The 72,089-nt window shown below is 39.0% G+C and overlaps 1 long non-coding RNA gene and 1 other non-coding gene across 2 annotated transcripts; both read left to right on the forward strand.

Moving 5' to 3' along the window:
• Positions 1-16,081: 16,081 nt before the first annotated feature.
• LOC148776287 (uncharacterized) lies at positions 16,082-48,308 on the forward strand. The gene is made up of 3 exons (XR_016038486.1): positions 16,082-16,200; positions 29,837-29,922; positions 48,018-48,308. It is a non-coding gene; the product is annotated as an uncharacterized LOC148776287 (long non-coding RNA).
• Positions 48,296-48,368, forward strand: TRNAG-CCC (transfer RNA glycine (anticodon CCC)). The gene has a single exon. It is a non-coding gene; the product is annotated as a tRNA-Gly (tRNA).
• The last annotated feature ends 23,721 nt before the right edge of the window (positions 48,369-72,089 follow it).

Genomic DNA, 72,089 nt, shown 5'->3' on the forward strand with positions numbered 1-72,089 from the left:
ACTGCAGATGCTGATTGCAGCCATGAAATTAAAAGATGCTTGCTCCTTGGAAGGAAAGTTATAACCAACCTAGATAGCATATTAAAAAGCAGAGACATTACTTTGCCAACAAAGGTACATCTAGTCAAGGCTATGTTTTTCCCGTGGTCATGTATGGATGTGAGAGTTGGACTGTGAAGAAAGCTGAGCGCCGAAGAACTGATGCTTTTGAACTGTGGTGTTGGAGAAGACTCTTGAGAGTCCCTTGGACTGCAAGGAGATCCAACCAGTTCATCCTAAAGGAGATCAATCTTGGGTGTTCATTGGAAGGACTGATGCTAAAGCTGAAACTGCAATACTTTGGCCACCTCATGAGACAAGTTGTCTCACTGGAAAAGACTCTGATGATGGGAAGGATTGGGGGCTGGAGGAGACGGGGACGACAGAGAATGCAATGGCTGGATGGCATCACCGACTCAATGGACATGAGTTTGAGTGAACTGCGGGAGTTGGTGATGGACATGGAAGCCTGGCGTGCTGTGATTCATGAGTTCGAAAAGTGTCGGTTACAAACGACTGAGCGACTGAACTGAACTAAACTGAACTGAATAGTAGTAATAATAGTTGGGGCTTTCCTGATGGCTCAGAAGATAAAGAATCTGCCTGTAATGTGGTAGGCCTTGCCTTCATCTCTGGGTTGGGATGATCCCCTGGAGAAGGGAATGGCTACCCACTCCAGTATTCTTGCCTGGAGAATTGATGGACAGAGCCTGGTGGACTACAGTCTATGGGGTCACAAAGAGTCCATTAGCTCTCATTGGCTTCCCAGGTGGCACAGTGGTAAAGAATCTATGTGCCAATGCAGGAGATGCAGGAGACATGGGTTCAATTTTAAGTAGAGAAAATCCCCTGGAGTAGGGAATAGCAACCCATTCCAATTTTCTTGCTTGTAAATTTCCATGAGGTCAGAAAGAGTTGGACACACTGAACAGGCACACTCTTTGTATCTCAGCACATTTCAGAATGTGGTTTCTTTCAGCCTAAATCTCAGAAAGAAGTTGATATATTGAGCAGAATTCCATCGAGATCCAAGCTGTATGTACCGTTAGCAAGAAATAAACTTTTGCTACTCTAACCCTCTGAGACTAGTACAGCAGCCTTACCTGGCAAGAGCTCATATATGGCAAATGTTGCTAATTATTCCTGATCCTCTTGCCTGCTGAGTTCAAGGACACAGACCTTTTGCAGTCTTTTTCACCATAGTATTCAGGTTTCCAACACCATTACATCACAGAGGGCCCAAAACTTGAAACTTCTTGGTGATGCTTGTATTTTTACCTCATATCATGTCAGACAGGATGTAAAATATTTAAAAGTTGACAGACAATGCTTTTGTTCTCTAAGGCTTATGATCTTTACAGAAATATATATAGAAAAATTGAAAAATAATGAAACGTATGATTTAATTTTGATGTTCTTTACAATTTTCTCCTCAAAGGTTAATATAAAATAATGTTCAAATTAATGACCCTGACATACTGAGTATAATTTGACTTAGAATAGTGCCCTGGAATATGGTGGATGACTAATAAATATATTTTGGAAATATAATCAATAATTATTACATTAGTAAAATACAAATATATCCAAAATACTAAGATAACTTGAGCATCATATGGAAATATGGATTATAAAATATTAAAAACTGAAAAGTGAAAACGTTTGCATAGATCTATCTTTAGAAATGATATCCCAAATGAAAACTATCGAATATCAAAACTGTTTCAATCAAAGCTATTGAAAAAAAAAATCATAACTATTGAAATCAGTTTCCAATTGGTGATTGATAATATTATGAGTGGCATTCATGAAACATAATATACTATTTAATATCTATTTGCCACTAATAATCCACAAAATAGATATTTCATTGATTACTAAGCAATTATCCACCAATCACATGTTTTCTATGACATTTTATACATAACACATATATAAACTGTACTTAAAATGTAGTGGCATGTTCCTACATGTTATTTTAAATGCTAAAAATTTTTACCAGAAAGAAAATAAAAGTTTTGAAATCAACAGAGAAATGGAAGATGGAAAGACATTAAAAAAGAAAAGAAAATTACTTTTATCACAGAAATATTTTGGAAGAAATGCTGGGCTGGAAGAAGCACAGGCTGGAATCAAGATTGCTGGGAGAAATATCAATAAACTCAGATATGCAGATGACACTACCCTTATGGCAGAAAGGGAAGAGGAACTAAAAAGCCTCTTGAGGAAAGTGAAAGAGGAGAGTGAAAAGGTTGGCTTGAAGGTCAACATTCAGAAAACAAAGATCATGGCATCTGGTCCCAACAGTTCATGTGAAATAGATGGGGAAACAGTGGAAACAGTGTCAGACTTTATTTTTTTGGGCTCTAAAATCACTGTAGATGCTGATTGCAGCCATGAAATTAAAAGACACTTACTCCTTGGAAGGAAAATTATGACCAACCTAGATAGCATATTAAAAAGCAGAGACATTACTTTGCCAACCAAGGTCCGTCTAGTCAAGGCTATGGTTTTTCCAGTGGTCATGTATGGATGTGAGAGTTGGACTGTGAAGAAAGCTGAGTGCTGAAGAATTGATGCTTTTGAACTGTGATGCTGGAGAAGACTCTTGAGAGTCCCTTGGACTGCAAGGAGATCTAACCAGTCCATTCTAAAGGAGATCAGTCCTGGGTATTCATTGGAAGGACTGATGCTAAAGCTGAAACTGCAATACTTTGGCCACCTCATGCGAAGAATTGTCTCACTGGAAAAGACTCTGATGCTGGGAGGGATTGGGGGCAGGAGGAGAAGGGGACGACAGAGGATGAGATGGCTGGATGGCATCACCGACTCGATAGACATGAGTTTGAGTGAACTCCGGGAGTTGGTGATGGACAGGGAGGCCTGGCATGCTGTGATTCATGGGGTCACAAAGAGTCAGACACGACTGAGCGACTGAACTGAACTGAACTGATGGAATGCCAGGGGAAAAAAAAGAAAATTGCTTTTTTTTCAGCAAAACATACTAATAAATATCAAGCATAATTGATACATTTTACCAAAAAGTAAAAGACCAAAAAAAAAAAAAAAAACCTCAGAGAATCCATTAAACTAAACATAGCTTTTGCAACTCTAAGTATATGACTCTGTCAATTGACTCTTAAATTACTCTTTTTTTTTTGAAAGTTATGAATCTCAAGTAAGAAATTCTAACTTTCCAAAAGGTAGGAAGTTTTGGAAATGAATATTATGTGAATATTTCAAATGGAAAAAATGACTAGAATTTGGTTACTTCATTCAATTTCAAAGGATTCTGTATATTGTGTATATCTCAAACTCTTGGGATATAAAACAATGTATCTAACAGTGGCAGGTTTTTCATGTAGTACAGGTAAACATGAAGGAATAGAAATGTATATTAAGCTGCTGCTGCTGCTAACTCACTTCAGTCGTGTCCGACTCTGTGTGACCCCACAGATGGCAGCCCACGAGGCTCCACCATCCCTGGGATTCTCCAGGCAAGAACACTGGAGTGGGTTGCCATTTCCTTCTCTAATGTGTGAAAGTGAAAAGTGAAAGTGAAGTCCCTCAGTCTTGTCCGACTAGTAGCGACCCCATGGACTGTAGCCCACCAGGCTCCTCTGTCCATGGGATTTTCCAGGCAAGAGTACGGGAGTGGCTTGCCATTGCCTTCTCCGGTATATTAAGCAGTAATATTAAATATTCAGAACTATAATCTGATTTTAAAATTAGTGTGTTGAATATAAGCAATATGTAAATGAGAAAAAATAATGTCATATGATAGTTGAAAGCATGATTCAATTTTTAGAGATGCAATGTCTAACACCAATGGATTAGCCAAAGAACATAATATGCATGATTATGGAACTTTTTCCTGGTGGCTCAGTGGTAAAGAATCCACCTGTGATGTAAGGGATGCGAGTTTGATCCCTGGGTCAGGAAAACCCCCTAGAGGAAGGAATGGCAATCCAATCCCATATTCTTGCCTGGAAAATTTCATGGACAGAGTAGCCTGGAGGGATATTGTCCATGGGGTTGCAAAAATGTTGGACACAATTTAGCAACTAAACAATAACAACAACAAATGAAGCTTTTCCATTTGGCAGGAATTATAGCAAAATGTGCATATTATGGAAAGCATATGCAGAATACTAATATTTCCACCAAAAACTACTACATGTTATTTTGAGTATGAAAAACAACTGAATATTAAGACAATAATACATGTGTTTAAGAAAGTAATTTTGAATAGATTAATTTATATTACATAATTTCTCTCTCTATATATATATAATCACATAAATTATATTGAATTGTGACAAATTAATATTTGATTTGTAAATTTCTAAAATGCATATTTTTTCAGATTAAAATTTTCTTGAGGGTTTGCCCAGTAGATGACAAACTTGAATAAAGAATACAGACATTTTTAGTGGACTACTTGCAAAATTTGAATCTTGCCAAAAATAATCTAAGAAGCATGGGTAAAACATTGTGCAGAAAAAGTAACATATTGCAATAGAAGATCTTAAAAAAGGGTATTTTATGTTGCTTAGTCTGTGAATGTTTATACATCTTAGTAAAGAATATAACTAAAATCTCTGTTGACACCATTGATTTTGTTGTTATTGTTGTTCAAGAGCTACACAACTACTTTGTATCTTCAGATAAATCACTGTAGTATATTGAAAGCACATTTACCAGACTTTTATTTTAAACTGATAATAAATAAATGTATTTCTTTACCTAAGTGATATTGTTTCTTAAAAGTACTAAGGTCAATAAAATATTTTTAAACATAGAATTTGACTCATTATTATATATTAGCTGAACATTAACATTCTGCTACCTCTTACTAACATCTCATAATTCATTGCTATTTATTGCGATAGTTATTTAATCTTTATTAAGTTTTGTAACATTTACAGAAGGCTGTGTCACCATACAGTTGATTAGTTTTAACTTTGTAATTAAATTGCCTAGTGAATTAATTTCTGTTCATCTCTTTAAAATTTCTTCAAAACCTGGGGGGATATTACTTTGATTAATCTTTTAATTCACTTGATTTTAATTCTTATGTGTTGAGAATATCTATGATAGGTTGAATATTGGCCCTCTTATGATATATCTCGGAGAAGGCAATGGCAAGCCACTCCAGTACTCTTGCCTAGAAAATCCCATGGACAGAGGAGCCTGGTGGGCTACAGTCCATGGGGTCGCTACTAGTCAGACAAGACTGAGCAACTTCACTCTCACTTTTCACTTTCACACGTTGGAGAAGGAAATGGCAACCCACTCCAGTGTTCTTGCCTGGAGAATCCCAGGGATGGCGGAGCCTAGTGGGCTGCCGTTCATGGGGTCGCACAGAGTCGGACACGACTGAAGTGACTTAGCAGCAGTAGCAGCATGATATATCTACATTTTAATTCCTAGAACCCTATGAATATGTATCTTAGTATTTTAGGGCTCTTATTAACAAAATACCATAGACTGGGTGGCTTAAAAGAAAAAAGTAATTTTTTTCTTCACATTTCTAGAGGTTAGAAAGTCCAAGGTGGAGGTATTGGCAGATTCGGTGTGTGTAACCATCTTTTGGCTATAACTTCCCATGGTGGAAAGGGAGAGGCAGCTCTCTGAGACCACTTTTTAAAAGACACTTATCCCATTCATGACAACTGTCCCTTATGACCTAATCACTTCCCAAAGGCCCTACCTACACATTTTATCCCATTAGGGATTAAGTTTCAATCTGTGAATTTACGGGGACACACATATTCAGTCTATAGCAATATATTACCTAACATGGCAAAAGAGATTTTAGAAATGTGATTAAATCAAAGATATTGAGATTTTGTGAGGGACTGAACAATGACAAATTGAGACTTAGTTATCTGGATTATCTAGATGGGTCCAATGTAATCATTAGTGTCCTCATAAGAGGGAGGCAGTCAAAGTACAGTGAAAGAGAAGACAATGTGCAGAAAGAAGAGATTGGAGACATATTGTCACCATCCCCAAAAAGCCAGAAGCCTCTAGAAGCTGAAGGAAGCAAGAACTCAGTTCTTCTTTGGAATCTCCAAAAGGAGCATCTTGTGTTTTTTTTTGGGGGGGTGGGGACAAATTATGCTCAGAGACTGCGATTATCTTTGCTAATGTTTTACTTAACACAAGTTCACTGCAGAACTTCTGTAATAATTTCATAAGCCAATAACATGCAAGATAATGTCTCATAATAAGCCAGCAGAGAAATACCATATTCCAAACCAATGATAGATTAATAGCTATTTTTCCAAGTAAGGGATGATGAAAGGAATAAAGTCCAAATTTAGTTCAAGGTGAACCCTTCTACCAGTTGGTTCTTCGGAGAGTCAGTTTATCTAACAACATGTTGATGTCCAGCTGCTGGCATAAGAATAAATGTTCCTTATTGCTAGAGGAATAATTTCCTTATTGCTTATTCCCTCCTTATGTGACAGAATGAAGATGTAGGTGTTGACAGGCAAGACAAAACTTCTGAGGCCACTACATGGTTTTCACTGTGGCCAAACATTCATTTTCCAGGCATGAGCTGGTGCCCCAAAATCTTCAAAGAGCTATTTAGATCAGCAAGAGTCACCTTTCCCAGACCAAACACTCTTGAATACTCTTCACGAGCTCCTGGTATTCATACTCTAAATGTCCCTTGCCATGGTTGTTTCTTCTTATGTTCTTACTGGTAAGTAACCACTGGTGCCTCTCAGCAGCTTACTCAATGCTTGTCAGCAATCATGGATGACACAACAATTTCCCTTTTGTATCAAAACAACATTACTAATAAAAACAACTTCATTCTTAGATCAAAACAGATTCGCTCTTAGAAACAACTTCATTTCTCCCATAGACAAGTAGATTTGAAATCACATTGCACTATGTAACTCTTTGATTTTAGACCCATGAGACTAACTTTGGGCTTCTGTCCCCCTGGAAAGTAAATTTGTATTGTTTAAAGCCACTGATTTTGTGATAATTTGTTACAGAAGCGATAAGGATCTAATACAATATACCATGGTATAAGTGAAGAACCTTTGGTGTTTCTGATTGCTTATAATATTATTGGATCATAATTTTAAATCCTGAAAACTTTGGAGATGTAAAAAAAATTTCTCTTGCAAAGAGATATTAATTTAGAAAAGCCTCAAGCCAGCTTTATTTATTCTTCCCTTTTTTTTTCCAGTTTGAGTGCTTAACATAATTTTTCTTTACTTTTGAAATTTAACAGCTTATCCAGAATATTTCTAATTTAAATTACTTTTCTTAGTGTTTCCTGAAAATCATATATTTTAATAAACAGATTTGTTTATTCCCACGTATCTGCAAGGAATTTTTTAATGTTGAAGTAGAATTAATTGTTTGTTGGACTTTCTATTTAAGGAGAAGTTATCTTTAAGTCACATTATCTTTGTTTTCCTCACTGTTTTCTTTCATTGCTTTACTTTTATGGTTTTGTCTTAATTTATTCTGGTTGTCAGAGGAATTCTCAATCTCTCATTTGCTTTTGGATCTTACTTTGCTAAATCTATCTTAGTTTGATAATGATATCTTTCTGGTATTTTACCTGTGTTCTTATTTTTTGCAATTATTTTTTTGTTTCATTTCCTGTTTTTGTTGGTTTCTGGTCTGAGTTCTTTGTTTTTGGCATGGAATTATTATTATTATTTACCTGCAGTTTTATTACATAGGTGTCCTGGCATTTGTCTCATCATGTACTTAAATCAACAGGACCATCTTTGTCCAAACACCAATATTTTTTTATTGGTTTCAACTGCATTCTATCTGATGAAGACTAAGGGGAAGGGAGAGAACTCAGTGGAAACTCTGTGCAATCCATTGAAAACCACTGGCTCTCATGTGAAGTTTGGTAAATTTACTGCCATAGGATTTATTCCACATTGCCAGAGCTGGTTCCTATGGTGTGATAGCTGAGAATTTAAACACCTGACTCCAGCTGTTCACTTTCCCCATTATACTTTGTCTTTCCCAGTAACAATGGCTCTTTCCCCCAGTTTCTCTTCAAATTTTCAAATACTAGTGAGAATTCTTACAAATGTTTGCCTCATTCACTGACGCATGCGTATGGAATCTATAAAGATGGTGCCAATGAACCTGTTTGCAGGGCAGCAGTGGAGACACAGACATAGAGAACAGACTTATGGACACCATGGGGGAAGGAGAGGGTGGGATGAATTGAGACAGTAGCATGGAAACCTAAACACTTTCATATGTAAAATAGATGGACTTCTCCGGTGGCTCAGATGGTAAAGAATCTTCCTGCAATGAGGGAGACCTGGGTTGAATCCCTGGGTTGCGAAGATCCCCTGGATGAGGGCATGGCAACCCACTCTAGTATTCTTGCCTGGAGAATCCCCATGGACAAAGGATCCTGATGGGCTACAGTCCATGGAGTTGCAGAGTCAGACATGACTGAGGGATTAAGCACAGCACACAGAACATGTACAATGGATAACAACTGAGAATTTTCTGTGTGACACAGGGAGCACAACCCAGGGCTCTGACAACGTTGAGGGGTGGGATGGGGTGGGAGATGGGAAGGGGGTTCAAGAGGGAGGGGACATATGTATACCTGTGACTGATTCAAGTTGATGTATGGCAGAAACCAGCATAATATCGTAGAGTGATTATCCTCCAATTAAAAAAAACAATTGCATGGTTTACTCTTTCTATGGGTGGGGGCATATTAATGAGAATGAAGAGTTTGCTTTTCCACAGATTTTTGAATTCAATGAAAATTCTTAGAGTTGGCTGACCCTCTTCTCAGCAATAGGATTGGGTTAAGAGTTTTATAGCAATTTTTATCTCTATCTTTTGAGTAGATTTATTCAAAATTATATCATAGCTCTTCATATGGTTGCTGTTGATGGTGTTAAAAAGACAAAGTTCACCAAAGTAAATCTTAAAAATCTAATAAGCTTTACTGAATGGTTCATGGACCTGGCAACCTCCCATCTAGTAAGTAGAGGGGAACTGCAATGGTCCACAGAAAGGGAAAGGTTTTCAGAGGCAGGACAAAGAATTAATAAACAAAAAACACAATTTCACATTAGGTCATCTCTGTGTGGGGACAGAGTGGTCTTCTTAGGTGGATTACTTCATCTTCATTCAGTGGAGACAGAGAGGGACACATGACACATCGCCTCATTGGTGCTGACCAGAACATTTCACACTGACTGCTTAGGGTTTTATTCCCGAGGAAAGGTGAAGTTGCAGCTAGGTTATATATGTATTAAGTATTGATTTTAGCATTAGTTACCTGTATGCAGGTCAGGAAGCAACAGTTAGAACTGGACATGGAACAACGGACTGGTTCCAAATAGGAAAAGGAGTGCGTCAAGGTTGTATATTGTCACCCTGCTTATTTAACTTATATGCAGAGTATATCATGAGGAACGCTGGGCTGGAAGAAGCACAGGCTGGAATCAAGATTGCCGGGAGAAATATCAATAACCTTAGATACGCAGAGGACATCACCCTTATGGCAGAAAGTGAAGAGGAACTAAAGAGCCTCTTGACGAAAGGGAAAGAGGAGAGTGAAAAAGTTGGCTTAAAGCTCAACATTCAGAAAACTAAGATCATGGCATCTGGTCCCATCACTTCATGGGAAATAGATGGGGAAACAGTGTCAGACTTTATTTTTGGGGGCTCCAAAATCACTGCAGATGCTGATTGCAGCCATGAAATTAAAAGACGCTTACTCTTTGGAAGGAACGTTATGACCAACTCAGACAGCATATTAAAAAGCAGAGATATTACCTTACCAACCAAGGTCTGTCTAGTCAAGGCTATGGTTTTTCCCGTGGTCATGTATGGATGTGAGAGTTGGACTGTGAAGAAAGCTGATCGACAAAGAATTGATGCTTTTGAACTGTGGTGTTGGAGAAGACTCTTGAGAGTCCCTTGGACTGCAGGGAGATCCAACCAGTCCATTCTAAAGGAGATCAGTCCTGGGTGTTCATTGGAAGGACTGATGCTAAAGCTGAAACTCCAATACTTTGGCCACCTCATGCAACGAGTTGACTCACTGGAAAAGAGTCTGATGCTGGGAGGGATTGGGGGCAGGAGGAGAAGGGGACGACAGAGAATGTGATGGCTGGATGGCATCACCAACTCGATGAAGGTGAGTTCGAGTGAACTCCGGGAGTTGGTGATGGACAGGGAGACCTGGCGTGCTGTGATTCATGGGGTCACAAAGAGTCAAACACGACTGAGTGACTGAACTAAACTCACCTGAACTCTATTAGGGGCCTGACATTTCTTTTTTAACATATAGTAAATATTTTTCTTGCTTTAAAAAAAATAGCTGCCCAAGAAAGATTCTATAGTATAGCTCTTCCCCCATCATTATCCAGAAGCTTTTCATTAATTCACCTCTATTTTCTAATCAGACATAATCCCTTGGGTATCATATAAACCTCTCTTCTTTGTATTTTGCTCTTTATAAAGTTAAAACTCTCAAATATATACTCTGAAATACCCTAAAATATATACCTGTATGAAGTTGCAGAACTTTCAATAAATATACCATTAAGTATTATACAAATAGTACAGTATTTGGTCTAAATATTAGATTTTTTAAAAATATTATGGCCCAAGGAGCTAGGAATCAATAAATCCTTCCATATAGCACATTTATCCACCCAAATATGATTATTGAGGAAGCTGAACTTACAGGGAATAATGGCTTAGGAGTATACGGTAAGACTTATTGGTAATTGTCTTCGGTCCTGAACTCCAATAACAAGAACTCTTTTCAATTGACCTGGTGGGTATGTAACTAGCTACTGGTCCAGATATTTTTCTCCTGTTAATACAATTAGCAATAACACAGCAACATGACTCTCCAAATGGATAATCCATCCTTCTGCTCACTCCAAGAGTTATAAGCTGAGGTTGGAATTTTACTTTACAACCAGCTTCGTGAAACCCAGGGCTTCCCTTGTGGCTCAGTGTCTGCAATGTAGGAGACCTGGTTTCGATCCCTGGGTTGGGAAGATCCCCTGGAGAAGGGAAAGGCTACCCACTCTAGTATTCTGGCCTGGAGAATTCCATGGACTGTATAGTCCATGGGGTCACAAAGAGTCTGACACGACTGAGTGACTTTCACTTTTCATGAAACACAAGGTGCTATGATCTGCAAAACCTGCCACAACTATTTCAGAATGAAAAATCGGGGTAGTTTATAACATCTGCTTCATGGAGAGACGTGGAGGAGCACGCAGGCTCTGTTACCACACTTCACTCCTTCTTTTGGCTCCAGTCAAATAGAAGTACTATTCAGAAACCGTGCTCATGATTTTCGACTGCTCTTCCCTATGACTTGACCATTAGTTTAAGTTCTGGAATCCAACCAAGCAAATGTTGCATAACTCCAGCACTGTTAGGTGGGATTTTAGGTAGGGATGAGTGGCAATTATATTTTCTAAACTACAAATCAGAATATATTACAAAAAATTTGTGTTTTTTTATTTTTATTTTTTTGTAAGCTGTTATAAATAGCAACCCATCCCAGTAATCTTGCCTGGGAAATCCCATGGACAGAGGAGTCCAGTGGGCTACGGACCATGGGGTCTGTAGAATTGGACATGACTGAGTGACTAAACAACAATAACACAACAATTAGGCAATTTAGGAGATTGGGTGATAAGTTGCTTCATCATATCCGACTCTTTGTGACCCTTTGGACTTTAGCCCACCAGGCTCCTCTGTCCATGGGGATTCTCCAGGCAAGAATACTGGAGTTGGTAGCCATTCACTTCTTCAAGGTATTTTCCCAACCCAGGGTTTGAACCCAAGTCGACTGCATTGCAGGCAGATTCTTTACCAGCTGAGTCACCAGGGAAGCCCAAGAATACTGGAGTGAGTTACCATACCCTCCTCCAGGGTATCTTCCTGACCCAAGGATTGAACTTGTGTCTCTTAAGTCTCCTGCATCGGAAGATACTTTGCTTACCACTAGTGCTATCTGGGAAACCCATTTAGGAGATAAGAGACTAAATGTTTGTAATAATTGAATCATTTTGATGGTTTATGGGGTATGAAGAAAGGAAATATGTAATTCTTTTAGAATACTCTAAGAATCAGAGTAACTACAGGTGACTATTGTTAAAGAGAAAAACCACAGGCCCATAATGGTGTCACTTCTACACATAATGCCAGATCTAGATTTTATACCTAACCTCATAGTACTCTGGACCTTCATCAGAAATGTAATCAATGAGTCCATCAGACAGAAGAAGGAGAGGCAGTTTGCATGATAAAACCCTTTGCCTACCCTCCAAGCCCCCCCCACCCAAAGATGTCCTGGCCTAAGAACAATCCTTTCTTTTCTTTTTCTTCCTTTCCCTTGCCTCACTAGTCTTCCTATAAATTCTTCCATTTTATGCAGCTGCTCAGAGAGCCCTTCTAACTGCCAGATAGGATGCTGCTGGATTCATAAACTGCCTGATCTTCTCGACCCAGGAATTAAAACCAGGTCTCCTGCATTGCAGGCAGCTGCTTTACCAACTGAGCTACAAGGGAATTCCAATAAAATCAATTAGATATCCTAATTTCTAGGTTGAACTTTCAGTTTTTAACACTATAAAGACATAGAAGACATACAGCTCTTGATCTCATGGAACCTAAAATCTAGTTCAGAATGTATAACAAATACTGAAAATATCTGGGGAAAATGTTTCAGAATAAAATACACAAAATGTTTAGTAATTTAAAATCCTAAAATAAAACTAAGAAGTGATTACCCTGAAGATAACATTATATAGGGACAACACTGTAGGGAAAAAATCAAGTTGTGCTCAAAATAAACGAATATGAATTTGTCAAGTGGAGAATAAATTCATTTTAGGCTGAATGAAGATATTGGATATGAGGATGAAAAGAGTACATGAAGGAGATGAAGACAAACTGGCTTATTTTGAGTACCAAATCCTTGAGCTTTACAGGAGAGCATATTTTGCCACCCTGAAAGATGTTTATTGGCATGAGGATTATTTTAGGCTGATTATTTTTAAGAAACTGCAGACATAAGAGTTTTGGAAACTGAGAAGTTATCCTTTTGTAAGGGATACTTACATGTATAAAAAATTTTGTATATATATATATAAGGGCCTATCCCTCACTGTACCAGGAAGAGGGAGATGAACTTATCTCTAAAAACTCCTATTGTACGAAGGCTATTTCTATTACCCAGAAACATACCCCTGCCCCTCTCTCAAACAGAAGCTAATTACGCTTATCTAAGTTTCAGGAGGAAGCTGCAAAGAGAATAAAACAATAACCAGTTAGAGACAACTAGACCCAAGATGGCAGAAGATTTGAGTTCCAGTAGACCATGAGCCTCATTATACACTCATTATAAATCATCAGCTAAATGGCACACCTGTCAGCACCATGAGAGCTGACAATTGCCATGACAACAACCAGAAAGGTCCAAAAAAGGACTGAAAAGGAGAGTTGTATTAGTTTTGGATCCAAGTCACATCCTTGTTCTTGGTTGACTCATGATATTTATTCCTCCCACTCTTTCCCAATCCCTCCCTTTTACCTTGACCCTCCTATATATTTGGCATCTCCATCCAAATTGGTGTCTCCATCCAAATTTGTCTCACTCAAATTGGGTTGAGTTGATTTATGAACTAAAGTCCCATTTTTTGACCATTTAATAAAGCTTGAGTTGTTCTAGTCTCAGAATAGATTTTGTTATTTGCTGTGCAAATCTGATCAGAAAAAGAACCTCTCTGGCTGAGATAAGAAGGAGGTCTCTGCCTAGGTTGGGACCCCAGCATATGTCTGGTTGACCAGTTCCGTAACACTGTCTATGCAGAAGGCAATAGACTTAAATATGCTTAACAATCTTAACCTCTTTTGCTGTGCTTTTCCTGGTAACCTCCCACACCTGACTCCCCACTTCTAATATCTGCTATCTAGCTGAAGATGGTATTAGTTGAATGCTCTGCCACTTAGGGGACTTACTCAGTTTTACTGGATCACTCCCGCATATGTAAGGGATATACATGTTATTATACTTCAGTTTTTCTCCAGTTAATCTGTCTTATATCACTTTACTTATTGGACCAGCCACGGTAGCTATAAGAAAAAGTGAACACTCTCCCTACAGTGTTCAGGGATAAAATGACATAGGTAAGTCAGGCGAATGGATGAAAGAATCTAAAAGTTCACTCATTGTGCTCAGTTCCATATGAGAATACATCTATCAGTTCCATGTGTTGATTGCTAAAATATGCCACAGGGTAGACATGATTATGCACATTGAACCATTAATTGAGTAATAGGTCAAAGGAAAGTATCAATTGTGCATATGGTTCTTAAATATGTCAGTCTCAAATAAAATCATTAATAATTATCCATTATTTGAAGGACAGAGAAAAAGTGATATTTGGCCACCTTTCTGTGTAGACAACAAGAGAAGTTAAATTATAATGAAACAATTAGAAATATGTCATTAGCTCCTTGTTCCTCTGGTAAACTGAGATGAAGTATATGGAACATGGAAAGCTGAAAAGTTCTGTCTGTACAAGTGAACTGATGTTGAATAGATAGAAACATATAATGGTTTCAAATTTCCTCTCTTGGCACATGCAGATCAACATGGATTGAAAGACTGTGAGGGTTCTATCTGAAATATCTGTAGCAGCCAGACAGATAAACTAGTGTGCAGGTCAGGTCGAGTACAAAATAATAGGGAAGAATGGGGGCTGGAGAGGGCATAATTGTGTGCACTGTCTGAAAGGATTTCAACTCAATTTTTATAAAAACGCAGGGTCTGCCAGAAAAAGCTTGTGCGACAGCCATAGCAACCCATGGGCCACAAGCCATCTTTGTCTTAATTTGAAACCTGACCTTTAAAGATAATACAGATACACCTGCAGTCTAATAAAAATCTTGAAAACAAAAGCAACACTAGCTAATTAAAGTCCATGATCTATTGTAATCTTTTCTGTAAACAAGATGGGCTATCAGAGGTGCGTGAAGTAAACATGAAACCAAATGAGCCCATTCTGTTAGACTAAGTGTCCAGAGTCTGAGACACTTAGTTATGAGAGTTCTGGTCCTGTTTCCGATGAGCAAAAGGATCTCAGTCCTTGTATTCTTTGAATAAAACATTTGACAAAGAGATCAAGATTGCAAAGCAGGCACAGAGCTTATCAGAAGCACAGTATGTGTGGAAGAGCACACAGGCATTCCTGTAGAGTGAGTTACACGTTGCAGGGATAGCTTAGATTTTTAATATGGGGTTAGTTTTCTGGGGTTTAGATGAGGGTAATTGCGTTTCACCTTTCCTAGAAGCATGTCATCTGCGATTCTTGGGTTACCACCAGCTGCCATTTTGAATCTTTCCCATGAGCACTGAAGTGAAACCCACGTGGGGCGGGGGTGGATCAAAGCCACAATGCTAATAATATTATCATAATATTACGATGTGGCCAAGATTACTAGAGGATGACTTGAGATCCCTTCTGCACAGGTGTTGGGCTGGGAAATCCTCTCTACCACAAAAGGGAGGAGGCTGTGGTGGGTTGCTTTGCTTTCATCCAGTCAGGGCACACTGTTCCTGTTGGCGGTTTATCTCAAGGGGTCAGCATGAAACTTGGTGCTGCAAGGTAACTGGAAACCTAGCTATCTGCTTCTTCAGTCCTACCCTGAGCCTGGTGGAATGGCGGCTCTTCCACTCTCTGTTGCACTGCCGCACCCGCTCTCTCCTGGTTCACTCTCTGTCCTGGCTCCTGAGAACTGATGATAGAGGCTAATCTACTTGGAAGGGCAGCAGAGGGTAAGTGAGGACATTGAAATGATTAAATCCACAGAGAAAAGCTGAACCAAAGTATTACATTTCCACACAGCTCCTCCTCACTGCTTTTGACTGCTTTCATATACCATTGAGTCTTTTTTTTTTTTTTAGGCTGATAGCTTCTTATCACTTGCTAACTGGCTGTGCCTGCCTAGTGGGTTGAGTTTCTGTTCAAATTGAGCCTGCAGAGAGAAAACAATGAAAGAGGAGACAGAAAACTAAAGGAGACGCTGGAGGCAGAGAGGCTCAGGCCTTCATCAGCCCTATGATGACCTTGAGAGAACAGAGGCAGATGCAAGGTCTGATACTCATAATTATGATGTAAGAAATGGGGATCAGAAAAATGGGAACGTGGGTAAGAATTTTTCCTGTCACTGATTGCATTCTGCTTCAACTAGACATAATGGCACGAAAGTTTCAACTGACATTTATTAGTACAGCTGCTCACCAAATTATGATCATGGCTTAATTTTTCCCCTTCATTTGCTGCATCCTCCTTTTCTCCTCTTCCCCTTTACCCTTCCTCCTCTTTCTGCTTCTAAACAAAGTGCTCAAGTCCAAAAGAGAAAAGCAACAGTGCTTTGGCAAAGTATTTGGTTTTAAATGTCCATTTTAAAGAATTAAGGAAGATGATCTAAAAAGTGAGGTAAGTTTCTGAACTGGACTAAATTTCACAGAAGAGGAAAGACAGAAAAGACATACATTTATAAAATTTAAATAAAGGCTTTTGTTTTTCAATTATTAAAGGGAAAGCTTTGAGCTTGTAATGGAAAAACTGATAATTAAGATAAATGAGCTCTTCAGTGAGGGAGAATATCGCAGTTTGACATTCAATCGAATCCCTGTTTCTAAAGTATTTTCTACTTTATCTAGTTTGTGCCTGTTTTTCCAGGTACTAACAATTTTATGCCTCTGCCTAGAATGTTTTCAGTCCTTGTAAGTGAAGTGAAAGTTGCTCAGTCATGTCCAGCTTTGGTACCGCATAGACTATACAGTCCATGGAATTCTCCAGGCCTGAATCCTGGAGTGGGTAGCCTTTCCCTTCTCCAGGGGATCTTCCCAAGCCAGGGATTGAACCCAGGTCTCCCTCATTGCAGGCGGATTTTAAGCCACCAGGGAAGTCCAAGAATACTAGAGTGGGTAGCCTATCCCTTCTCCAGGGGTTCTTCCCAAGCCAGCAATTGAACCGGGGTCTCCTGCATTGCAGGAAGATTCTTTACCAACTGAGCTACCAGGGAAGCCCTAAGTCCTTGTAAGGACAAATACAAATTAAAAATAAAGTACTTCAAGAAAATAGTACCCTAAACTTCAAATTTCAGTGGGAGAGTGAGTACCTAATTATTTATAAAATATATTATTATATTTATTTTGTTATTATACTTACTACTGCTGCTGCTAAGTCACTTCCGTCGTGTCCGACTCTGTGTGACCCCATAGACGGAAGCCCACCAGGCTCCCCCGTCCCTGGGATTCTCCAGGCAAGAACACTGGAGTGGGTTGCCATTTCCTTCTCCAATGTGTGAAAGTGAAAAGTGAAAGTGAAGTCGCTCAGTCATGTCTCACCGTTAGCGACCCCACGGACTGCAGCCTACCAGGCTCCTCCATCCATGGGATTTTCTAGGCAAGAGTACTGGAGTGGCTTGCCATTGCCTTCTCAGATAACAATACTACTCAGTCATAAAAATGAATAAAATTTTGCCATTTGCAGCAACATGGAAAGAAAGACAAATATTTTATTATATCCTATATATGTGGCATCTAACAAAATACAATGAACTAGTGAACATAACAAAAAAACAGACTCACAGAATAAACCAGTGGTTACCAGAGGGGAGGGGGGAGGGGAAATATCCGGGTAGGGAATTAAGAAGCACAAACTATTAGGCATAAAATAAACTATAAGAAAATATTATACAACACGGGGAATATAACCAATATCTTATAGCAATTATAAATAGAGTGTAACCTTTAAAAATTGTGAATCCCTAAATTGTACACTCTTACCTTATATAATATCGAACTGCAACTATGCTTCAGTAAAAAAAAAAAAATTTGCTGATAAAAAAGGGAGTCAGATAAATTTTCTCCTTCACTCACACTCTCCATTGCTGCCCTATCCCATGGGCATAAAACCCGGTGCTCTTCCCAACGACTTCCTGTGTCCTGCCTCCTGTCCAGTCCCTGTCTGACCTCATCTCCTGCCTTCCTCCCTTTCACTCACCCCTCTGCAGCCAGGCTGTCCTCCTGTTGTCTTCTCTGTCAGGATATTCTTTGCACTTGGTCTCTCTGCATCATTCTGAGCCACCTGGATGACTCACTCCACCTAATTCATGTCTTCACTTAAGTGGCATCTTTAATGGACACTTTAGTTAAAAAGTATAATACTCCCCCCCATCAATTCTGGACCCCTATGCTTCTTTGCTATTTTTATTTTTATGCTTAACATTTACCACTATCTACATGTTATATATGCTGCTTATTTTTCTTGATTGTGGTTCATACCCTCCTGATAGAATATAAATCTCTGAAGGCAGGAATTTTTGCATATAGTGTTTACTGCTGCATTCTGGGTGCCCAGTCTAGTATCTGGCACACAGTGGAGATGTAGACGTTATTTAATGTATCAAATGAACAAATATAAATCTATATCTTATATTTAAAGAAATACATACAGAGAACATAAGCATTTATCCAAAACCCCACCTACAGGCACTCAGTGATGGATGGGGACAAGACTGAAACCAGTCAAGGTAAATGAACAAAGTCAAAGGTCATCTTTCATATTAAAAAAAAAAAAAATTCCAAAGGTGACCATACTTATCCTCAGTTGGAGCTTTCTTGGAGGTACCCCTAACATTCTAACATGCATATTTATTCAACAACATTTATTGAGCATATATTATGTTCCAAGCCCTGTTCTAGATGCTGGGACTTAGCAACAAACACAACAGGAAAGGAACATGTTTAAAATGTCTTCTAGTAGAATACAAAATATAAATCACTGGTGACAAATGCTGTAAAACATGGTGGGATCTTATTGAGTGTTTGGTGTGGAGTGGGAGAGGGAATCTATTTAAAATTTGGTGTCCAGGGTAGCATTATTTTAGGAAGGAAAATTTAATCCAAAGTCTATATTAGAAGAATAAGATTGCACTGATCTGGGCAAAGACCTTTCCAGACCAAGAGAATAGCTAGTGTAAAGGTGTGTACTTGGAAAGAGCATGACATGTTGGAGTAATAGAAGATGGCCAGGGTGGCCAGCACATTGTAAAAATGGATATCATTGCATGAGATGAATCTAGAGAGGCAAGCTAGTTCATATATTGCCTCATAAGCCAAAGGAACAAAACATTGTTTTTTTTTTTTTTTTAAAGGAAAGAGAATACTCTGGTCTGATTTACTCAACATAGATCACCCTAGTTGGTGCCTGGCATGGAGTATAAAGGACAGGAGAAAAAGAAGATTAATGTAGTGACCCAATACAACAGTGATGGGGTTCTGAAGAAGGTTTGTGACAGTGAAAATGGAGAGAAGAGGAAAGATTTGGGAGATGATTTGGAGTTGGAGTCAAGAGAAACTTTTGCTGGATTGAGGGAGTAAGGACAAGGAAAAATGCAATCAGATCTTTGGATTTTGTCTGTAGGTATTCATGGACAGTGTTGCTAAGAGGGAGTAAGGTAGAGAAGAGTTTTAGAGGGAGAGTTTGTTTTGGATATGTCAATTGTGAGGTGTAGATCATGTGGACAGTTATGTGGAGATGTCAAATTGGCAGGTGAATACATGAACTTAAAGTTGATACAAACTGGAGAGTAAGTATCAGATGAATAGGACTTAAACTTTTGGGAAGAAGTCTTTTAGAAAGAAGACATGGTTAACAGATTGAGCCAGTATTTGGTGATTGAGTAGTAGAGAAGTCACTTAAGTCTCCTGGGAAGGAGGAAAACCTGCAAGTGTGATGCTAGAGAAAACGGGACTGGTGGGGGTTTGGCTAACCTTGCTGGATATTTTGTGCTCTGAGATGAAGACAGAATATTCATCACTAAGTTTGGCCACCTGGAGGTAATGGGTGAAATTGACAAAAGCAGAGGTGCTGAAATGGTAGAGCCAGACATCCTGTGGTTAGAGATTCTGACTTGGTGATATTACTAGAACAAAGCAATTATTGAAATTGTCATCAATTGGTGAATTTTCCAAGACTTCAAATCTTGTTTATGGACACTGGTCTTTTTTTTTTCATGATGTTAATCAATATCTGTTCTCACAATGATCCTGAATACTCCAGTTGCAATGACAGAAACTGGCTTTAAAAAATGAAAAAAAAAAAAAAACAAAACTCATATGTATGTTTACTTATGAAATTAAACATTTAACTGGCTAGTTGAAAAGTTCAGAGTTATGAAGTCAACTGTGCTTGAAAACTAATTAATTAATTAACAAAATGAAGAGGAGCTTCTCCTTGTGGTTTCAACAGTGTATATATTTGTAGGTATAAGGAAATATCATTTTCAAGTATGCTTGCAATTTATAATATCTGGGGAAAATATTTATATTTTACTCTCTCAATACTTGGCAAGTGGAACGCCTCTGTAAATAATTTTTCTTTTATGAGCATAATATTTTTTTCATCAATACAGTAGTTTAAACCTCCCACTTGCTGTGATTGGTTTTGGGTTCCTCTGCACCCCACTGGCAGAAACCATGGCAGGGTGTCCACAAAATGCACAGACATTCTCTGTAAAGCAGGGGAGAAGCCAATATTTACTGTTTAAGCTTACCATGTTCTAACACTAAGAGCTAGAAAGGCTAAGAATTCAAACTCATCACAGCAGGTGTTACATAAGGAGGGGGAAGAGAAAACCATCATATATTAATTTAGCTGTTGAACTCCCCCTGACACACACAATATGGTGTGCTGTTTCAAATATATGTTATTTTCCTGCCTGTAGCAGTCCATCTGCTAAGGAAGGGTTCTTTAAATACTTTAGCTGAAAAGAAATAAACTTCAACAATACATTTTCTAAAAGCTTTTTTTGGTTCTTGTTGATTTTATGGTGGCATTCAAAATAATACATCAGAAATACTTTGCAAGCAAAACTCATTTTCTGCTTTTGTCCTTTAAAGAGCTCAGCTTCTTGGCACACAGTACAGTGTAGCAAAATGTTTTACAGGAAATAAGTTGTGTAGGTGCAAAATATCCCTGCATCAGGGGGTTGATGACTGCTGTCTATCTGCCAGGTAAAATTCATATCCCTATTATGAATGTGAATCTTTTTCTCAAAATAGGTATGTTTGCAAGGTGTTTTTATTAGCTTATGAACAAATACACGTTTTCAGTACTGAAAAATATTGCTTTAGTTAAGTGTGAAATTACATTATTGAACATATAATGAAGATTAAAGTGAAGGGATGTGGCCCAGTGTGTCTCCCAGTACAGACAGCATATGTAGGGATTTCTCCTTAGGGACATGCGAAAAGGACTTCAACTCTATAATTCTCTTCTTTCACCTTTTTATTTCTATAAATACATTTCAGGAGATTTATTTTATAGAGACCTACACTGTCTGTAGGTTTGGTTCTATTTATTAAATTCAACCATTCTAGGAGGGCAGTGTCTTCAGAAGAGCTATCAGTGTTTTCCTAGGAGGATCCATTTTGCTTAACAAATACCCACATATCATGTAAAACACTATCGCAAAAAGATAGAAATACAAACTACTCCAAAGTCATTTCCAACAAAGGCTTCTCCTTACTCTTAATTCCTCCTCATGTTTCTCTCTAAACCTCTGACTGTGTGCCTGTCTGTATTTTCTTCCGCTGATCATTTTCAGCTGAAGTAGAACAGGCAGTAAAATCATAAATTCTGTTTGTTTCCTGCTTGTAGCCGCTCATGCAGTTACACAGCAGGCTCCTTTTGAGGTGCGCCAGTAGAAAATTTGAAAACTTCAATGATTAGTTTGTAAACAAATTGCAAGTCATTTGTGGATTTGGTCACTCAGGAACTGTATTAAAATAATGATTTATATCAGCTGTGATAAGGGCATTGATGCTAAGCAGAGTAAACATCTTATCATTTCTTAATGGAAAACCTGAAGCAATTTTCTCATAATTTGAGTGCTTAAGTGTTGAATACATTAGCTTAATCCTTACTCCATTTCTTTTAAATTGAATAGTACATTTTTTCTTGTTGAAGTGCATTTGTTAATATATTTGCCATTGAAAGACTTAATCAATGATTTATGAGTATGTGGCACCCAATATCTGGAATCTTTTAAATTAATTCAATAAGACTATTACGTATAGTTTCTTAGTTTTTATAGCTTTCTTTTTCCCTTAGATTAAATTGCATGTGTGTGTGCATGTTAAATTGCTTCGATAGTGTCCAACTCTTTGTGACACTATGGACTGTATCCCAACAGACTCCTCTGTCCATGGGATTCTCCAGGCAAGAATACCTGAGTGGGTTGCCTTGCCCTTGTCCAGGGGATCTTCCCAACCCAGAGATCAAACACACATCTCTTGAGTCTTCTGCATTGGCAGGCGGGTTCTTTACCACTAGCACCACCTGGGAAGTCCCAGGAGGTTAAGATAAGCCAACTTAAATTCTAATGTCATCTGAAGGCTCCTATTCACCACATGGAGATAATTAAAAATGGTAGCTTAACTTCTCCATTCTTCAAATCATCTAATGGTATATTTTGTATATGGTGGTTCTGGTTACACCCTCTTGCAAAATCTTGTCCAGATTACCTTCATGTGGAACTTCTTGCAGTGAATGACACTTAGTACAATGAAGTTTAACAGATTGAAAGAGTCTTCTGAGTTTATGTGACCTCAGTTTAGCTAAAGATTAAAAGGAACGAAAAGTAGCTGTTCATTTTGTGAAAAATAATGGGATTCTCCCACTTTCAAATGAGTGTCTAATTTTGATAGAAGGAGATACACTCAATGAAATCTGAGAACTCTCAAACAAGTTTCATAGAGTAATTCCTGTGAGATCTGGTCACAGAGACCTGGAAGTACTTGACCTTTCAGCACCATTCTTTATGCAAGGAAAAATACGTCACTGTGGATGTAAACAGTGTTCTAGTTCGAGACCAGTACAAAATCTAAATTCCCTAGTTGATAAAACTTTGTGGATTCCTTCTTCTATAGCAGAAGTGCTGGCTATTGTACCCCTCCAACATGTGCTTATGATGACATTCAGTCTTGACAATGGAATGGGAGAATTCGAAACTTACCTCACAAATTCGGAAAATTCTTCCAGATTCCAGCATCAGAAGTCTTAATCAATGATGACCTTCAGCAAGGCATGGATATAATCATGGATATATTTTGTCCTCCAGGAGCAAAAATTGATGCATATCTGTGGTGTAAGGTTGAAGGCAAAATGGAGCAGAAAATTTGCTATAAGATTTTTAACACCACAGTTGCAGCTGATGTTATCCAATTTTGACATTCAATTTAATATATGCAAAATATTGTAATTTTAGAAAACATTACCCTTTTCTATGAGATTGCTATAAAATACATTAAAGAGCTAGCTCTGTAGTTTATTTTCGTTTTTAATCAGTATTATTATTATTTTTTAAATAGACATTGCGATATCTTAAAGCCCTGTTGTAACTTAAAAATGTGGCTGTTGCTCAAAATCTCCAGTATGATGGTTATGAAGTATATAAAAATGAGATACTGAATAAATAGGACTGTGTTTTCACTTCATCTTTACTCTTCTCCTTTTTGAGAAGCTATTTGGTTATGAAACCCTAACAATTGGAGTAGAAAATGGCAACCCATGCCAGTATTCTTGCCTGGAAAGTTCCATGGATAAAGGAGCCTAGTGGGCTGCAACCCATGGAGCCACAAAGAGTTGGACATGACACAGCTACTGAGCACAAGCACGAGCAACTTATCCATAAAAATGGGTGTTCCAAAGCATAATTTTTGTTCTCTTTTAGGATGAGTTCGTTCGTTCGTTCTTTCTGTCGCTCAGTCGTGTCCGACTCTTTGCGACCCCGTGGACTAGAGCCTACCAGGCTTCTCCATCCATGGGATTCTCCAGGCAAGAATACCAGAGTGGGTTACCCTTTCCTTCTCCAGGGGATCTTCCCGATCCAGGGATCGAACCCGGGTCTCCCGCATCGGAGGCAGACGCTTTAACCTCTGAGCCACCAGGGAAGCCCTAGGATGAGTTAATACAGTTATATTATTTTTGTGTTGTCCCCAATCAACTTTTTAGGACAACAGGTAACTTGGAATTCATGGACACTTTCTCTTTTTTATTAAGACTAATTCATCTCAGTCATTTAAGGAGCTCCCAGCTCCTTCTCTTTCTCTAAGAATGTATCCAAGGAAGTCTTGATGAAAAGGGCAGGCCTCATGCATAAAGGGACAAAATAATTAAAGAACAAAAACAGACATGTCTCCATTGTAATTTCTGCTTTGCTTTTGGTTTTCCCAAATTGACCATTTTGGAGAAACAGTAATAATGACAACAATAAGAACAATGTGTATACATACTGTCAACTACAGATTGGCACTTGTCCTCTACCTGTACAAGGATTAAATCATGTGCTGCTGTGGCTGCTGGTTTTCAGCACTCCCTGTAAGGAGTTTATTTTGGGGGGCTCCAAAATCACTGCAGATGGTGACTGCAGGCATGAAATCAAAAGACGCTTGCTCCTTAGAAGAAAAACTATGACCAACCTAGAAAGCATATAAAGCAGAGACATTAAAATGCTGACAAAGGTCCATATAGTCAAAGCTATGGTTTTTCTACTACTGTGGGCAGGAATCCCTTAGAAGAAAGGGAGTAGCCATCATGGTCAACAAAAGAGTCCGAAATGCAGTACTTCGATGCAGTCTTAAAAATGACAGAATGATTTCTGTTCATTTCCAAGGCAAACCATTCAATATTACACTAATCCAAGTCTATGCCCCAACCAGTAATGCCGAAGAAGCTGAAGTTGAATGGTTCTATGAAGACCTACAAGACCTTTTAGAACTAACACCAAAAAAGATGTCCTTTTCATTATAGGGGACTGGAATGCAAAAGTAGGATGTCAAGAAACACCTGGAGTAACAGACAAATTTGGCCTTGGAGCACAAAATGAAGCAGGGCAAAGGCTAATAGAGTTTTGCCAAGAGAACACACTGGTCATAGCAAACACCCTCTTCCAACAACACAAGAGAAGACTCTACACTTGGACATCACCAGATGGTCAACACCGAAATCAGATTGATTATATTCTTTGCAGCCAAAGATGGAGAAGCTCTATACGGTTAGCAAAAACAAGACCAGGAGCTGACTGTGGCTCAGATCATGAACTCTTTATTGCCAAATTCAGACTGAAATTGAAGAAAGTGGGGAAAACCACTAGACCATTCAAATATGACCTAAATCAGATCCCTTATGATTATACAGTGGAAGTGAGAAATAGATTTAAGGGACTAGATTTGATAGATAGAGTGCCTGATGAACTCTGGACAGAAGTTCGTGACATTGTACAGGACACAGGGACCAAGATCATCCCCATGGAAAAGAAATGCAAAAAAGCAAAAGGGCTGTCTGAGGAGGCCTTAAAAATAGCTGTGAAAACAAGAGAAGCGAAAAGCAAAGGAGAAAAGGAAAGATATAAGCATCTGAATGCAGAGTTCCAAAGAATAGCAAGGAGAGATAAGAAAGCCTTACTCAGCGATCAGTGCAAAGAAATAGAGGAAAACAACAGAATAGGAAAAACAGAGATCTTTTCAAGAAAATTAGAGATATCAAGGGAACATTTCATGCAAAGATGGGCTCGATAAAGGACAGAAATGGTATGGACCTAACAGAAGCAGAAGATATTAACAAGAGGTGGCAAGAATACACAGAAGTACTGTACAAAAAAGATCTTCACGACGAAGATAATCACGATGGCATGATCACTCACCTGGAACCAGACGTCTTGGAATGTGAAGTCAAGTGGGCCTTAAAGAGCATCACTACGAACAAAGCTAGTGGAGGTGATGGAATTCCAAATGAGCTATTTCAAATCCTAAAAGATGATGCTGTGAAAGTGTTGCACTCAATATGCCAGCAAATTTGGAAAACTCAGCAATGGCCACAGGACTGGAAAAGGTCAGTCTTCATTCCAATCCCAAAGAAAGGCAATGTCAAAAAATGCTCAAACTACCGCACAATTGCACTCATCTCACACGCTAGTAAAGTCATGCTCAAAATTCTCCAAGCCAGGCCTTAGCAATATGTGAACCGTGAACTTCCAGATGTTCAAGCAGGTTTTAGAAAATGCAGAGGAACCAGAGATCAAATTGCCAACATCTGCTGGATCATGGAGAAAGCAAGAGAGTTCCAGAAAAACATCTATTTCTGCTTCATTGACTATGCCAAAGCCTTTGACTGTGTGGATCACAATAAACTGGAAAATTCTGAAAGAGATGGGCATACCAGACCACCTGACCTGCCTCTTGAGAAACCTGTTTGCATTTCAGGAAGCAACAGTTAGAACTGGAACAACAGACTGGTTCCAAATAGGGAAAGGAGTACGTCAAGGCTATATATTGTCACCTTGCTTATTTAACTTATATGCAGAGTACATCATGAGGAATTCTGGGCTGGAAGAAGCACAAGCTGGAATCAAGATTGCCGGGAGAAATGTCAATAACCTCAGATATGCAGATGACACCACCCTTATGGCAGAAAGTTAAGAGGAACACAAAGGCCTCTTGATGAAAGTGAAAGAGGAGAGTGAAAAGGTTGGCTTGAAGCTCAACATTCAGAAAACGAAGATCATGGCATCTGGTCCCATCACTTCATGGGAAATAGATGGGGGAACAGTGGAAACAGTGTCAGACTTTATTTTTTGGGGCTCCAAAATCACTGCAGGTGCTCATTGTAGCCATGAAATTAAAAGACGCTTACTCCTTGGAAGGAAAGTTATGACCAACTTAGATAGCATATTAAAAAGCAGAGACTATTTTGCCAACCAAGGTCTGTCTAGTCAAGGCTATGGTTTTTCCCGTGGTCACGTATGGATGTGAGAGTTGGACGGTGAAGAAAGCTGATCGCCGAAGAATTGATGCTTTTAAACTGTGGTGTTGGAGAAGACTCTTGAGAGTCCCTTGGACTGCAAGGAGATCCAACCAGTCCATTCTAAAGGAGATCAATCCTGGGTTTTCATTGGAAGGACTGATGCAAAGGTGAAACTCCAATACTTTGGCCACCTCATGTGATGAGTTGACTCACTGGAAAAGACTCTGATGCTAGGAGGGATTGGGGGTGGGAGGAGACGGGGACGACAGAGAATGAGATGGCTGGATGGCATCACCAACTCGATGGACATGAGTTTGATCGAACTCCGGGAGTTGGTGATGGACAGGGAGGCCTCGCGTGCTGTGATTCATGGGGTCGCAAAGAGTCAGACACGACTGAGTGCCTGAATTGAACTGAACTGAACTGATGGTTTTTCCAGTAGTCATGTATGGATGTGAGCGTTGGACTGTGAAGAAAACTGAGCCCTGAACAATTGATGCTTTTGAACTGTGGTGTTGGAGAAGACTCTTGAGAGTCCCTTGGCCTGCAAGGAGATCCAACCAGTTAATCCTAAAGGAAATCAGCCCTGAAAATTCACTGGAAGGGCTGATGCTGAAGCTGAAACTCCAATACTTTGGCCACCTGATGTGAAGAACTGACTCATTGGAAAAGACCCTGATGCTGGGAAAGATTGAAGGCAGGAGGAGAAGGGGACGACAGTGGATGAGATGGTTGGAGGGCATCACCAACTCGATGGACATGAGTTTGAGCAAGCTCTGGGAGTTGGTGATGGACAGGGAGGCCTGGCATGCTACAGTCCATAGGGTCTCAAAGAATTGGACATGACTAAGAGAATGAACTGAACTGAACTGAAAGAAGTTCAGGGGTGTAGAAAAGAAATGATGCACTCTTTGCTGGAGAAAGAAAATGGCTGGACAGTCCCTTTGATAAGTCAACATTTTTAGGAGTTGATTTTATGAGCCCAGTTCTTCTATCTCCTTATATGCACTAAAATCCTTCATGATGACAGCTGTTCCTTATGACTAGCAAAAGCTTCATGAGACTAGCAGAAACCTTCTGAAAAAATATGTACTTGATTGCATGTACTCTCCTTTCACCAAAATCACATATATACTGACTTTCTCCCTTCCTCTCAGAAGCAATTTCTCAGAGATAACTGAGGTGCTGTCACATGGCCTGCAGTCCTCATTTTGCTCCCAAATAAAACTAAAACTCACAACTCTCAAGTTGTACATGCTTAAGTCAATGATACCGTATAGTTATCATCAGCATCTCTTTTATTTGACCCCATTTTAGAGCAGTTTTTAAAACAAAAATCATTTACTCTAAGATGCAATCACCATGAAAATTAACTTTTCTTTTTTTTTCCCTTTGTAAAAAAGAAACTGGTTTGTTTCTTTCCTGCTGTGGCAAAATTCTGATTCAAGCCAGATAACTCCATGAAGTCAGCTATTGCTTGAATTGTTTTCTTTAATTTAATAATAACAAAGTCTTGCTGTCATTCAGTTTACAAAGTACTTTTGAACCTTGAATCAACCTGGTGAAATAAGCGGGGCAGATGAGTTATTATTCTCAGTGGCATAATGAAAACTTGAACTCAAGTCTTCTGACTCTAAATTCAGTGGTCCCTCCAACATTTTATAAAATGTGGCCTAACCCAATACATCAAAGCATGAATAAATGCAACAGATCTGTCTGCTGTAAAAGCCTGTTTCCCAGAGCTCATTGTGATCCAAAGAGCCCCAAGGAGACCAGAAAGGTGGCTGGGAGGAGGGTGCAAGTTTCACTGTTCATCTCATCCTGTTTCCTGCCCTAGCTTACATAACCTTCTAATATTCAATTCTAATATCCATGGTAGCAATGTGGCCTGAATATCATTCTCTTCCATACCATAAGAACACCAGTGGATGAGATTTTATGGAGGGACAACATTCCAAGCATTGTGCTTAGCAATTTGTTTCCCTTATGAGACTGCTTTTTATATTTGATGTTCTAAATATAAAAGGATGCTCTCTGAAAAACAAATAATGCTGAGGCCAAACTTGGCTACAGATTATGGGATTTTCAGGGCTTCCTTGGTGGTTTAGTCAGTAAAGAATCCACCTGCAATGCAGGAGACCCGAGTTTGATCCCTGGGTTGGGAAGATCGAGGAAATGGCCTTGGAAATCCCATGGACAGAGGAGCCTGGTGGGCTATAGCCCATAGGGTCACAACTGTTGGACACTACTTAGTGACTAAACTACCACCATGGGATTTTCAGACAGTTCTACTGAAATATATATATATATATATATATATATACTAGATGTTTATTTTTCTTACATGTTATCTTAAAAGAAAATTTTATTGATCTGTTGAAAATCCTGGAAATGTAGAAGGGCTTCCTCTTAGGCATCATTTTTCTATTTCTCTTTTTAAACTAATAAAATATCACATTATGAAAGCAGTCTGCTATATTCAATATGAAGGAGAGCAGGCATTAGGCAGATATATGGGAACCAGGAATGGACTGAGAGCTGACTCACAATCTTTCTCCACAGGAAAGGAAGAATGTAGTCCAGTGTCTCAGGGAGTTATCTTGTAGAACAGCTGCCTTTATCTAGAGAGGGGTTTGACCCAGAGAGAGAAGCTGAGTCACAATGTGGATAAGAACTTACATTTCAAAGTTAAATATACAAGTCTTTAATCCCCAAATCTATGACTCGCTACCTGAGTGAGCTTGTTCAGGTTACTTAACTTCTCTAAGTATCTCTGGGAACACATACATACACATATGTACACGTACACAGATGCATTTTGAATAGGACATACGTTCATACAACTCAATAATCAAAACAATATGAAAGAATATAAAATTTAAAATCTATTTTTTCTTACTATGTCTTAGGTAATGTGACAGACTGTACCTTCCCTTAAATTGAAGAGGATTGGCATCTTAGAGTCTTAGTGTGGAAGTGATACAGTGGACTCGAGGTAAGATATAAAGGAAGATTTAGCTTCCTTCTGGTTCCTGTGAGATGCTTGCCCTTGGACTCAGTTGCCATGTTGTGAGGAAGCTCAAACAATCCAGGTAGAGAGGAACTATCATGACCTCTGGCTCACAGCCCCATCTGAGCTTCTAGTTGACAGTCAGCTCCTAATTGCCAGGTGTTGTCAAAAAGTCAAACTGAAGTGGCTATTCCAGCCCCATTCAGGTGACGTCAGCTTGTGTTACATGGAGTAACAATAGCCTGTGGTTGCTGATACCTCCTCAAATTGCAGATTAGCGCAAAAAAGCAAATGACTATTGTTTTAAGTCATCAGATTTGGAGTGGGTTGCCAAACTGAATTAGGCAATTGAAAGTGTTCGTTGCTCAGTCCTATCTAACTCTTTCTGATGCCTGACTGTAGCCCGCCAGGCTTCTCTGTCTATGGAATTCTCCAGATAAGAATACTGGAGTGGGTAGCCATTCCCTTCTCCAGGGGATCTTCCCAACCCAGGTCTTCTGCATTACATGCAGAATTTTTAGTGTCTGAGCCACCAGGAAAAACTGTTACACATATACTCAAAGATAAATCAGACGTATAATCAAGGATAAATCCATAAATGATTTGTGTTACTATGCAAATTTTTTCTAATTGAAAAGAGAAAACCTTCAATATTGAAAATTAGAGGGCTAATTTAAGTCCAACGGAGTCACTACTACAGATTTTCAACTATTCCATTTTGGTTTTGTTTCACACATTATAAAAAAATTAATCTGCAAGCCTAAGTGGGGAAATTTATATAGATTTCTCATTACACTTAGAGGCTATGTTTTTCATATTTCTGTTGTTATTTAGTCTCTAAGTCATGTCCAACTCTTTTGGGACCTCATGGATGGTAGACTGCCAGGCTTCTCTGTCCATGGGTTTATCCAGGCAAGAATATTGAAATGGGCTGCCGTTTCCTTCTCCAGGGGATCTTCCCAACTCAGGGATCAGGAAGGTGGTTCCTTTACCACTGAGACACCAGGGAAGCTACTAGATTTTATATTAGCATTCATAGAACTTTATTTTTTTTCCCTTTTAAACAACATGTAAATTTGCATGACACTTATAACTTCCTGCACTTTTACATACATTGTAGCCTTTGACACTCAGAATGACACTGTGACGTAGGTCTTGTTTTCCATAATTTTTAAGTGGGAAACTAGAGGCTTAAAGAGGTTTTCAGAGAAAAGCTTCACTGGGTCAGTTTTCCTTGATACAACACATTCCACCAGGCAATTCTTTATAAGCAAGTAGACCCGATAGTAAAACAAAGCTGGGTGTAACAAAGCTGCCACCCCAACCCTCTTCACCTCACTTGCCTACTTTACAATTCACACAGAGAAAGAGGGCACAGCGAGGGATGGTTTGAACTAGCTTCTCCATAGCAACATGCCCTTTACTCACCTGTGCAGGTAGCGGCTCTTCACCCAAGACCTCTTCAGTTACTCTGTACCTTTCTTTATTTCCTTCCTTATTCTGTTACTCTTCAAAAATAGCCTCACTTTGGGGCTCTTCATACTTTCAATCTCCTGATTTTTCACATGAAGCCTAAGCTACTTTTCAGTCTCCCTATATTATTCTGTAGAAAAGTTTCAGACTTCCATTTCAGTTTGGATTATAGCCTCAAAGAATTCTCCATATAAAAGTGTGCCACCAGGACCTGAGGCTGATCCCTGTCAAAGCTGCATTCTCTCCTATTCTGTTTCTAATTCTGTTTTGTTACACACATTTTTGTTTAAACTCATAATCTTTCTCTTTTCATTATAAAAGTAGTCTTTGCAATATATAATTATAAAACAATTTTATGTTTATAATTTATATAAAAGTTACATAAAACAGGCAATATATAATGAGAAAGGTGAATCACCCATATTCCATTTTCTGCACACTACTCTCCATCCATCATCCATTACCCTACCCAGAGATAAGTGTGATTAGCAGTTTGATAAGCATCCTTACAGTGGATTTCTGTGTATTTACATACATATTCAGATATGTATGCATAACTATTTTCTTGGATAAATTATGTAATAACATATCTTTCTGTGAAACTTTATGTTTTCATTAAAATTTGAGTCTTGAAACACTTTTCGTAGCATCCCAGTTAGATTTCTCATATTTCATAGTGACTATAACAACTTATTGGAGAAGGAAATGGCAACCCACTCCAGTGTTCCTGCCTGGAGAATCCCAGGGATTGGCGAGCCTGGTCGGTTCCCATCTATGGGGTCGCACAGAGTCGGACACGACTGAAGCGACTTAGCAGCAGCAGCAGTAGCTTAACAACTTATATTTCAGGTTGTATATAAGCTTATATAAAATAAAAGTTCTGGAAGGATCTGAAAATCCATTTGTTCTGAAATCCAAACGAGAGGGACAGTAAAATCATCATTTGATGGTGAGTAGGATAAGGAAGCTATTGTTTGATTCTTGGTAATGAATATTTATTTAACTTAAAGATGGTTAAAAGTAGAGTTTCCTATGTGTATTTTATAAGATGGATATGTTATAGTTTATTTAAAAATCTATGATTTAAACCAAAACCTGGTGCTTGCTCAAACTCATGACCATGAGGTCAGTGATGCCATCCAACCATTTCATCCTCTGTTATCCCCTTCTCCTCCTGCCTTCAATCTTTCCCAGCATCAAGGTCTTTTCAGACGAGTCAGCTCTTCACAGCTGGTGGCCAAAGTATTGGAGTTTCAGCTTTAGCATCAGTCCTTCCAATGAATATTCAGGTCTGACTTCCTTTAAGATTGACTGGTTGGATCTCCTTGCAGTTCTAGGGACTCTCAAGAGTCTTCTCCAATACCACAGTTTAAAAGCATCAATTCTTCAGCCCTCAGCTTCCTTTATGGTTCAACTCTCACATCCATACATGACTACTGGAAAAACCTTTGTTTTGACTAGATGGACCTTTGTCAGCAAGATAATGCCTCTGCTTTTTAACATGTTGTCTAGGTTGGTCATAGCTTTTCTTCCAAAAAGCAACTGTCTTTTGATTTCATGGCTGCAGTCACCATCTGCAGTGTTTTTGGCTCCCAAGAAAATAAAGTCTGTCACTGTTTCCATTGTTTCCCCCTCTATTTGTCATGAAGTGATAGGACCAGATGCCATGAACTTAGGTTTCTGAAAGTTGAGTTTTAAGCCAGCTTTTTCACTCTCCTCTTTCACTTTCATCATGAGGCTCTTTAGTTCTTCTTTGCTTTCTGCCATAAGGGTGGTGTCATCTGCATATCTGAGGTTATTGAAATTTCTCCTGGCAATCTTGATTCCAGCTTGTGCTTCATCCAGGCCAGCATTTCACATGATGTACTCTGCATGTACGTTAAATCAGCAGGGTGACAATATACAGCCTTGACATACTCCTTTCCTGATTTGGAACCAGCCCATTTTTCTGTATCTGGTTCTAACTGTTGCTTTTTGACCTGCATACAGATTTCTCAGGACGCAGGTTAAGTGGCCTGGTATTCCCATCTCTTGCAGAATTTTCCACTGTTTGTTGTGATCCACACAGTCAAAGGCTTCGGTGTAGTCAATAAAGCAGAAGTGGATGTTTTTCTGGAACTCTCTTGCTTTTTTGATGATCCAGAGGATGTTGGCAATTTAATCTCTGGTTCATCTGCCTTTTCTAATTCCAGCTTCAACATCTGGAAATTCACAGTTCACAAACTGTTGAAGCCTGGCTTGGAGAATTTTCAGCATTACTTCGCTATCATGTGAGATAGGTGCAATTGTACGGTACACTGAACATTCTTTGGCATTGTCTTTCTTTGGGATTGGAATGAAAACTGGCCTTTTCCAGTCCTGCAGCCACTGCTGAATTTTCCAAAATTTTCCAAATTTTCTGGCATATTGAGTTCAGCTGTTTCACAGTATCATCTTTTAGGATTTGAAATAGCTCAACTGGAATTCCGTCACCTCCACTAACTTTGTTCATAGAGATGCTTCCTAAGGCATGCTTGACTTCTCATTCCAGGATGTCTGACTCTAGGAGTGTGATCACACCATTGTGGTTATCTGGGTCATGAAGACCTTTTTTGCATAGTTCTTCTGTGTATTTTAGACATCTCTTCTTAATATCTTCTTCTTCTGTTATGTCCATGTCCTTTATTTTGTCAATCTTTGCATGAAATGTTCCCTTGGTAGCTCTAATTTTCTTGAAGAGATCTCTAATCTTTCCCATTCTATTGTTTTCTTCTATTTCTTTGCATTGATCGCTGAGGAAGGCTTTATCCTTGCTATTCTTTGGAACTCTGCATTCAAATAGGTATATCTTTCTTTTTCTCTTTTGTTTTTTGCTTCTCTTCCTTTTACAGCTATTTGTAAGACCTCCCCAGACAGACATTTTGCTTTTTTGCATTTCTTTTTCTTGGGGATGGTCTTGGTCCCTGTCTCCTGTACAATGTCACAAACCTCCGTCCATAGTTCTTCAGGCACTCTGTCTATCAGATCTAATCCCTTGAATCAATTTCTCACTTTCACTGTCTAATCATAATGGATTTAATTTAGGTCATATCTGAATAGTCTAGTGGTTTTCCCTACTTTCTTCAATTTAAGTCTGAATTTGGCAATAAAGAGTTCATGAGCTGAGCCACAGTCAGCTCCCAGTCTTGTTTTTGCTGTCTTTATAGAGCTTCTCCATCTTTGGCTGCAAAGAATAGAATCAGTCTGATTTCAGTATTGACCATATGATGATGTCCATATGTAGAGTCTTCTGTTGTGTTATTGGAAGAGGCAAGGGGAGGGGAGGAATGAATTGGAAGATTGGGACTGAAATATTCACATCACTATATATAAAATTTCTATTGCATAGGAACCTGTAATGTTCCAGGTTTACTATGACCAGTGTGTTCTCTTGGCAAAACTTTATTAGCCTTTGTCCTGCTTCATTCTGTACTCCAAGGCCAAATTTGCCTGTTACCCCTGTGTTTCTTGACGTCCTACTTTTGCATTCCAGTCCCCTGTAATGAAAAGGACATCTTTTTTGGGTGTTAGTTCTAGGAGGTCTTCTAGGTCTTCATAGAACCATTCAACTTCAGCTTCTTCAGCATTACTGGTTGGGGCATAGGCTTGGATTACTGTGTTATTGGATGGTTTGCCTTGGAAATGAACAGATATCATTCCTTCATTTTTGAGATTGCCTCCAACAACTGCATTTTGGACTCTTTTGTTGACTATGATGGCTACTCCATTTCTTCTAAGGGATTCTTGTCCACAGTGGTAGATATAATGGTCATCTGAGTTAAATTCACCCATTCCAGTCCATTTTAGTTCACTGATTCCTAAAATGTTGACGTTCACTCTTGCCATCTCCTGTTTGACCACTTCCACTTTGCCTTGATTCATGGACCTAACATTCCAAGTTCCTATGCAATTGGAATTTTATATATAGTCATGTGTGTATTTCAGTCCCAATTTTCCAATTCATTCCTCCCCTCCCCTTGCCTAATGGTAACCATAAGTTTGTTTTTTACATCTGTAACTCTATTTCTGTTTAGTAGACAAGTTTGTATCATTTTTTACAATTACACATTTAAGTTTTATCATATGGTATCTGCCTTTCTTTGTCTGACTTACTTCACTCAGTATGACAATATCTAGATTCATTCATGTTACTGCAAATGGCATCATTTCTTTCTTTTTATGGCTGATATTCCGTTGTGCATATGTATCGCATCTTCTTTATCCATTCCTTTGCCGATGGACATTTAAGTTGCTTTCATGTCTTGGCTATTGTAAATAGTGCTGCAATGAACATTGGGGTGCATTTATATTCATGTATTTTGAACCTGTGCTTTTGTATACATGCCCATTTATAATTGCTGTATCCTCTTGGTGAGTTGATCTAGAAACTGATACTTTTCTCAGAGATTACACCACTCCTGCTGCCCCACAGTTCTGTCCGAGAGAAAAGAGTTCCTGTAGGGCAAAACAGTGAGAGGAAAGAGTGAGATTAAAAAAAAAAAAAATACAGAGATTCCTTCCACAGTCTTCAGCGACAGGAGGCACTATCCTAGATTTTCTCTCACGGTTTTAAGGCCGGTGCCACCACGGCCATCACCACTGGATAATTTATGAATAAGATTGTCTTTGGGACAGTGCAAAAATTTTTAAAAAAGGACTTCCTCTTATACATGCTAGCTCAGCAGGACTTCCTGTCCCAAGCTGCTGGCCAGAAAGGCAAAGTTTCTCTCAGGATTTTGGCTGTCCATGCCCCACTGCACAGTTTTGCAATGGGATACTCTTGCTTAAAAACAGGATAAAAGATAGGGGAAAAGGTTTTTAAATTTAGCCCTATTATAGATTATTTTTCACCGTTTACTTCCTCAGTCTACCTGTAAGTGGTAATTTTTCAGAATCCTCATTTAGTTGCTTTTTGTATTTTGTCCAGAAGTTTTAGTTGTAATCAATGGGAGCAATGGCCTCTGGTAGATTTATTACTTCTTGACCAGCAGTGGAATTCAAATAATCTTGCCTCATGATGATAATTAGGATTCATATATATATATATATATATATAGATAGATAGATAGATATAGATAATTCTAAAGCCCTTATCTTAAACACTGCATTCCACATCTTACATGTAAAGTCTAATCTTTATTTTTACATATTTTACATATTTTGTGACCTATGATTTCTATTGTGTTACCTGGAAATAGTCGAAAGAGAACAAGAGTTAGAATAAGAGAAAAGTCAGTAAATGGAAAAAGAAAGAGAGAAATTGCAATAGATAGAAAGATAAGTGGATGTCAGTTGGCTTGCATCATTAAAAATATGTACTTTTACTGTGAAGAAAGCTGATGGCCAAAGAATTGATGCTTTTGAACTGTGGTGTTGGAGAAGACTCTTGAGAGTCCCTTGTACTGCAAGGAGATCCAACCAGTCCATTCTAAAGGAGATCAATCCTGGGTGTTCATTGGAAGGACTGATGCTAAAGCTGAAACTGCAATACTTTGGCCACCTCATGCGATGAGTTGACTCACTAGAAAAGACTCTGATGATAGGAAAGGTTGGGGGCGGGAGGAGAAGGGGACGACCGAGAAGGAGATGGTTGGATGGCATCACCGACTCTGTGGACATGAGTTTGAGTGAACTTCGGGAGTTGGTGATGGACAGGGAGGCCTGGCATGCTGTGATTCATTGGGTCGCGGAGAGTCGGACACTACTGAGTGACTGAACTGAACTGAACTGAACTGAACTTTTCGTATTTCTCAATTAGAGTTCAGGCAGGGAACAGATGTTATACTCAGTAACTAAAAAGAGTTTAATGATGGTACTCTTTCCAAAGGGGTAGGCAGGGTAAGAAAAGTAACAAGTAATGCTGAAATAGAAAAGGACTCACAGCAGCTGAGATCCATTCCCATCCCTGGACATGCAGTTTATTGGATTCAGTGGCCATAGCTAGAGAACTTCAGCCACTTCTCTATATTTGTAAGGAAGGAATTTAGTTCAGTTCAGTTCATTCCCTCAGTTGTGTCCACCTCTTTGCGACCCCATGAATCGCAGCACGCCAGGCGTCCCTGTCCATCACCAACTCCCGGAGTCTACCCGAACTCATGTCCATTGAGTTGATGTTGCCATCAGGCATGTCATCCTCTGTAGTCCCCTTCTCCTCCTGCTCCCAATCCCTCCCAGCATCAGGGTCTTTTCCAGTGAGTCAACTCTTCGCATGAGTTGGCCAAAGTATTGCAGTTCCAGCTTTAGCATCAGTCCTTCCAATGAATACCCATGACTGATCTCTTTTAGGATGGGCTGGTTGGATCTCCTTGCAGTACAAGGGACTCTCAAGAGTCTTCTCCAACACCACAGTTCAAAAGCATCAATTCTTCGGCGATCAGCCTTCTTCACAGTCCAACTCTCACATCCATACATGACCACTGGAAAAACCATAGCCTTGACCAGACGGACCTTGGTTGGCAAAGTAATGTCTCTGCTTTTTAATATACTGTCAAGGTTGGTCATAACTTTCCTTCCAAGGAGTAAGCGTCTTTTAATTTCCTGGCTGCAATCAGCATCTGCAGTGATTTTGGAGCCCCAAAAAATAAAGTCTGACACTGTTTCCACTGTTTTTCCATCTATTTCCCATGAAGTGATGGGACCAGATGCCATGATCTTTGTTTTCTGAATGTTGACCTTCAAGCCAATCTTTTCACTCTCCTCTTTCACTTTCATCAAGAGGCTTTTGAGTTCCTCTTCACTTTCTGCCATAAGGGTAGTGTCATCTGCATATCTGAGGTTATTGATATTTCTCCCAGCAATCTTGATTCCAGCTTGTGCTTCTTCCAGCCCAGTGTTCCTCATGATGTACTCTGCATATAAGTTAAATAAGCAAGGTGACAATATACAACCTTGACGTACTCCTTTTCCTATTTGGAACCAGTCTGTTGTTCTATGTCCAGTTCTGACTGTTGCTTCCTGACCTGCATACAGGTTTCTCAAGAGGCAGGTCAGGTGGTCTGGTATTCCCATCTCTTTCAGAATGTTCCACAGTTTATTGTGATCCACACAGTCAAAGGTTTTGGCATAGTCAATGAAGCAGAAATAGATGTTTTTCTGGAACTCTCTTGCTTTCTCCATGATCCAGCGGATGTTGGCTATTTGATCTCTGGTGCCTCTGCCTTTTCTAAAACCTGCTTGAACATCTGGGAGTTCACGGTTTACATACTGCTGAAGCCTGGCTTGGAGAATTTTGAGCATGACTTTACTAGAGTGTGAGATGAGTGCAATTGTGCGGTAGTTTGAGCATTCTTTGGCATTGCCTTTTTTTTGGATTGGAATGAAGACTGACTTTTTCCATTCCTGTGGCCACTGCTGAGTTTTCCAAATTTGCTGGCATATTGAGTGCAGCACTTTCACAGCATCATCTTTCAAGATTTCAAATAGCTCAACTGGAATTCCATCACCTCCACTAGCTTTGTTCATAGTGATGCTTTCTAAGGCCCACTTGACTTCACATTCCAAGATGTCTGGCTCTAGGTCAGTGATCACTTTATTGTGACTATCTTGGTCATGAAGATCTTTTTTGTACAGTTCTTCTGTGTATTCTTGCCACCTCTTCTTAATATCTTCTGCTTCTGTTAGGTCCATACCATTTCTGTCCTTTATCGAGCCCATCTTTGCATGAAATGTTCCCTTGGAATCTCTAATTTTCTTGAAGAGATCTCTTATTTTTCCTATTCTGTTTTTTTCCTCTATTTCTTTGTATTGATCACTGAGGTAGGCTTTCTTATCTCTCCTTGCTATTCTTTGGAACTCTGCATTCAGATGCTTATATCTTTCCTTTTCTCCTTTGCTTTTCACTTCTCTTCACAGCTATTTTAAGGCCTCCTCAGACAGCTATTTCACTCTTTTGCCTTTCTTTTCCATGGGGATGGTCTTGGTCCCTGTCTCCTGTACAATGTCACGAACCTCCGTCCAGAGTTCATCAGGCACTCTATCTATCCGAGTTAGTCCCTTAAATCTATTTCTCACTTCCACTGTATAATATAGTCCCCTCTTTTATAGTCAGTCTCAAGGCTATGCTGACAAATAGCTTTTTTCTTTAATGACTCATTCTGTATTTCTCTTACCCTCTGCTAGCATGTTGACTGGTTGCCTATTTAATCTGATGGGATGATGGAAACTTTTATTTCCAGAAGATCCAAATCCTCAGTGGTCTTGTATTTATTGGTTATGTTGTTCTCCATTATCCACACAAGGTGACCCAGTGAATCCTCCAAACTTCAGAAATAGTTACCCTGGACACTTAATGTGCAATTTCCCCTTGACAATAAGGATAATCTCCGCTTCTAGTGAAGTGATATTATTTTTTACCAATTGTTTTAGCAACATGAGAAGCTGTAAATAACCAATGGACATTGTAATTGGTAGAATAATGCTGCAAGATGTTCTGGAATCTGTGAATGTGTTAGCTTACATGATGAAGGGGAATTAAGGTTGCAGGTGGAAGTAAGATTGTGAATAAACTGACCCTAAAATAGAAAGATTATACTGGATTATCTATGTGAATCCAGTGTAATCACAAGCATTCTTAAAAGCAGAAGAGGAGGCAGAAAAAGTGAGATAGGGAGAGATGCGACTACAGAAGAATGGCTAGAAAGATTCACATTGTTGGCCTTGAAGATGGAGGAAGGGAGCCATGAGTGCAGGGGTTTTTGTAGCCTCTAGAAATGCTAAAAGTCAAGGACAGGATTTCTCCCTTAGAGCCTCTATGAAGGAGTGCTGCGCTACTGGCATCTTGATTTTAGTACCATAAGATCCATGTTGGACTTCTAACTTTTAGAACTGCCAGATGATTAATTTGTGTTGTTTTAAAACACTAAATTTGTGCTGATTTGTTACAACAGCAATAGAAATAGTTTTCTACATACACTGTCAGTTTCAATTTAATGGACCCATACTTCTGGTTCCTGGTGGAAGCATTTCTCTCTAGATAAATGTTGACAAGTACTCCAAATCCAATGAGTCAAAGATTGAGAGGGAAGGAGTAAATAATTCATTCAGTGATATGGGCCATTTTGACCTTCATCCCTTGATTCCCAAACCCATGCATTCTGGCTTTGGGCAAATAATGTCATGTGTTTGTTGCTGACTTAAGGCCTTTTCCATGTTCTAATCTCAGTCTCTCATTGTTGTCCCCTGGATGACAGAAAATAGAGACTTCAATAGACCATCCTATCACTCTATCAATACAGCCACTTCTCATATTGGTACACTTATAAGTTCAGTGAGTAGTCAAAAGCTTATTGCTTTTGACTGTAAAATACATATTTTGGTTAGAGATATTACTGTAGCATATGAAGGAATTGTATAAATCTGAAAATGATGATGCTCTCAGAAATTTTGTAAATAGAAAGGCAGGTATGAATATGAAATATGCATTTTTTTCCATGAAGACAAACTGAGATCCTCTCTATTGTGAAAAATGTTCAGTGTGATCAATGTGCCTCAGATCATCTGGTGGGCTTTGACCACCATATATGATGCCATAGTGGAAACTCAGCCATGTTCTTTGCATTTGACAATTTGGGCACTGGCGACATTTTGAACTAACTTGTTGAATCCATGAAGAGATTTTATCCCTGCCTGTCTCCTGATTATCCTCTAAATTATATGCAAATGTTGTTACTGAGTAATATGTATTTATAAAAATGATTTGACAGTCAGTTCTTTGTGCTATAACATTCACCTTCAAATACTCTTTTATTTAAGTCCTTGACCAATGGGTTAGGAATTCTGAATGAGTATAGATTCCTACCTTAGGTTATAATTGCCATGCTGTAAAATAGATAACTAAATATCCTATGTAGAGTTCTTCCAACTGGGAGAATATAATTTTATTGCTATATTTCATGACTACTCTAACAGTCAAGGTAATGCAACAACTCTTCAGTTCCAGCTGGTTCCATATTCCCTTGCAGACCCATCCATATACCTGGCCTGTATCTTTCTTCCTTTAGTCCAGGAAAATCCCCAGTTGGCCATAAGCTTATGAAGTTTAATTTTGCATTCTGGAGCAGCTGGGGCCAGGTGTCCTAAAATGGGAAACTACTCTGTGCATTAAATACTATGACTTTATGGACTGGTAATGCCTGGTCCAGATGGGAGTTGAGGTGGCATAGTAATTTGATGCATCATGATCAACCACTGTTGTTTTTCAGTTGCTAAGTCACGTCCAACTCTTTGCAACACCATGGACTGCAGCATGCCAGGCTTCCCAGTCCTTCACTATCTCCCAGAGGTTGCTCAAACTCAGGTCCAGTGAATCTGTGATGCCATCCAACTGTCTCATCCTCTGCTGCCCTCTTCTCCTCCTGCCCTCAATCTTTCCCAGCATCAGGGTTTTATCCAATGGGTTGGCTCTTTACATCAGGTGGCCAAAGTATTGGAGCTTCAGCTTCAGCATTAGTTCTTCCAGTAAATATTCAGGGATTAAAGAGAGTTGTCACCAAGTAGAGAATAATTTTGGACAGAATATGACATAGCCTCATTCTAAGACCCTAGGGACTTGTATTATGGGTCCCCATTAGGGTTTATCAGAGATTCCATAGACACTTTTGATCTAATCTTACTATGAATCCTGGGCTTGAGGAAATAACTATAGGAGAGTTCTGTAGTCCCACTGGACCTATTACGAGATGAACTAAGGCCAAAGGTCCAACTATCACCTAACTTCCATCAGCCCTACTCTGACCAGTTTTCTGTAATGGCATTTTGTTGTGTCTGGAGACTGGCAGGAGTTTAGAGCCAATATCTAACGTGATCATTGACACGTGTGACAGAATCCCAGAATTCCTTTTCAACGGCTGTTTCTTCAGGCCACTTCTGGGGAAGAGAAAAAAAAAAGTAGTATTTTTCCCATCAGGAGGGAAAAATCCCATCAGGATGTAAATGACATACTCAAAAATAGGTTTATATGTATATGTGTATATATATATATATGTATGTATATATAAAGTTATATATATGTGTATATAAAGTTAAATAAAAGGGCAGTTGACAGAGGTGTGGGAAGGTTAAGGAAACAAAGGACTGTGACGCAAGCAGAATCTAGCAACAACTGGAAGCCTTCAGCAACCCTTATTTGGAAGAGTTAGAGGAACAGCTAACTACTATGGGAGGTTAGGAGCCAGACAAGAGCCTCAGTCTTAGGGGGAGGAGCGCAGTTATTGCTGCACCAAGTCTTCAATAGAGAGCTGAGGGAGCTTATTTTCTGACTTTTTTCCCTCTGACCTACTACTGGAGCTTCCCACTCCAAGAATCTACCAGTATCCAGAGGACAAGAAAACCCAGAGGGTTCAGCACAGCCTGGCCAGACCTTAAGCCAGAGAAAAGTCCCAATGGATGGAGAATGGATGTTGAGAGCAGCCAGGGAATACGCAGGATCCCCTCTGTAAGACTCATTTTTGTTTCAGAGATATTTAAATGGGGAAAAGTGCTTCCAAGGTGCTTTTCAAACATAATGAAATACAGTAATATAGAACTAGATAAGAATATGAAAATGATTTAGAAAGATAAAAGATAAAGAGCAGGTCCTTGAGGAAGTTACTTATTTTAAGGGTACATTAAATGGTACATTCCTGACCATAGTAGGAAAAAAAAGCATGAAAAATAAAAAGTTAATTTTTTGACAAAATGAAACAAATAATTAACCTAGATTTTTTTCTTTAGGCCAATTTCAAGAAGAGTACATCTTATAAATCTTTGTTTTAAAGATTTGTATAATTATTCTAGCCTTGATATAAAGGAAACCATTCAAAACAGGAGTTTAAGCATGGAAGCATTTTTTGGTTTAAAAAAAAAGAATTGTTTTAAGCAAAACTAAGGAGACAACTATTGAATGTGATTTCTTCATGATTTTATGTTTTAGAGGAGATTGTTATTTGGCTTCATTTTCAAGTCTAGCTCAAGGCAAAATTGAGAACCACCTGTAGTTTATCTCTTTAGCCTCAGCTTTTGTTAATTTTACCATTTTCCTTCCATATGGCACTTATCTCAATCTGCAAATATGAAAAACAAAACAAAGCTTATTATTACATCTGGTATTTTGTAAAGTTCTGATGAAAAGTAAAAACAAATAACTTTATTACTGGATGCTAAGTAATTTCCATATGCTTATTAAATTCAAATTAGTAAAATCATGATAAGAATATATTTCAATGAAAATTAAATAATGAGGACAGAGAGTATCTCAATAGAATTGCAAAATCCAGACCTGCTGAGAGACTAGTGAAGATATTGACTACCAAAATTTATACACTGTTAGAAGTGAGAGAAAATATAATTTAGAGAGATGTGGTATTCATCCTGTACCATTGAGGCTGAACAGGTTAGAGGCTTCTCTCCCAGGAACAAATTGCATTTTCTTTAGAGAGAAACACACAGGCAGTCCCTCGGCAGGAGTGTCAAAATCAAATAGTAATTTCAATCTGTAATGCCTTTTATCTAAAGAACTCAGCCGCATTTCCTTGTTAGCTTTCAGAATGTACTTGTGATTTGTCTCTTGAATTGTAACTCCCCCTTTTTTTTTGATACAAAGAAATCAAGGCATAGAGAAACAGGCATGTACTAACGTCTATTGAGGTCATTTAAACAGGGTCAATTACTGAGACACACAGGTCTCCATGCTTGATATAATAAGTGAAAATGAAAGTGTTAATCACTTAGTTGTGTCTGACTCTGCGACCTCAAGGACTGCAGCACCCCAGCCTTCCCTGTCCTTATCATCTCCTGGAGTTTGCTCAAATTCATGTCCATTGAGTCGGTGACACCATTCGACCATCTCATTCTCTGTTGCCCCCTTCTCTTCCTGCCCTCAGTCTTTCCCAGCATCAGGGTCTTTTCCAATGAATAGGCTTTTTGCATCAGGTAACCAAAGTATTGGAGCTTCAGCTTTAGCATCAGTCCTTCCAATGAATATTCAGGGTTGATTTCCTTTAGGATTGATTGGTTTGATCTCCTTGCTGTCCAAGGGACTCTCAAGAGTCTTCTTCAGCACCACAGTGCGAAAGCACAATAAACACTCTTGAAAAGGTCAACTAGAGCAGAGACAGTCATTGTTCGGAAACATGAGAGACCATGGAGAACTGTCTTCCAAGACAGTGTACCACATATATAAAATATACATATATAATTTATATATATAATTATAATTTATATATAAATAAAAATAAATTTATATATAATTTATATATATAATATAATTATATACAATATATAAAATTACATACAAGATACAAAAATGAATAAAATACAAAAAATCCTTTGTAATATATGTAAGCATTTACTATATAGAGCAATGGCAATTAAGTTAAAGTTTGTTTTTTAGTATTATCAGACTGTTTTTATGCTTCAGAATTTTTCTAGATGTCTGAGTTAACGAATGTCACTAATGTAATAAATAAGGTTTTTAATGCTGCATGATGAAACTTTGTATTATCTGTTTTTCTATGCATCATGCCACTAAATTGAACACCAAAGTTTTCATGACTGTTTCTAAATTGCACATAGTTTTATTGGGTAGGCCGGAAAGTTTGGGTTTTTCTGTAAGAACTTTTTCTGTAAGAATGAAGCTTTTGCTCCACCAAATAATATAAGATGCTTTGATTTTTGCACCATATTATTTTTTGTTCCAATAATGTCTCCATAATCTTTCTACAATTAAGGTAAAATAAACATGATACAAACTTTACTCCCATAACTGTTTTTAAGCATATAGTTCTGCAGCATTAAGTCCATTCATGTTGTACAACTGTCACCATCAGCTGTCTCCAGGTCTCTTTTCATCTGGCAAAACTGAAACTCAGTGCCCATTGAATATATTTCTTAATGTAATACATAGGTAATGAGAATATAATTTGCATCAAACACTGTTCTATTCAGGATTCTATCAAAGTAATCTGGCTTGAATACATGATTAATATTTTGATTATTGTTCTCTGTAATCTATCCTAAAGTTAAAATCTAATATTCAGAAATGTAGATCTGAAGTTTGTCAAACATCATGGAAAATTTCCCTTCCTATGACAAGCAGGGTTATCCTTCCATACACGTGTGTGTGCATGTGTGCTCAAGTCTTGTCCAGCTCTCTGCAGCCTCACGGACTGAAACCCGCCAGGCTCCTCTGTCCATGGGATTCTCCAGGCAAGAATACTGGAGTGGGTAGCCGTGGCCTCCGCCCGGGGATCTTCTGGACCCAGGGATTGAACACAAGTCTCCTGTGTCTCCTGCACAGCAGGTGGATTCTTTACCACTGAGCCATTAGGGAAGTCTCTATCCTTCCTTAGTTTGGTATATTATAATCCATAGTTCTAGTATGTTTATTCAGGATGTTCTGGATGTACCTCTAGTTTACAAAATAAATGCTCACGATTATTTCAAGGATCCTAGAATGCTCCTTGCTATTCAGTTTACGTGAATTTATCTTCTGTTTTAAACAGACCTGGTTTTTTATTGATGGAGAAGAGGTTAACATTTTGGCATTTTTAACAAAATCTGATCCTGAAACCATGAATTCCTTTGGGAGAAAACTATTTAGTTAATGCAATATTTGCCATATTATATTGCTATAGGGTCTCCATTTCTAAATTTCTCCTGAGCATCTTCCAAGCATCATTATCAGCATTAAGGATTCCGAAGGGATTTGTTAAAGCCTCATGTCTCAGGTGTATATTTTGCTTGTTGTATTTTAGCCTTTAATCTGTTAATACATATGGGGGTTTTGATATCTCTTACCATAATTATAAATCCTCTATGTACCCATCTACCATCTTCAACAATTGTCACTTACAGACGCAATTTTTGTTTTGTCTTTGTCCACTAAGAGGCACTGGATTATTTTGAAACAATTTCCAGACATAACATCTTTCATCTTTAAATGTTTCACTAAATATTTTTAAAAAGATAAAGACCTTTGTAAAGTACAATCATAACCATTATACCATTTGGAAATACAACATAATTATTTTCAATAACTTAAAATCCAGTCAATATTCAAAATTTCTTAATTAGCTAACATTTTCCCCTTTGATTTACTTTTTACTCTTCTGGCATTGTTTGACATGTTCCCTGAATTTTCTAGAGATTTGATCATATTCAGATTTTATTTTTTATTTATTTGGTTAGAATTATTTTATGAATGTTATCATATACTTCTATCAGGGATACCTACTGGCTGCTGGTCCTTCATTTTATGACACTGTCAAACATTAATAACTATTGTTTAGATTAATTATTTCATTATAGGTTTGAGAAGTGGGAATAGTCTACCTTTACTATTTATTCTTCCTTTTTCTCTCTTAAGCTGGAATAAAACTGTGAAGAATCAGCTATTAGATTTGGTTACTCCAAAGTTTTGTTTATATAGAAAGGATGCATGCTTGATTATTTCCCTTAGTGTACTTATTTTTTAAATTATCTGCTTTCCCAGCATCCAAGTTGACTACTAACTGCATTTTAAAAATACAATTCTGAGCTCATTTGATTTATTTCAATCTGCTTCAGCTATTAGTCTTTCTGAGACTCAAGCCACTCTACCTTTGCTGAGTAAAGACTCTTCAAGTTGACTCGAGTATTGTGGACATGGTCATAGAAGTTTGAATGGTTTTATTGCTTTCTATTATAAGATGTCCCAGGCACATCTTGCATAATTCCTCTTCCAGCCTTTTATCACCTATTTCTTTATGGAGCTTTGGTTTATTTTAGTGGGAAAGACATTAGGTAGTACCATTCAGGCACTAGGGTGCTCGTTATTGCCAAGGTGATCTTTCATTTTATTTTCCTAGTCATTTTCAGTGGAAAGAATTTTAAAATGTACATTTTTAAAAACAAACTTTATTTTTAAGAGCAGTTTCAGGTTCACAGCAAAACTGAGCAGAAAGTAGAGAGAGCTCCTGGAGGCCCCCACCTGTGTACAGCCTCGTCCACTATCATTGTCTAATACAGTGGTACCTGGGCTTCTCTTGAAGCTCAGTAGGTAAAGATTCTGCCTGCAGTGCAGGAGACCTGAGTTCGATCCCTGGGTTGGGAAGACATCCTGGAGAAGGAAACGGCAACCCAATCCAGTACTCTTGCCTGGAAAATCTCATGGACAGAGGAGCCTGGTGGATTTGCAGTCCATGGGGTCGCAAAGAGTCACGCATGATTGAGCGACTAACACTTACTTACTTACTTTGTTACAAGCAAAGAAACAATATTGACACATCATTATCATCCAAAATCCATAGTTCCTATTAGAGTCACTTGATGTACATTCTGTGGATTATGACAAATGTATAATGACATGTATCCATCATTATAGTATTATGCACAATAATTTCAATATCTTTAAAAATATTATCTATATTCTGCCTATCCATCCCTTCCTCCCCTCTAGCCTCTGCCAACCACTCATCTCTTTATGGTCTCTGTAGTTTTGCCTTTACTAGGATGTCATATTGTTGTAATCATACAGTTTGTAGCCTTTTCAGACTGACTTCTTTTCCCATGTCTTTTCATGGCTTGATACTTCCTTTCTTTTTAGTGTTGAGTAACATTCCCTTTTGACTTCCCAGGTGGTTCAGTGGTGAAGAATCTGCCTGCCTGTCTGCCAGTAGAGGAGATACAGTTTCAGCCCCTCAATTGGGAAGAACCTGTGGAGAGGAAATGGCAACCCACTCCAGTACTCTTGATTCTTGCCTGGAGAATTCCATGGGCAGAGGAGCCTGGCAGGCTACAGTCCATGAGGTCGCAAGAGTCAGACACGGCTCAGCAACTAAAATACCACCATCAATTATATATTTTCAGTAGTTTTATATATATGTAAAACTACTGAAAATGTCATTTTGGGATTTCCTTGGTGGTCCAGTGGCTAAGACTCTGTACTCCCAATGCAGAGGATCTAGGTTCAATCCCTGGTCAGGGAACTAGATCCCACATTCTACAACCAAAGATTCTGCATGCCTCAGTGAAGAACCTGCAGAAGATTCTGCACAGAATATCCTGAGTATTTACACTAAGGCTTGGTACAGTCAAATATAAAGAAAGAAAAGAAAATATCATTTTGAGTAATAGTCTTCCAATTTTTCATAAACTATTAAACTGAGCTTATTCTCCTGAACATTCCCACCAACCACAAACAAAAATAATCACTAATTAGTGACCTTGGAATCAAAGAACTGAGGCCCTTGATGCCTCTTTGATAGAGCATTAAACCTTGATTACTACCCTTGGTTATATTCCAGAAGCTAATGTGACTTTGGACCATTGGGAAGATTAAGCTCTTAAGATGCATGTAGTTAATAATAACAACTACATTATATTTGTTTTGTTATTATTATTATTTTTGTTAAATGTGTATAAAGTTTCTACTTTTCCAAGTATCTTTTATGTTAAAATCACTCCATATTTTTTTAGTGTTAACTAGGTTAGTGTTTTTTTTTTTTCCACTTCAGAACCTATAAAGAGAATAGTTTTACATGTAATAAAATACTGAGTGGGATCTAATCCCTTCGGATATGGCAAGGGGTTAGGAGAGGTTGGCCTTGATCTTTATTAGAGGATTTTCAAGGGTCCATTAATGGATACAAGCAGAATATTGAATTCTAAATGATTAGCAGAATTCATGTATGTCAAAAAGCACATATATATGATGGTGGGACAATGAGAATATTTCTGTGAACTTGAACTAAATTCCTTCCTGCAATTATTAAGTCAAGCTCTCTTTAGCAACATGATATGCATTGGAATTCAGAAATCTAGACATTATGTTCCATTCAGCCATCGCAGATCCATTCGTTATCTTTATGTTAAGTGCTTCCAAGTTTTGGCAACTATAAATAAAATTAAGTGATTTTTTTTTGAGGGGTGATTTTGAGTTAGCAGTTAGACAAAGAAAAAGAGAATGACTTGCTTATTCTTAGGGTCTATCGTTATAAAATTAGCAGGCTGTCTCACTGCTTCACAACTGAGCATTCTGTTTTGTGTCTTGAGGAAAAACATAAAATCACAAATGTGTTTAGTACTGTTCTGTCTCCCACATTCTCTTCATCTTGATGATAGAGGATGTCTGATTTGGCATAGTCTAACTCAGTTTTGACTTTCTGGTAATTAAAGATTTAGTCTTGAACAGACTTTCCATTAGTATAATTTCATTATGCCTCACTCTATCTTCATAGCCTGCGAATAAAACTTTATAGGAGCTCTGTAACTACAGCAGGATAGCAGTAATATAAACACCAAATGAATGATTCTGTTGTTTTATGACTTTTATTTTAACATTACTTTCCAAAGTACACTGAAAAAATAAGTTTAAGGGTTTTTCTTTGCAGAAGAATGGTTCTAACAGTTTGACTAATTATATAAGTCTATTAAAATATTTCAAAATGTATTGAAAAAAGCTCAGAATAAGAGCTTTTCCCATTAATGATAGCAAAATAGGAATATCAGTACTTTTTCAAAATTAAAAATTAGCCATATTACAGGTTCAATCTGAGAAACACAATGATGTCCATTTAAAATGTTCTTCTACTTAAGATGTCAAAATTTAAACTATTATATTAAACTAATTATTGAGAGGGTATTACTATAATATGGCTTCCCAAGTGGCTCAGAGGTAAAGCATCTGACTGCCAATGCAGGAGACACAGGTGATGCGGGTTCGATCCCTGGGTTGGGAAGATCCTCTGGTGGAGGGCATGACAACCCACTCCAGTATTCTTGTCTGGAGAATCTCAAGGATACAGGAGCCTGGCAAGCTACAGTCCATAGGGTCGCAAAGAGTCGGACATGACTGAGTGACTGAGCACGAGCCCATAAGCACACTACTCAAATAAATTAGGGTGGTACTCATGGGACAGAGGTGGAAGTAGGGAAGATATTTTAATAGAGAATCAAATGTCTTCATATTCCAAAACAGAATTTCAATTTTAGAATTTAAGACAGTAACTACTAGTGGAGGTTCTTTCCAGCTGGCATACTTCAGATCATGTGATCTCAGCACAAACATGTACTACCTATTTCTGAAGCAGATCCAACCTGGGAAAGCTAAACTCATTTAAATAAGTGTCCAAGATATTCAACTGCTTCCCTTCAACTGCTTCACCTGTTATGTATGTTTCAAAAGCATCTTTTGCAGACAATAGCTGCTGTTGAAAGAGTATTATTTTTGCCCTGGGGTCATAATTAACTCTTAGATCTAAAAAGAAAAAAGGAAAGACATTTTGTACTTGAATCTGACTAATCCATTGCTTTCTATAATTGAGTACCATTTAAATATTTAATTTTTAGAAGTAGTTCTACCTTCTTAATTCTCCCCTACTAATACCGTGAGGACTTGAGGAAGAAGAATCTTCTTAAAAGCCTCTAGTTGCAAACACAAGTCAGTAGCGCATAATGGAAAATCACTATGATTCAGTGTTGAAATGGAATGTGGTAATATAGCTAAGACCTCATGAGAATGGGATAGGATTGGGAATGTTTTAGAGCCAAGGAGCAGAGTTTGGGGTGAGGATAAAGATGAATTATTTCAGTTGAATATCTGAATTAGGCTGGGAAGGACAGTGAAACACTTAGTGATACACAAAATCAGAGTTAGACCCTGATAGCAAATTGAAATTATAATGAAGTAGTCACAGTTCAGGTGTAAAAAAAAAAAAAAGGAATCAGATGGCCAAAGAGATTCTGGTCTCAGCCTTGTCTCTGCACCACTGACAGTTTAAGTTTGTTTGAACTGTATGAGACCCAAGGACACCACCAGCCATATTTAGAACACCACCTGCCAACAGTCTTAAGTTCTCCCCTTGTAATTATGCATCTATCTCAGACTCCAATGAACCCTAACCTCAAGCACCTTTACTTCTTGCCAATTTAAATTATAATTCTTGATAAACAACTCAAATAACTAACTGTAATCTTGTGATTTTTGCTTTTGTAAGCCTCCTCTGTTCTGTACGCCGGCAGAACACAGTTCAAGTGTTTCTTAAACCTGTGTCTCCTGGGCTGCTGTCCTAACAAATCCCTGACAATCACCATTTTTATTTCAATCAGTTCTGCTTTTCTAAAATTTTGGTTAATGACCCTACTGGGGAGATATTCCATAAAGCAGAAAGCAGTGAGTGATGAAAGATAAGTCAATATATAACCTATTAGAAAAAGCTATGGCTCGTGTATCACCAGACCACAAACAGATACACAATTATGGAGAGTTCTTAATCTCTCTCAGCCATTTCTCAGTGCTCATCGTATGTTTGTATCGATTTCCTCAAAGTAATAATAATCCATATCTTAGTGATAATCCATATCTTTCTTTGAAATGGCTGGTATTTAATAACAGAAAATACCACACATTTTTTCTTATTTTATAAATGCATTCAGTAAATTCTATTCAATGTGTTCTATTCAATTAATTTTTTTGTCAGGCTTGTGATTTCATTTTCTTGGTTAAGTCCGTCAGGTATTTTCATTTATAGTAATTTGGCACACTAGCTTTCCTGCCCACCTCATCTGAAAATCACCTACAGATAAATCTATAAATGCATTGCTGGGCCAGAAAACAAAATTAAGAGAAATTCTCTGGAGGCAAAAGTATAGTTAGGAGCATGAATCCAGAGAGATGAGTGAGTAAGTGACAAGTACCTGGCTTCTCTGGAGAAATCCACTTTTCCACAGTTGGTTCAGTGGCCTTTATTTTCATGGCTGGATGGATTCAAACGCAAAGACTAGATCACGTTCCATGTGAAGTCTAATAGGAGACCTTTCAATAAGATCAGACTAGGAAAGTTGCATCTTCTGAATGGATGCAAAATTAGTAGTTTCTGCAGAATTTCTGAATGAAAGGAGAAATATTAAGTCTTCTTAGAGATAAACTAAGCATATTTAAACCCTTGAGAAGATTTGTGGTCAAACTCAAGCCTCATCAGATTGAAACAGAAAATTATCAAAAAAACAGAAAATCTTAGGCGCAGCCAGAGAAAAAGACATATTAAGTTCAGGAAACAGCATTTAAATACACAGAGTATTTTTTACCTCACTAATGGTAGCCAGAAGACAGTAGAATAACACTTTCATAGTGTTTTAAAAAATAAATCCTAACCCAGAATAATATAACTCATATCTTGTTTCCTATATCAATAAGAGGGAGATTTTACTACTAACAATCCTTTACTAAACCCCCTTATTAAAATGATAAAGTATTTATTCCAGAAGTCTGGAAAATGATGCTAAAAGAATATTCTTTGATTACAGAAGGAAAGATTAGCAGACTTGTAAAAATGGGATAAATCTCAATGAACGCTATCTATAAAACTAAAAAGTACTAAAATAAAGTGTGATTTATAAAGTAAGAAAAAGGAGTCAAATAACCTGCAAGTCAATTAGAGTTAAATTGTATTGTTTGGGAAGATAACAATAATAAATTTAGTCTTTAAAGAGTTAAATATGCATTTAACATTTTATAACAAACATTAAAAATAACCTTCAAATTAGTAAAAAAAAAAGTGGAATCAGGAAAAAAGACAAATCAAACAAATCAAAACAATGAAAAGGAGGAAGAAGGATGCATACCTGTTGTATCATGATTCGTCAATTATTATGACTCTTCTTCCTGCTGAGGGTTATACTTCCCCACCCTCTTGATGTCAGGCTGCATGTTGGTTAAAGCAAGTTACGTGTCAGGCTGTAACTTGCTTTAGCCGACGGAAGGTCAGTGTGGAAGCATTGTGGGTCAGGTTATAACTTGACATCTCTGCTTTTTCTGTGCTGTGAGATTGGCAGAGTTTGCTTCTTGAGTCCTAGAGGGAAGGGGTCTTGGGGAGCCAGTGCCACCATGACAGATCTTTTAAGTGAATGAGGGACAACTTTTCATTGTGGTAAGCCCCTGATGTTTTTAAAGTTAATTGTTCAGTTCAGTTCAGTCGCTCAGTCGTGTCCGACTCTCCGCGACCCCATGAATCACAGCACGCCAGGCCTCCCTGTCCATCACCAACTCCCGGAGCTCACTCAAACTCATGTCCACAGAGTCGGTGATGCCATCCAGCCATCTCATTCTCGGTCGTCCCCTTCTTCTCCCGCCCCCAACCTTTCCCAGCATCAGAGTCTTTTCCAGTGAGTCAACTCGTCGCATGAGGTGGCCAAAGTATTGCAGTTTCATTTGTTACTGGAATGGTAAAATACACAGTCCTATTGATGTAGGGAAATTATGTGTCTTGAAGTTTGGGGCTAGTCGCTGTGTGACCTTGGGCAAGTTGCTTTACCTTTCTGGGTCTTAACTTTCTTTTTTGTAAAATAAGGTGTTGTATAAACAGGAAAATCTCTGGGGGAAGTTAATAGGAAAAGGAAAATCATAAAACATGATACCATTTAAGTTAATAAAACCCTAAAAATAACAACTCTGCACTGTATATATCTGCAGCTATACATATCAGTTTACAAATACAAAGGAAAAAGTCCAGAAGGATACATTCCAATTGTTAACCACGTGGCTACTATTATAGAGGGGGAAAGGGATAGGGAGGAAGGTAAGGAGGACTTGATTTTTATTCTCTATACCAATTGGCTAAACTTTTTATAATTGATTTTTACCTATCCATGTATAATTTCTGGCACAAAGTGGAATAAAATGAGTGGTGGTGAAAATAAATAATCCTTGAGATTAATGAATGTGTGTGTGTGTGTGTGAGAGAGAGTTTTCAGAAGAGAAATTTGAACTTGAGACCCAACCAATAATTGAGCCATTGAAGCTGAGATTCAGGTGTCCAGAGTGGATGATGTCTACTTTAGCAAATGTTCAAACAAAGCCTTTTTCATGTCTGAACATGGCATCAATTATATATGCACAAAAACATTTCATGTCTCATGTGTTGTCAAGATACATACTCTAAACAGGAATGAGGCTACCATTTGTGTTGCTTCTGTAAACTTTGATAAAGGAAGAATGGGTGTCTCCAAGATAGAAATGTGAATGTTTTTGGATAATTGATTGACATGCTATGTTTGAGAAATATAAAACAAACAAAAAACTCATTTCACACAAAAAACAGCATTAAAGTCATTGGAGAACAGTTTGCATTTAGTACAAATATTGCAAAGGATTATCAGAGTAGCTTTTTGCTAAAAATATCATAATTAATTAAAGATGTATTTAGTGAGTAACTGATACGTCAGGATCGTTCTGAGAGTACAAAAATTGTTTGGCACCTGCACTTAAGGAACTTACAGCCTAAGAACAGAAGTGCTCACATAATCAAATAACTGAAATTACAATAATTTGGTTCATGCTCAACTTAAAAAGGTAGTTCTCAAAATGAAAATATAAAGGTCATCTAAGGAAAAGTCATCACGTAATTAAGGCAAAAAATCTAATTTTCAGTTCATATCATTGCAACACTTTTCAATAATATCATTCTATGTAGATCCAAGATCATTATACTTTTAGAAAGAGCAAAATGCAATGGAAAAAAAATTGTTGCAATTTTTAAAACAATTATTTCTTTAAATGAATTTATGCAGTTTAAACTGACCACAGGAAACAACAAAGAAAACAATAACTATCTCTGCTTCTTGATATGATTTCTCTTTTGCTGTTTTCATGCTCTCCCTAAGTACTGTGTACCTGAGGTGAAGATTGGATAGTTATTTTGGATAGTTTTTTATATTTTTCTAAAAAATAATTTGGAAGAATTAGTCATACCGTGCCAATCTTCTTAATAAGTCATTCATTCCCAAAGATTTTCCACCTACTCTGAGGAAGGAATTTTATAAAAATGATGAAAAAAAAATATGTCCCAATGAACTTACATTCTGAACAGTTTTCAAAAATGAACATTGACCAAAGCCTTTCATAAATTATGCCAAATTGAGTAGTCTTCTAAATCTCGAACGTTCATATCTTGAGCTTTCCAGGTGATTGGTGGTCATAGAGAGAGAAAAACAGTTATTTGCATTGCAGACACACAGAAAAAGATAATATAGTGTAAAATTATGTTGAATACTAGTGGTGAGAGTGAACATCCTTGTCTTATTCCTTATCTTAGAGGAAATGATTTCAGGTTTTCACCACTGAGAATAATGCTTGCTTGTCATATATGATCTTTATTATGTTGAGAGAGGTTTCCTCTTGCCCACTTTCTGGAGAGCTTTTATCATGAATGAATATTGAATTCTTTTTGTGTCTATGTTCATCAGTGATATTGGTCTGCAATTTTCTTTTTTGTGTGATATCCTTGTCTGGTTTTGGTAGCAGGGTGATGGTGGTCTCATAGAATGAGCTTGGGAGTTCCTTTTACACTACTATGAATGCAATAGATAACTAATGAGAACAATCATATAACACAGGTAACTCTACTCAATGCTCTGTCGTGAACTAAGTGAGAAAAAAGTCCTAAAAAGAGGACACCTATGTATATGTGTATACATACAGCTGATTCACTTCACTGTAAGCAGAAACTAACACAACATTGTAAAGCAACCATACTCCAATAAACCTTTTCAAAAGATAATATGATGCAGACGGGGATTGCTGTGGACTAAGAACAGAAGATAAGTAAGTGACTCTTGGGGATAGAAGTCACAGGCAGATGGATGTGGATAGGGATAAAGGAATCCATACAGATGTTGATACACTCAGGACCTTGCTACTGTGAGAAAATGTTATCACACTAGGCTTGAAGAGGCACTGAGCTCTTCAAGATTCAAGAGACTTGAAGAGGATTCCTTTGTGAGGACAGAAGCCATGGAGGAGAGACTCTGTCAGAAGCTAAGGTCATCGAGGGTGCAGTGCTGTGAAACTGCAGTAAGTGAAACAGTGAGAGGCTGGGAAAGAAGTACTCCTGCTCCAGCCTCGGCTTTCCTGGTCTCGCCTTCCATTGACTGAACCCGACTAGAAACAGACAGTAAAGGAGCTAAGGAGATGCAGTCAATAGAGTTCATCCCCCGGGTCATAGTAGCTCTGGCAAAGTCACGTGAGATTTGAATACATTTAGCCAGACTATAGCACAGCTCCCAACCCCCATCATCAAAGATAGCTGGGTGGACTGTCCGTTTACTTCTCCAAAGACTGAGCATTATACCCTTTCCCACTTGTTTCTTTTTCAATGCTACTCTTGAGATTTATTCTGAACAGCTTTCAACTGGACAAGAATATTGAGCGTGGGAAGAAAGCAGCTTACACTATGATTTGTCCTGGCAATCACACCCCCATTGCTGCCTAGGAATAACCATAATAGATCCAATCACAAAATATCTATCATCGGCTACATTGTATTTTCTTCCTCTGATGCCTATGAAAATGCTTTTCACAATGAAATAACCTCACGATATGTTATTTATCATCATTTTAGTTCTGCCATGAATTTTACTCAACTTATAAATAAAGGTTTATATTTTATAAAAGCAAGTAGGGTGATGGCATGGGAGGGAAAATTTGCTACAATAGAAAAGCTTTTAATGTCAGAATCTTCTCTTGTAGTTCCCTTTCTCAGCCATTGCTTTTTTGTCAGAAATGCCAAGGTGAACCTGCTGGATACTTGCCTGAGCCCTGATTAGCTTCCAGCTTCCATCACAGCCATTTCCAGGGCTGTCTCACAAACACCTTTGAGACCTAGTGCATAAAAGCACAGTGATTTTTGTATGGATAATAAAGTCAATAATGCTATCATAGTCTGTTAGGAAATGATGAGAGCCAACTTTTCATTTACATTTCCAAAATTTGGTTTTATGTGATTGGATTCAAAAGATAGTTACTTTAGAGTGAATTAGTCTCATTTTCTGACTTCTATTCTCCCCCACCACTGTATCCAGGATCTTGTCCTGGACCATAATCTATGACCTAAATTAGTTCCCTCATTTCTCCTCTGGGTTTTTGGAATCTTCATTTGAATGCCCCATTCATATTATGGCACTTAATATGCTTGAGGATGCAAGTACAAGCTCTGAAACGAATGGTGGCTTAAGCAGTTATTATCTCAAATAATAAGGAGTCCGGGGAAAGGTGGTGGAAAAGCTGGTACAGTAACTCCCTGAAGTCATCAGGAATCCATGTGCTTTCCATTTATCTACTCTGCTGTCTGAGTGGTGATAACTTTCCTTATTCTCACAGACGGCAACGGTAGCTCTGAGACAAGAACTACCGTTCCCATATTTATCTTCTTAACAGGGAGAAAACCTTATTACATAAGCTTGCAGTAGACTTTTAATGTCAGAATCTTCTCTTGTAGTTCCCTTTTTCAGCCATTGAGAAACGGAACTACATCACTACTGAGTAGGCATATAAAAGGATCTGTTAAGTACAAATACTTTTGTGATGTTCCCTCCTGAGTCCACTGGTTTGGCAGATACTGAAGGCTTCTTCTCTCTCACGTTGCAATTTCCTTCTCTATCTTGCAAACATCAGAGTGTAGAATGTTCACTTCCTTATGCTGCAAATGATCACAGGACTCATTCTGACAATGAGAGTAAAGGTCAATAATTAGTGAAAGGTATTCTAGGCAAAAAAAACAAACAAAAAACATGAACAGGAAAAGTGATATATACAGAATAGAGATGTGGTAGTGAAGTCTTGAAAGATGATGCTGTGAAAGTGCTACACTCAATATGTCAGCAGATTTGGAAAACTCAGCAGTGGCCACAGGACTGGAAGAGGTCAGTCTTCATTCCAATCCCAAAGAAAGGCAATGCCAAAGAATGCTCAAACTACCGGACAATTGCCCTCATCTCACACGCTAGCAAAGTCATGCTCAAAATTCTCCAAGCCAGGCTTCAGCAATATGTAAACCGTGAACTCCCAGATGTTCAAGCAGGTTTTAGAAAAGGCAGAGGCACCAGAGATCAAATTGCCAACATCCGCTGGATCATGGAGAAAGCAAGAGAGTTTCAGAAAAACATCTATTTCTGCTTCATTGACTATGCCAAAGCCTTTGACTGTGTGGATCACAATAAACTGTGGAACATTCTGAAAGAGATGGGAATCCCAGACCACCTGACCTGCCTCTTGAGAAACCTGTATGCAGGTCAGGAAGCAACAGTTAGAACTGGACATGGAACAACAGACTGGTTCCAAATAGGAAAAGGTGTACGTCAAGGTTGTATATTGTCACCTTGCTTATTTAACTTATATGCAGAGTACATCATGAGGAACGCTGGGCTGGAAGAAGCACAAGCTGGAGTCAAGATTGCTGGGAGAAATATCAATAACCTCAGATATGCAGATGACACTACCCTTATGGCAGAAAGTGAAGAGGAACTCAAAAGCCTCTTGATGAAAGTGAAAGAGGAGAGTGAAAAGGTTGGTTTGAAGCTCAACATTCAGAAAACAAAGATCATGGCATCTGGTCCCATCACTTCATGGGAAATAGATGGAAAAACAGTGGAAACAGTGTCAGACTTTGTTTTTTTGGGCTCCAAAATCACTGCAGATGCTGATTGCAGCCATGAAATTAAAAGACGCTTGCTCCTTGGAAGGAAAGTTATGACCAACCTTGATAGTATATTAAAAAGCAGAGACATTACTTTGCCAACCAAGGTCCGTCTAGTCAAGGCAATGGTTTTTCCCGTGGTCATGTATGGTTGTGAGAGTTGGACTGTGAAGAAGGCTGATCGCCGAAGAATCGATGCTTTTGAACTGTGGTGTTGGAGAAGACTCTTGAGAGTCCCTTATACTGCAAGGAGATCCAACCAGTCCATTCTAAAGGAGATCAATCCTGGATGTTCATTGGAGGGACTGATGCTAAAGCTGAAACTGCAATACTTTGGCCACCTCATGCGACGAGTTGACTCACTGGAAAAGACTCTGATGCTGGGAAAGGTTGGGGGCGGGAGGAGAAGGGGACGACGGAGAATGAGATGGCTGGATGGCATCACCGACTCTGTGGACATGAGTTTGAGTGTACTCCGTGAGTTGGTGATGGACAGGGAGGCCTGGCGTGCTGTGATTCATGGGGTCGCGGAGAGTCGGACACGACTGAGCGACTGAACTGAACTGAACTGAGTGAAGTCTTATCAGCGATGAATAGTGTATGCTGCTGCTGCTGCTGCTAAGTCACTTCAGTCGTGTCTGACTCTGTGTGACCCCATAGATGGCAGCCCACCAGGCTCCCCCGTCCCTGGGATTCTCCAGGCAAGAACACTGGAGTGGGTTGCCATTTCCTTCTCCAATGTGTGAAAGTGAAAAGTGAAAGTGAAAAGTGAAAGTGAAGTCACTCAGTCATGTCTGACTCGTAGCGACCCCATGGACTGCAGCCTACCAGGCTCCTCCATCCGTGGGATTTTCTAGGCAAGAGTACTGGAGTGGCTTGCCATTGCCTTCTCCGGAATAGTGTATACAGAGCAATAAAGTAAGAGAGAAGCTTGAACTCTTGGGCAAGACCCAGTAAGATAGAAACCTCAGATTCCATTCATCTTAGAAGTGTTTTGAACAGCAAACTAACCAGACATCTTCCCCAAAACTGCATTTTGGAAGCTATTCATTTTGGATTCAAAAATATAGAATAATGGCTCAAGCTTTGAAAATATAAGCACATTTCAAAGGATACCATGAAAGCAAACCAGCTCAAAGAAAATAAATAAGCTGACAGACTGGATAGCTAATATATCAATTAAGAATTGTTTTCTACTTCCTATAATTCTTATACAATAGCTCAAATAATTGCAAGGTTTTTGTGTACAAATTTGTTTTTCTAATCACTTGGCAGCAATCCAAAGCTCATAAGGATTCTCAGTGATGCCTTCAGAGACTCATCCTATGCTTATTCTTGTTCCGCCATCCTTAGCCATGGTTTTCGATTGCATGTTTGTAAGCTGTTCCACCTCCAGCCACATGTCTGTATCCAAGCAGATTTAAGAAATAAGGACAAAAGGTAAAGGACAAAGAACAAAAGCTCGTGTTAGTAAATTTGGCTATTTATCAGAACAGCAAGTCCTTCTCAGACACTTCTTTATAGATGAGATGTTCAGAAAATTAGAAGTGATTGACCAAAGACTTCTGGAACTAATAAGCAATTGGAGCAGGGTTGAAGGATTCAGGGTTAATATAGAAATGTCAATTGCTTTCTGAAAAAGAAAAAATGACTGGTGTGGAGAAATTTGAATATTTTGTGTAATACTTGTGGAAATGTAAAATAGTATAATTGCTATGGAAAACAGTTATGGTGGTTCCTCAAAAAGTTAAAAATATAATTATACATAGCCCAGTAATTACACTTCTGTACATATAATAAAGGAACTAAAAGTAGGGACTCAAAGTTCTACTTGTACACCATGTTCATAGCAGGATTATTCTCAGTACTTCAAAGGTGAAAGCAACCTAAGTGTCCACCAGCAAATGAAATGATAAACAAAATGTGGTATATATAAACAGTGGAGTATTATTTGGTTTTAAAAGGGAAGGAAATTCTGACACATGCTGCAACATACATGAACTCTGAAGACATGCTAAGCGAAATAAGACAGTCACAAAAGAACAAATATCGTATGATTGAAGTTAGAAGAAGTATATAGGGTAGTAAAATTCAAAGACAGAGAAAAAGAATGGCAGTTGTCAGGGGTTGGGACAAATGTAAATGGGGAGTTATTTCATTGGTACAGGGTTTCAGTTTCAGTTCAGTTCAGTTCAGTCGCTCAGTCGTGTCCGACTCTCCGTGACCCCATGAATCACAGCATGCCAGGCCTCCCTGTCCATCACCAACTCCCGGAGTACACTCAAACTCATGTCCACAGAGTCGGTGATGCCATCCAGCCATCTCATTCTCCGTCGTCCCCTTCTCCTCCCGCCCCCAACCTTTCCCAGCATCAGAGTCTTTTCCAGTGAGTCAACCCGTCGCATGAGGTGGCCAAAGTATTGCAGCTTCAGCTTTAGCATCAGTCCCTCCAATGAACATCCAGGATTGATCTCCTTTAGAATGGACTGGTTGGATCTCCTTGCAGTATAAGGGACTCTCAAGAGTCTTTTCCAACACCACAGTTCAAAAGCATCAATTCTTCGGCGATCAGCTTTCTTCACAGTCCAAATCTCACATCCATACATGACCACGGGAAAAACCATTGCCTTGACTAGACGGACCTTGGTTGGCAAAGTAATATCTCTGCTTTTTAAAATACTATCAAGGTTGGTCATAACTTTCAGGGAAATACAAAATGTTCTGGAGATGAATAGTGTTAATGTTTGCAGTTGCCATGCTGCAGTACAAAATGTGAACTTACTGAATGCAATTAAGCTATACACTTAAACATGGTAAAAATGGTATATGTTGTGTGTATTTTAGCACAAAAATTCATTAAAAGTCACTTCTTTTTTAAGACCTCCAATGAAGACATGGAATTTGAAATCACAAAACAAACAAAAATACCATTTCCTTTCACTACAGTTCAGTTCAGTTCATTTCAGTTGCTCAGTCGTGTCTGACTCTTTGCGACCCCATGAATCGCAGCATGCCAGGCCTCCCTGTCCATCACCAACTCCCGGGGTTCACTCAAACTTATGTCCATCGAGTCGGTGATGCCATCCAGCCATCTCATTCTCAGTTGTCCCCGTCTCCTCCCACCCCCAATCCCTTCTAGCATCAGACTCTTTTACAGTGAGTCAACTCGTCGCATGAGGTGGCCAAAGTATTGCAGTTTCAGCTTCAGCATCAGTCCTTCCAATGAACACCCAAGATTGATCTCCTTTAGAATGGACTGGTTTGATCTCCTTGCAGTCCAAGGGACTCTCAAGAGTCTTCTCCAGCACCACAGTTCAAAAGCATCGATTCTTCGGTGATCAGCTTTCTTCACAGTCCAACTCTCACATCCATACATGACCACAGGAAAAACCATAGCCTTGACTAGTTGGACCTTGGTTGGCAAATTAATGTCTCTGCTTTTTAATATGCTATCTAGGTTGGTCATAACTTTCCTTCCAGGGAGTAAGTGTCTTTTAATTTCCTGACTGCAATCAGCATCTGCAGTGATTTTGGAGCCCCCCAAAATAAAGTCTGACACTGTTTCCACTGTTTCCCCATCTATTTCCCATGAAGTGATGGGACCAGATGCCATGATCTTCATTTTCTGAATGTTGAGCTTCAAGCCAAACTTTTCACTCTCCTCTTTCACTTTCTGCCATAAAGGTGGTGTCATCTGCATATTTGAGGTGACTGATATTTCTCCAGGCAATCTTGATTCCAGCTTGTGCTTCTTCCAGCCCAGAGTTCCTCATGATGTACTCTGCATAGAAGTTAAATAAGCAGGGTGACAATATACAACCTTGATGTACTCCTTTTCCTATTTGGAACCAGTGTGTTGTTCCATGTCCAGTTCTAACTGTTGCTTCCTGAAATGCATACAGGTTTCTCAAGAGGCAAGTCAGGTGGTCTGTTATTCCCTTCTCTTTCAGAATGTTCCACAGTTTATTGTGATCCACAAAGTCAAAGGCTTTGGCATAGTCAATGAAGCAGAAATAGATGTTTTTCTGGAACTCTCTTGCTTTCTCCATGATCCAGTGGATGTTGGCAATTTGATCTTTGGTTCCTCTGCCTTTCCTAAAACCTGTTTGAATATCTGGAAGTTCACGGTTCACATATTGATGAAGCCTGGCTTGGAGAATTTTGAGCATGACTTTACTAGCATGTGCTGCTGCTGTTGTTAAGTCACTTCAGTCATGTCCAACTCTGTGTGACCCCATAGACGGCAGCCCACCAGGCTCCTCCGACCCTGGGATTCTCCAGGCAAGAACACTGGAGTGGGTTGCCATTTTCTTCTCCAATGTGTGAAAGTGAAAGTGAATTCTCTCAGTCATGTCTGACTCGTAGCGACCCCATGGACTGCAGCCTACCAGGCTCCTCCGTCCATGGGATTTTCTAGGCAAGAGTACCGGAGTGGTTTGCCATTGCCTTCTACATACTAGCGTGTGAGTTGAGGGCAATTGTTCGGTAGTTTGAGCATTCTTTGGCATTGCCTTTCTTTGGGATTGGAATGAAGACTGACCTTTTCTAGTCCTGTGGCCACTGCTGAGTTCTCCAAATTTGCTGGCATATTGAGTGCAGCACTTTCTCAACATCATCATTCAGGATTTGAAACAGCTCAATTGGAATTCCAACACCTCCACTAGCTTTGTTCGTAGTGATGCTCTCTAAGGCCCACTTGACTTCACATTCCAAGATGTCTGGTTCCAGGTGAGTGATCACGCCATCGTGATTATCTTTGTCATGAAGATGTTTTTTGTACAGTTCTTCTGTGTATTCTTGCCACCTGTTCTTAATATCTTCTGCTTCTGTTAGGTCCATACAATTTTTGCTTTATCGAGGCCATCTTTGCATGAAATATTTTCTTGATATCTCTAATTTTCTTGAAAAGATCTCTTGTGTTTCCTATTATGTTGTTTTCCTCTATTTCTTTGCATTGATCACTGAGGAAGGCTTTCTTATCTCTCCTTGCTATTCTTTGGAACTCTGCATTCAGATGCTTATATCTTTCCTTTTCTCCTTTGGTTTTCACTTCTCTTCTTTTCACAGCTATTTGTAAGGCCTCCTCAGACAGCCATTTTGCTTTTTTGCATTTCTTTTCCATGGCGATGGTCTTGGTCCCTGTCTCCTGTACAATGTCACAAACCTTTGTCCAGAGTTCATCAGGCACTCGATCAGATCTAGTCCCTTAAATCTGTTTCTTACTTCAACTGTTTTAATCATAAGGGATTTGATTTAGGTCATATCTGAATGGTCTAGTGGTTTGCCCTACTTTCTTCAATTTAAGTCTGAATTTGGCAATAAGGAGTTCATGATCTGAGCCACAGTCAGCTCCTGGTCTTGTTTTTGCTAACTGTATAGAGCTTCTCCATCTTTGGCTGCAAAGAATATAATCAATCTGATTTCGGTGTTGACCATCTGGTGATGTCCATGTGTAGAGTCCTCTCTTGTGTTGCTGGAAGAGGGTGTTTGCTATGACCAGTGTGTTCTTTTGGCAAAACTCTATTTTCCTTTGCCTTGCTTCCTTCCTTGCTCCAAGGCCAAATTTGCCTGTTCCTCCAGGTGTTTCTTGACTTCCTACTTTTGCATTCCAGTCCCCTATAATGAAAAGGACATCGTTTTTGGGTGTTAGTTCTAAAAGGTCTTGTAGGTCTTCATAGAACCGATTAACTTCAGCTTCTTCAGCATTAGTGGTTGGGGCATAGACTTGGATTATTGTAGTATTGAATGGTTTGCCTTGGAAACAAACAGAAATCATTCTGTCTTTTTTTTTAAATTGCATCGAAGTACTGCATTTTGGACTCTTTTATTGACCATGATGGCTACTCCATTTCTTCTAAGGGATTCCTGCCCACAGTAGTAGATATAATGTTCATCTGAGTTAAATCCCCCCATTACAGTCCATTTTAGTTCACTGATTCCTAGAATGTCGACGTTCACTTTTGCCACTTAACATTCCTGGTTCCTATGCAATATTGCTCTTTACAGCATCGAACCTTGCTTCTATCTCCAGTCACATCCACAACTAGGTATTGTTTTTGCTTTGGCTCCATCCCTTCATTCTTTCTGGAGTTATTTCTCCGCTGATCTCCAGCATCATATTGGACACCTACTGACCTGGGGAGTTCCTCTTTCAGTATCCTATCATTTTGCCTTTTGATACTGTTCACAGGGTTCTCAAGGCAAGTATACTGAAGTGGTTTGCCATTCCCTTCTCCAGTGGACCACATTCTGTCAGACCTCTCCACCATGACCAGTCCATCTTGGGTGTCCCCACAAGGCATGGCTTAGTTTCATTGAGTTAGACAGGGCTGTGGTCCATATGATCAGATCAACTAGTTTTTTGTGATTATGATTCCTTTAGCATCCACCAAAATGATATTCTTAAGTAAAAATCTAACAAAATGTGTGCCAAATATGAACAAAACTCCAAGGAAATATACCAAAGCAGAACTAAGTAAGTGAAAAGTTATTCCATGTTCATGAATAGAAAGACTCAATACTGTTAAGATGTCAGTTCTTCCCAACCTAATCTGTAGATGATTCAATGTAATCCTAATAAAAGTCCCAGCAATTTATTTTGTGAATATTGACAAACTGATCCTAAAATGTATATAGAAAGACTGAGAGTAGCCAACATAATATTGAAGAATAACAAAAGTTAGAGAACTGATACTACCTGACTTGAAGACTTACTATAAAACCACAGTAATCCAGACAAGTGTGGTATCTAGTAAAGAGAACTGAATAGATAAATGCAACAGAATGGAGAATCCAGAAACAGAGCTTCATAAATATAGTCAACTGTTCTTTTACAAAGGAGCAAAAGCAATACAGTGGAGTAAAGGCAGTCTTTTCAATAAATCTTACTGAAACTACTGGACATCCACATACCAAAAAAAAAAAAAATTGAATCTTGACACAAACCTTACACACTTCACAAAATTTAATTCAAAATAGATCAGAGACATATATGTACAATCTAAAACTATTAAGCTCTGAATGATAACATAGGAAAAATCAAGATGATGTTCGGTATGACAATGGCTTTTTAAATACAACTCCAAATTATAATCCATTAAATAATTAATAAACTGTAATTCCTCAAATTTGAAAACTCTGCTTGATGGAACAGTGTTAAGAGAATGAAAAGATAAGCCCCAGATGGGGAGCATGTATTGCTAAAGACGTCTGATAAAGGCCTGATATCAAAATATGCAAGAGCTTCTAGAACTCAACAATAAGAAAAGAGACAACCCAGTTAAAAATGGGCCAAAGACTTTAAGAGATGCTTCATCAAAGAAACCATGCAAATGGTAAATAACCACATGAAAAATGCTCCAGATTATGTGTTGTCTGAAAAATGTGAATTAAAACAGCAATAAGATGCCACTACACATCTCTTTGAGTAGTCAAAATTCAGGACACTGATAACAAAGCCAGACACTAATGAAGATGTGAATGTACAGGAGCTCTAATTTGTTGTTGCAAAATGATACAGCCACTTTCGAAGACAGTTTGGCAGTTCCTTAAAAAACAGAATGTACTCTTCAGTTCTGTTCAGTTCAGTTCAGTCGCTCAGTCGTGTCCGACTCTCTGCGACCCCATGAATCACAGCACGCCAGGCCTCCCTGTCCATCACCAACTCCTGGAGTTCACTCAAACTCATGTCCACAGAGTCGGTGATGCCATCCAGCCATCTCATTCTCTGTCTTCCCCTTCTCCTCCCAGCCCCAACATTTCCCAGCATCAGAGTCTTTTCCAGTGAGTCAACTCGTCGCATGAGGTGGCCAAAGTATTGCAGTTTCAGCTTTAGCATCAGTCCCTCCAATGAACATCCAGGATTGATCTCCTTTAGAATGGACTGGTTGGATCTCCTTGCAGTATAAGGGACTCTCAAGAGTCTTCTCCAACACCACAGTTCAAAAGCATCGATTCTTCGGTGATCAGCTTTCTTCACAGTCCAACTCTCACATCCATACATGACCACCGGAAAAACCATTGCCTTGACTAGACGGACCTTGGTTGGCAAAGTAATGTCTCTGCTTTTTAATATACTATCTAGGTTGGTCATAACTTTCCTTCAAGGAGCAAGCGTCTTTTAATTTCATGGCTGCAATCAGCATCTGCAGTGATTTTGGAACCCAAAAAAATAAAGTCTGACACTGTTTCCACTGTTTTTCCATCTATTTCCCATGAAGTGATGGGACCAGATGCCATGATCTTAGTTTTCTGAATGTTGAGCTTCAAACCAACCTTTTCACTCTCCTCTTTCACTTTCATCAAGAGGCTTTTGAGTTCCTCTTCACTTTCTGCCATAAGGGTAGTGTCATCTGCATATCTGAGGTTATTGATATTTCTCCCAGCAATCTTGATTCCAGCTTGTGCTTCTTCCAGCACAGCGTTCCTCATGATGTACTCTGCATAGAAGTTAAATAAGCAAGGTGACAATATACAACCTTGACGTACACCTTTTCCTATTTGGAACCAGTCTGTTGTTCCATGTCCAGTTCTAACTGTTGCTTCCTGACCTGCATACAGGTTTCTCAAGAGGCAGGTCAGGTGGTCTGGGATTCCCATCTCTTTCAGAATGTTCCACAGTTTATTGTGATCCACACAGTCAAAGGCTTTGGCATAGTCAATGAAGCAGAAATAGATGTTTTTCGGGAACTCTCTTGCTTTCTCCATGATCCATCGGATGTTGGCAATTTGATCTCTGGTTCCTCTGCCTTTTCTAAAACCTACTTGAACATCTGGGAGTTCATGGTTTACATACTGCTGAAGCCTGGCTTGGAGAATTTTGAGCATGACTTTACTAGCGTGTGAGATGAGTGCAATTGTGCGGTAGTTTGAGCATTCTTTGGCATTGCCTTTCTTTGGGATTGGAAAAAAGACTGACCTCATCCAGTCCTGTGGCCACTGCTGAGTTTTCCAAATTTGCTGGCATATTGAGTGCAGCACTTTCACAGCATCATCTTTCAAGACTTGAAATAGCTCAACTGGAATTCCATCACCTCCACTAGCTTTGTTCGTAGTGATGCTTTCTAAGGCCCACTTGCCTTCACATTCCAAGATGTCTGGCTCTAGGTCAGTGATCACGTTATCGTGATTATCTTGGTCGTGAAGATCTTTTTTGTACAGTTCTTCTGTGTATTCCTGCCACCTCTTCTTAATATCTTCTGCTTCTGTTAGGTCCATAGAATTTCTTTCCTTTATCGAGCCCATCTTTGCATGAAATGTTCCCTTGGAATCTCTAATTTTCTTGAAGAAGTCTCTTGTTTTTCCTATTCTGTTGTTTTCTCTGTTTCTTTGCATTGATCACTGAGGAAGTCTTTCTTATCTCTCCTTGCTATTCTTTGGAACTCTGCATTCAGATGCTTATATCTTGCCTTTTCTCCTTTGCTTTTCGCCTCTCTTCTTTTCACAGCTATTTGTAAGGCTCCTCTGTTCGTTTCCAAGGCAAACCATTCAATATTACAGTAATCCAGGCCTATGCCCCAACCAGTAATGCTGAAGAAGCTGAAGTTAATCGGTTCTATGAAGACCTACAAGACCTTTTAGACCTAACACCCAAAAAAGATGTCCTTTTCATTATAGGGGACTGGAATGCAAAAGTAGGAAGTCAAGAAACACCTGGAGGAACAGGCAAATTTGGCCTTGGATCACGGAATGAAGCAGGGCAAAGGCTAATAGAGTTTTGTCAAGAGAATGCACTGGTCTTACATAGCAAACACCCTCTTCCAACAACACAAGAGAGGACTCTACACATGGACATCACCAGATGGTCAACACCGAAATCAGATTGATTATATTCTTTGCAGCCAAAGATGGAGAAGCTCTATACAGTTAGCAAAAACAAGACCAGGAGCTGACTATGGCTCAGATCATGAACTCCTTATTGCCAAATTCAGACTTAAATTGAAGAAAGTAGGGCAAACCACTAGACAATTCAGATATGACCTAAATCAGATTCCTTATGATTATACAGTGGAAGTGAGAAATAGATTTAAGGGACTAGATCTGATAGATAGAGTGCCTGATGAACTCTGGATGGAGGTTCATGACATTGTACAGGAGATAGGGACCAAGACCATCCCCATGGAAAAGAAATGTACTATTACCATCCAGCAATCATACTCTGTAATATTTACCCAAAGGAATTGAAAGCTTGAAAGAAAGTGCAAGTGTTAGCTGCTTAGTTATGCCCTGCCTTTGTGACCCCATGGACTGCAGCCCACCAGGCTCCTCTGTCCATGGGATTCTCCAGGCAAGAATACTTGTGTTGGAGTGCCATTCCATACTCCAGGGGATCTTCCTGACCCAGGGATTGAACCTGGGTCTCCCACATTGCAGACAGATTCTTTACAGTCTGAACCACCAGGAAAGCCAGTTGCAAACTTTTGTCCACACAAAAACCTGTATACATATTTGTTGCTGTTCGGTTGCTAAACTGTGTCCAACTCTTTGAGACCCCATGGACTGTAGCATGCCAGGCTTCTCTGTTCTCCACTGTTTCCCAGAATATGCTCAAATTCATGTCCTCTGAGTTGATAATTCTGTTAATCTTTTCACCCTCTACTCCCATCTCCATTTTCCTTCAATCTTTCTTGACATCAGGGTTTTCCAATGAGTCAGCACTTTGCATTCATTACGTGGACAAACTATTGGAGCTTTAGCATAAACACCAATATTCCCAATGAATATTCAGGATTTATTTCCTTTAAGTTTGATTTGTTTGAACTCCTTCCTGTCCAAGGGACTCTCAAGAGTGTTTTCCAGCATCAAAATTCAAAAGCATCAGTGCTACCCTTCTTTACAGTCCAACTCTCACATCCATAGCTTTGACTATATGGACTTTTGTCAGCAAAGCTGGCAAAGATATCTCTGCTTTTTAATACCCTGTCTAGTTTTGTCATAGCTTTCTTTCCAATGAGCAAGAGTCTTTTACTTTTATGACCCTTGTCACTGTAAGGAGTCATTTTGGAGCCCAAGAAAAGAAAAACTGTCGCTGCTTCCACTTTTTCCCCTTCTATTCACCATGCAGTGATGGGACTAGATGCCATGATCTTACTTTTTTAAATGTTGAATTTCAAGTCAGATTTTTCACTCTTTTCTTCCACTCTCATCAAGAAGCTCTTTAGTACTTCTTCTCTTTTTGCCATTAGAGTGGTATCATCTGCATATCCAAGGTTGTTGATATTTCTCCCAGCAATCTTGATTCCAGCTTGTGATTCATCCAGCCTGGCATTTCACATGATGTACTCTGCATATTATGCCCAACCTAGATAGCATATTAAAAAGCAGAGACATTACTTTGCCAACCAAGGTCCGTCTAGTCAAGGCTATGGTTTTTCCCGTGGTCATGTATGGATGTGAGAGTTGGACTGTGCAGAAAGCTGATCACCGAAGAATTGATGCTTTTGAACTGGTGTTGGAGAAGACTCTTGAGAGTCCCTTGGACTGCAAGGAGATCCAACCAGTCCATTCTAGAGGAGATCAATCCTGGGTGTTCATTGGAAGGACTGATGCTAAAGCTGAAACTCCAATATTTTGGCCACCTCATGCGACAAGTTGACTCACTGGAAAAGAGTCTGATGCTGGGAAGGATTGGGGGTAGGAGGAGACGGGGATGACAGAGAATGAGATGGCTGGATGGTATCACCAACTCGATGGACATGAGTTTGAGTGAACTCCGGGAGTTGGTGATGGACAGGGAGGCCGGGCATGCTGTGATTCATGGGGTCGCAAAGAGTTGGACACGACTGAGCAACTGAACTGAACTGAACTGAACTCTGCATATAAGTTAAATAAGCAGGAAGACAATATACAGCCTTGTATTCCTTTCCTAATTTGAAGAAGTCCATTGTTCCAAGCCTGGTTCTAATTGTTGCTTCTTGACCTGCATATAGATTTCTCACAGGCAGGTAAGTTGGTCTGATATTCCCATCTTTTTAAGAGTTTTCCAGTTTGCTGTGATCCACAGAGTGAAAGGCTTTAGCATAGTAAGTGAAACAGAAGTAGATGTTTTGTAATTCCCTTGCTTTCTCCATGATCCAATGAATGTTGACAATTTGATCCTAAGCCTTTTCTAAACCCAGTTTGTACATCTGGAAGTTCTTGGTTCATGTACTGCTGAAGTCTAGCTTGAAGGATTTTGAGTATGACCTTGTTAGCATGTGTAATGAGCACAGTTGTACAGTGGTTGGAACATTCTTGGACATTACCCTTCTTTGGGATACATGTTTATAGTAGCTTTGTTCATTCTGGAAGCAACACTGTCCTTTAGAAGATGAATGGTTGAACTATAGTACATTCAGATAATCGGATATTATTAATACAAAAAAGAATTGAGTTGGGCTTCCCTGGTGGCTCAGAGGTTAACACGTCTGCCTCCAATGCAGGAGACCTGGGTTCGATCCCTGGGTCGGGAAGATCCCCTGGAGAAGGAAATGGTAACCCACTCCAGTATTCTTGCCTGGAGAATCCCATGGATGGAGAAGCCTGGTAGGCTACAGTCCACGGGGTTGCAAAGAGTTGGACATGACTGAGCGACTGAACAGAACAGAACAGAAGCCGTGAAAAGACAAAGATGAGTCTTAAAAGTATATTACCTGTGAAAGAAGCAAATCTGAAAAGGCTACACACTGACTCCAATTCTATGAATTTCTAGGAAATGGAAAACTATGGAGACAATGAAAAGATTGCTGCTGCTGCTGCTGCTAAGTCGCTTCAGTCATGTCCGACTCTGTGCGACCCCATAGACGGAAGCCCACCAGGCTCCCCCGTCCCTGGGATTCTCCAGGCAAGAACACTGGAGTGGGTTGCCATTTCCTTCTCCAAGTGCAAAGATTCAGTTCAGTTCAGTTCACTTCAGTCGCTCAGTCGTGTCTGACTCTCCGCGACCCCATGAATCACAGCACGCCAGGCCTCCCTGTCCATCACCAGCTCCCGGAGTTCACTCAAACTCATGTCCACAGAGTCGCTGATGCCATCCAGCCATCTCATTCTCTGTCGTCCCCTTCTCCTCCCGCTCCCAACCCTTCCCAGCATCAGAGTCTTTTCCAGTGAGTCAACTCGTCGCATGAGGTGGCCAAAGTACTGGAGTTTCAGCTTTAGCATCAGTCCTTCCAATGAACACCCAGGATTGATCTCCTCTAGAATGGACTGGTTGGATCTCCCTGCATTCCAAGGGATTCTCAAGAGTCTTCTCCAACACCACAG

This window comes from Moschus berezovskii, chromosome 10 (genome assembly GCF_049115385.1).
Source record: "Moschus berezovskii isolate FMDL1 chromosome 10, NW_MosBer_1.0, whole genome shotgun sequence".
Lineage (NCBI taxonomy): Eukaryota > Metazoa > Chordata > Mammalia > Artiodactyla > Moschidae > Moschus > Moschus berezovskii.